The sequence below is a fragment of the Sapajus apella genome, unplaced genomic scaffold, assembly GCF_009761245.1.
Source record: "Sapajus apella isolate SASKATOON/1434 unplaced genomic scaffold, GSC_monkey_1.0 scaffold47, whole genome shotgun sequence".
NCBI lineage: Eukaryota > Metazoa > Chordata > Mammalia > Primates > Cebidae > Sapajus > Sapajus apella.
Window position 1 is genome coordinate 418,878 of NW_022436987.1, and position 72,089 is coordinate 490,966.

The 72,089-nt window shown below is 36.0% G+C and overlaps 5 protein-coding genes across 5 annotated transcripts; 3 read left to right on the top strand and 2 right to left on the bottom strand.

The window, feature by feature from the left end:
- Positions 1–5,989: 5,989 nt before the first annotated feature.
- LOC116525292 (olfactory receptor 51A4) lies at positions 5,990–6,931 on the bottom strand. Its single transcript, XM_032241093.1, has one exon. It carries the CDS (start codon positions 6,929–6,931, stop codon positions 5,990–5,992), a length of 942 nt encoding a protein of 313 aa, XP_032096984.1.
- A 14,826-nt stretch (positions 6,932–21,757) lies between these two features.
- Positions 21,758–22,702, bottom strand: LOC116525293 (olfactory receptor 51A4-like). Its single transcript, XM_032241094.1, has one exon. It carries the CDS (start codon positions 22,697–22,699, stop codon positions 21,758–21,760), a length of 942 nt encoding a protein of 313 aa, XP_032096985.1. The 5' UTR covers positions 22,700–22,702.
- Positions 22,703–34,579: 11,877 nt separating this feature from the next.
- MMP26 (matrix metallopeptidase 26) lies at positions 34,580–38,801 on the top strand. The gene is made up of 5 exons (XM_032241095.1): positions 34,580–34,687; positions 36,010–36,221; positions 37,291–37,439; positions 38,057–38,182; positions 38,650–38,801. Exons 1-5 carry the CDS (start codon positions 34,589–34,591, stop codon positions 38,799–38,801), a joined length of 738 nt encoding a protein of 245 aa, XP_032096986.1. The 5' UTR covers positions 34,580–34,588.
- Positions 38,802–46,935: 8,134 nt separating this feature from the next.
- Positions 46,936–47,883, top strand: LOC116525295 (olfactory receptor 51L1). The gene has a single exon (XM_032241096.1). It carries the CDS (start codon positions 46,936–46,938, stop codon positions 47,881–47,883), a length of 948 nt encoding a protein of 315 aa, XP_032096987.1.
- An 18,718-nt stretch (positions 47,884–66,601) lies between these two features.
- On the top strand, positions 66,602–67,543 carry LOC116525296 (olfactory receptor 51G2-like). The gene has a single exon (XM_032241097.1). It carries the CDS (start codon positions 66,602–66,604, stop codon positions 67,541–67,543), a length of 942 nt encoding a protein of 313 aa, XP_032096988.1.
- Positions 67,544–72,089: the final 4,546 nt, after the last annotated feature.

Genomic DNA, 72,089 nt, shown 5'->3' on the forward strand with positions numbered 1-72,089 from the left:
ATTACTAGCATGGTGGATGGCATATACTAGCTTATTAAATGTTTGTTGAATGAATAAATGATGTATTTTTAAAACTGGCATCTTTCTTAACCATTATGATTATTATCTTTCCCATTTTTCTATACCTGCTATGAAATAAAAGAACAGGCTTTAGCAATTGTAAAAAGTGTTCATAAAAATTTTTACATTATAATCTAGTATTGATTTTCATACTTAATTTTCATAATATATTTTGAAAGTGCTGTTTGTGTATAGAGAATATTAATATTTATAATGTTATAACTGTAATACAATGAGGCATGCATATGCAATTATTAATATTTCATCCTAGAGATTTGAAGTATTTTTCTTGTAAGAAATAAAATGCTACAAATCAGTTGATTTATAGGTTTTAATTGTTAAAATTGATAAGTTGATTTAAAAATTTATATGGAGATGTAAAAGACCTATATTAGGTCAGAGAAGTAAAAAAAAATTAAACCATTAGATTTCAAGACTAACTCTAAAGCTACATTTGTTAAGCTTTGTGGTATTGACACAAGAAGAGACAAATATGCTAATGGAATATAACATATTTCAGACATTTATACATAAATAGAGGTTCACTTGATTTATGACAGTGACACAATTAAATAAGGAATAGGTGGTATTTACAATAAATAGAGCAATTTAAATGCAAGTAGAAAGAAAGAAATATTGAGTTTTATCAAAACATTTACTTGAGTTGGATAAAAGGCGTATTGAAGGTAAAACAAAAAATCTTTTAGAAAAATTATAATAATAGTATATATATATAATCTATATACATATAGATTCTGGGGTACACGTGCAGATCATGCAGAATTGTTGCATTGTACATACATGGTAATGTAGTTTGCTGCCTCCATCCCCCTATCACCTATATCTGGCATTTCTCCCCATGTTACCCCTCCCCAACCTCCTTACCCTTCGCTGTTCCTCCCTAGTCCCCCCTAACAGACTCCAGTGTGTGATGCTCCCCTCCTTATGTCCACAGGTTCTCATTGTTCAACACCTGCCTATAAGTGAAAACATGTGGTGTCTGATTTTCCATTCTTGTGTCAGTTTGCTGAGAATGATGGTTTCCAGATTCATCCATGTTCCTACAAAGGACATAAAGTCACCGTTTTCTATGGCTGCATAGTATGGTGTATATGTGTCACATTTTCCTTGTCCAGTCTATCAATGATGGGCATTTGGGTTGGTTCCAGGTCTTTGCTAAACAGTGCCTCAATGAACATACATGTGCATGTGTCTTTATAATAGAACGATTTATAATTCTTTGGATATATACTCAGTAATGGGATTGCTAAATGCTTTCTATTGATTAATTCTGATTATTGAATTCTTTTTACCTGGATTGTGGCCATGGTTATCCCAGGATCATGAAAAATTGTAATGATATTTTCATGAAAATTGTAATAATATTTTCATGATCTTGGGATAACCATGGCCACAATCCAGGAAAAAAGAATTACATAATCAGAATTAATTAATGGAAAGCATTTATATGGAAAGACCAACCATTCATACGATGAATAAATAATATCATCGTATGAAATATTGTTCAGCCCTAAAAAACAAAGAAATTCTGTCATTTGCTACAACATGGATGGTGCTGGAGAACGTTATGTTAAATAAAATAAGCCAGGCACAGAGAGTTAAACACTGCATGTTCTCACCTATATGTGTGTGGAACCTGAAACAATTGAAGTAACAGAAGCAGAAAGTAGCATAATGACTACCAGATGATGGAGATAGGGGGAGTGGGGAGATGATAGTCAAAAGGTAAGAAGTTAGATAAGAAGAATCAATTGGATTTTTTTAGAACAATAGCACATCATGCTGAATATAGCTAAAAATTGGATACTTTGTATTTCAATATTTCTAAGAATAAATTTATAATGTTCTCATCAAAAAATAAATATTCTCATTATGTATATATGTCTGACAACTGATATGTAAAGGACTGCAAATGAGTAAGTAAAGTTCAGTAAAATATAGGCAGTGCACTTGACTGGCATTGTTCATTTTGCATTTGGGAAAATGCAAATTAATATCACAATGAGATACTATAGCAAACACATTAGAATGGCTAACATTAAAAAGATTAACAGTCCCAAATTTTGGTGAACACGTGGAGAGCTAGAATGCTTACACTTGGCTATTAGGTGTGTAAATCATTTCAAGTTCTTTGGTGATAAAGTATGCCATTGTCCTTTATAGGTAGATAAATACCTACACTATAACTTAAAATGCTGTTTCTATGTAGCTCTTGTTTCAAGCAAACACATTTTAAGAATGTCTATAGGAACTTTATCATAAAAGCCTACATTTGAAAACAATTCTAATACTCATCAACTTGTGAATAGGTAAAACTGAACTGTGTATTTTGATTTAGCTGACCATGAGGTTAACCTGAATATCTCAACTTTCAAAAGCTCCCTGAGTGATTCTATTGCCTTACCAAGATTGAAAAGTCACATTTTCTTGGCTCCAGAATAAATGTTATTAGTTCATATGGCATATTTCTTAGTACCTGCCTGTCTTTGATGGCTTGATTTCTCCAGTAGTCACAATTACTGCCAGGTATATTGCTACTTAATCACTGGTGTAGTAGAATGACATATGCTTTTTTAAGTGCTACCAGTGAAATCTCTACAGTCTATTACATAAACTGATTTCTTATATATCATCTAGTGATCATTTTTTGTAAATAATATTTTTGTTGTTATTGTTTCTCACTGAAGTCATTCTGCCATTCTTGGCTGTTCAAGTAGATAAATACAGGTTTGCTTTTTAAAAAAAAATTATTTATATTTGTGTTGTTTATTCCTGTGTGATACCATTTCTGCAAACTTTCTGGAAAAAGAATGTCCATTTTTATATATCACAGTCACTGTGATAGTGATAGGGGTTGTGGCACAGGGATTGGCATATGAGCCAATTATGCCAGTCACATTAAGTTCTTATCCTTGGTATACCGATCAATTCTGCTTAAAATGTAAGGAAGCTATAAAAACATTTTTCTTATAAGTGGATCTGAGAATGACAGTTCTCTCTCTTCTGTTCATTGAGAGATAGAAAGTGCTTTATTGCCTATTTGTACACCTAACCTTTAGCAAATTACGTGGGTAAGCTTTGTTCAAAATACTTGTAGAAACAAAATAGAGAGATGAAGCATATAAATTAGTGGTGATAACAATGTCTTTCCAGACCTTAAGTGTGCTGTAGCTCCCAAGGTTCCTACAATGTTTATTTCATATCTGTCAGCCATTATGATATTTAACCTCAGAATATTTTCATTTCTTTAAGATAATATTGGGTTTGCTGTTGTTTGCAAACTTCTTCATTTCAGGACTAAGTGAAAATCATTACGTTGACAATAAATCATCACCTCCTCAGTGGTATTTATGTATCTTTAGTTTCTTTTTCATTTTATTTTATTAAGACTGTCAAAAAACCCTAACATATAGATTATCTTTGAGACTCTTGTAAGTGACATCTATGTACGATGTCATGAAAGAATAAGATTAAATCGCTACTCATCTTGTTAGTAAAAATGAAGTCTTCATATTGGCCTACCTATCCTCACACCGGGAGAATATGAGCTTCTGTTTCTTTCAATTAATAAAACACGTTAACTACTGCTTTGTTGTACCACAACCCCAACCCCATGCCTGTATTTGTAAGGTTTTGGAAAAGGCAGATGGATATAGTTATGCACCTCAACCACAGAAACAGTTCTTGCCCTGATCTGATGATAAGATTTTCTATATTAGGAAAAGTTTGTGAAAACATATGTAATTCTGAATTTAAAAACTAAAATGTACTCAGTATAATACTATCCTGGAGTATCAGAGATGAGGTTTGAATCCCAGCTTTTGACTTCCTCTCTGTGTGACTTTGATTAAATCAAACTCTCAGAGCCTCAATCTCTTCAACTAAAAGAATAGAAAAAGCACTTAATAAAAAGCTGGGACACGGTGAAAAACAAATTTTTGAAATGCCTAAAAGTATCTGGAAGCACATTGTGCATTTATTAGAGGTTTAAAAGCAATGCTTGTATCTATTAAACTTTGTAAGCATTTGACACTCCTGGAAGGTGTTTCTTCATTTACCGGAGGATGAAATGTAGGAGAGACATGAACTATGTGGTAATGGAAATGACTGGATTCAATCAGTGGGTAAAATGAAAGGGCTAAAGTGTTTTGCACAATATGCAAGATTTTCAGGTCATATTAGAAAGGAAATTTGGACTATTTTCAGCCACAAATCCAAAGCAATAAATTTCTCCTTCCACCGTATCTTTCTTTTTTTGTTTTAAAAATTTTCAGCATCAATGATATGCCTACATTTGAAATACACAATTAAAGAAAAATGATATTCTACCTCGAAGAAATATTACTGAACTCTTCAGCGAACAACTTTTTCCACAAACATAGTTTTATTTTTAAATTCATTCATTAGGAATTATTTATCGAAATCTACATTTCATCGGAAATGTCCTAGACATTATTTAGGAAAAAAATAAAGAAAATAGATTGGTCTCTGCAATCACTCATAGTACACTTTATTCAAGAAGGAGAAAGAAATGAAATAAGCATAAAATATACCTATAATTGCAAATATGAAGTATAATAAAGATTAAAAAAGTAATAAGAGAGATAAAAGAGAGAGTCATAATACAAACTTGGGCCAGGTAATCTATGATGAAATTAAGCCAAAATTTAAAGAAAAAAATTATAAATGGATTATACAAAATTGGTGTCAAGAGCCTTTTAACAAAAGAGGTCTGATGTGAAAACTCACAGAACACAAAAAGCTCTGAAAATTCAAAAACTGTTCAGTAGGTTAATGTAGCTGGAGATTCATGAGTATCTCATGATGTCAAAGAATTAGAAAGGGTCCAGCCCATGTAGAGACTTAGAAGATGTTCCTTGGCAGGGCACGGTGGCTCATACCTGTAATGTCAGCACTTTGGGAGGCTCAGGTGGGTTGATCACTTTAAGTCAGGAGTTTGATACCAGCCTTGCCAACATGGCAAAAGCCTGTCTCTGCAAACAATATAGAAATTAGTTGGATGTGGTGACACACACCTTTAATCCCAGCTACTCAGGAGACTGAGAGGCAAGTGAGTCCTTTAACTAGTGAGGTGGAGGTTGCAGTGAGCCAAGATCTTACTACTTCACTCCAGCCTGGGCAACAGAGCCAGACTTCTTCTTCTTCTTCAAAAAAAAAATCAAAACCAGAATATATTCTTCACTGATTTAATTTTATTTCTAAAGAAATAAGAATTTAAATTTAAAAGAGGCACTTATACATTCAATTGCCTTTTAGATAACTCTTGCCTTGCATAGCAAATCAGTTATAAGGCATGAAACATAGCAATATTTTAATGAAGTAATGCTGGTGACTGCAGACTATCAGGGCTGGGAAGTGACAGAGCGGGGATTGGACTGAAAGACTATTTGTTGGGTACTATGCTCACTACCTGGGTCCAGTATACCCATGTAAAAATCCAACCCAAATCAAATATAAAAGCTGAAATTAAAAAAAAAAAAGATGGTGATGTACTAAGGTGATTAAAATGGACTAAGAGTCAGAATTAATATACAATTAGGTCTAGCATTTAAAGAACTTGGTATAGAGAGATTGAATGTAAATAATGAGGATCCAACTTCTGCCAGAACAATAAAAATTGTCACTTTTCTGTCTTGGTTGTAATGTGTTGCTTGTATCAGAGCTGCTATCATAAGACATTTATTTTTATTCTAGTTAAATGAAATGGGGACATCAGGCAACGTATTTCCTGTTTCTACTTCGATTCCCATTCTCAGTATCCAGAGTGAATAAGTCTACAATAAAAAAAAATAAGTGTTGATAATTCTTTGTGTCAAATATTACTTTTTCTCACATATAACTTAAATATCTTACTAGACGTCTCCCTGTTATCTATCACATATGTCAGTTATAGCTGCCGTTGACATAATTTTGCTACAACTCTCACTCTAATCTGTTTAGTTTTTGCACAATAAACAATTGGGTTCATCAGTGGAGGTACAAGTAACAGAACATTTGCCATGAGAACATTAATGAGGGGAGAGACATGCTGGGCAAAGCGATGGACAACGGCCAGGTTGATGATGGGCAGGTAGAAGATGATCACTGCACAGATGTGTGAAACACAAGTATTGAGAGTCTTAAGCTGCTCCTTTTTGGATGCAATTCCCAGTACAGTCTTGAGGATCAGGATGTAGGACACAACAATGAGAATAAAGTCTACCATAACACAGAGTGCTCCAAAAAAGCCATAGATGACATCAATTCGGTTGTCAGAGCAGGCCAACTTCATGACATCCTGGTGGAGACAGTAGGAATGGGATAATCGGTTTTTCTTACAATATCTCAAGCTTCTTAAAGTGAAAGGGAAGGGAAGAACCAGGAGCATGCTCTTCAAGGAGAATACTATTCCTATTTGGGCAACTCTGACAGTTGTGAGGATTGAGCTGTATCTCAGAGGGTTGTGGATGGCTAGGAATCTGTCAAATGACATGATCAGGAGGACTGAGGACTCTAGTACTGAGAACCCATGAATGAAGAACTCCTGAGCAAAGTAGGCATTGGAAGAAATTTCTGGAGCATTGAACAGGAAGATCCTTAACATGGTGGGTAGAGAAGATAAAGACAAACCCAAGTCTGACATAGCCAACATGCAAAGAAAATAGTACATGGGCTCATGCAAAGAGGGCTCTGTCCTGATGATAAAAAGAACTGTGCAATTTCCTAGAATAGCAATAAGATACACGCTGCAGATGGGGATAGAGATCCAGGTGTGTGCATATTCTAGCCCTGGCATCCCAACCAAGAAGAAGGTGGTGATTTCAACGTATGATGTGTTGATAATGGACATGATACATTCATAGGGATCTGCAATGAAACATACAAGAGTATATGTTAGCAAAATAAGAATATCTGAAAATTTAGTAGAAAGAAAAGCAGTGTAAAATTTGTGACTGCTTTTAGTGTTCTTTTGACAGAACAAAGCATTTATGTGTGTATCATAAGGAAGAAAGAAGAATATTGCTTTAGGCTAGAAACTGTCTATATAATACATTGGGAAATTATTACTGGACATGTTTTTTCTATGGAAGAATCCAGGTTTAAATTTTGCAGTTAGTTATGCATCTGATTGTATTTTTCCTGTAAAATATTAGTAAATCCTAGTCAATTAACTGGATTCCTCAACTAATTATTGCTTTCTGATCTATGTTCTGATCCTCAGTTCTGTGTGATTAATTGCCAATAGTGGAGTTCAAGTGAAAGCCAAACAAATGAGAATATCGGGTACTTACCAGTGAGTGGATATGTGGGTGGGCACTTTTGATAAAATCTAAAGAATCTTGATATACAAACCCCAGGTACTGTTGAATTTGTTTGCCACAAAAGACTCCTTTTATTTCTTTTTACCTAGCCACTGCCTATGGGATCACAGAGATCTCTGGAGATTGCAGCCAAGCTGGATCTTTTCTGAAAATTAGAATAAACATTTGTGGATACAATAAATCTGCAGAGATAGTTGATACCAAGGAAACTAAAATATCTGGTAACATCTGTAACAAGGGACTATTTGTTTGGCAACAGGTCTTTAATGGCTGGGCATTAGAGAAACAGTAAATTATCTGCAAAAAGCTACTATATTTCTGATGGATAATTGACTTGTGTATTACTCCTCTGCACAAGGCCAAGTCTAAGCAGAGATGCTATGAGTTGATTCTGCATTCAAGGAAGTCTTGCAGGACAAACATTCTAGGACACAATGTTTTATCCTAGACTTTATTCGGGATCCTGGATCCGTCTCATCAGTTCTTTTAGACATTACTAACTAAATATCCTTTAAAACCAACTTGCCCAACTTACACAAGTTTTTCTCCCTTCCCAAATCTACCTCTTTTAAGGGACCTATTACAGTAATAAGCCTTTAAGAATGTGCAAGCCAAAAATCTGAGCTCTTTTTCTTACATTTTAAACACAGTATTGACCAATATTTCTTAGAAAATTAAATTGTTTTACTTAGTGAGTTCCATTACCAGATAATGATTTCGCAACCTGGGATTTTTTGAGTAAGATTATCAACCTATATCTTTATCTTCATTTTACTAATGAAGAAAATTGTTCTCAAGGACATCATGTAGTCACAGAAGGGTTGTAAGATCACAGAAGGGTTGTAGAGTGGAGGTAAGACAGGAACTCAGGTCTGTTATGTTCCTGATAATTATGTATACAGCAGGCTGTCAACACAAGCAATATTTAAGGATGTATGAATTGCATGTGGTTGGAATTGTGTATTATTTTTAGCATTCTAAACAGACTACTAGTTGATTCTAGAGGGTAAGATGAAACGTTTAGTTCTACCATTGCAAATCTTTGCATTAGTGAAAATCGTGCTAGTATAGAGGAAAGGAAAAGGCTCTTGAGGAGGAAAAAAACTGTATACTCAGTCCAATGAGTAAATAGTTGGTGGATAGATGTTAATATTTAGTTGACTAAAGAGTGGAAATATAAAAAGCATGACCTTATCTTTCCTATAAAACTCTTTTATTTATTGATTCATTGATTTTATTTTTTGAGATGGAGTTCTGCTCAGTCGCCCAGGTCAGATTGCACTGGCATCATATGGCTTCACTGCAGCCTCTGCCTCTCAGGTTCAAACAATTCTCCTGCCTCAGCCTCCTGAGTAGCTTGATTACAGGCACACACCACCACACTCTGCTCATTTTTGTATTTTTGGTAGAGATGGCATTTCACCATGTTGGCCATGCTGGTCTCAAACTCCTGCCCTCAAGTGATTGCTCACATCAGCCTCCCAAAGTACTGGGATAACAGGCATGAGCCAACATCCTAGCCATAAACTCTTTTAAATTGTGTGATAATTACTTCTTAATTGCAAATTGCGTACTGTTTGCATCTTCATTGAAAATAAGCCTCGCGGTGGCTCATGCCTGTAATCCCAGCACTTTGGGAGGCCGAGGCGGGTGGATCACGAGGTCAAGAGATCGATGCTATCCTGGTCAACATGGTGAAACCCTGTCTCTACTAAAAATACAAAAAATTAGCTGGGCGTGGTGGCGTGTGCCTGTAATCCCAGCTCCTCAGGAGGCTGAGGCAGGAGAATTGCCTGAACCCAGGAGGTGGAGGTTGCGGTGGGCCGAGATCGCGCCATTGCACTCCAGCCTGGGTAACAAGAGCAAAACTCCGTCTCAAAAAACAAAAAAAAAAAAAAAAAAAGAAAAGAAAAGAAAATAAGCCCCACTTGGTTTTGTCTAGATTTCTTTTCACTCTTGCTTTTTCTCTGATCTTTCTCCATGTGCTTCTAACTAAAGAGACAGCAGATTGTTTTTTGTTTGTGTGTGTGAAATTGCTTTGGCGAGGATATGTGTTCATTGGCTCAATGTTCAACTTTGTGGACCAAGTCAATTTGTTCCATGACAATGTAAAATAAGCTACAGTAAGATAGGTAGCACATTACTAGCATGATGGATGGCATATAGTAGCTTGTTTGTCGAATTAATAAACGATTGCGTTTCTTAAACTGGCACCATTTTTAACCTTTATTATTATTATCTTTCTTATTTTGCTAGGCTTGCTATGAAATAAAAGAATGGGTTATGGTAATTGTAAAAACTATTCACAACAATTTTTACATTGTAATCTAGTATGGATTGTCACAATTTACAAAATATATTTTGAAAGTGTTTGTATACTAATATTCTCTGTATATATAATACACACTTTCAAAATATATTTTGAAAGTGTATACAGAGAATATAAGTATAAATAATAACTATAATAATAAAATGAGGGATACATACGTAATTATTGATACTTCATTCTAGAGATTTGAAGTATTTTCTTGTAAGAAATAAAATGTTGCAAATCAGTTGGGATTTCTCTTGGCCCCATATAGTGAAATAATAGTGACTGGACGCATAACATACAGATGAGATACAGTGTCTATAGAGAAAATTATAGGTTAAAGTTATTTATTAGAAAATAAAAAATATAACTTCTATTTCAATAAGACAGCAAAAGAAGGAAAACTAAGCTCCAAGAAAAAATGAAAGAAATAAATTGATAAAATCACAAATGAATTAAATAGAAATATAATATAAAATAATGTCATCAAAGCAGAAATTTGATTCTTTAACAAGTTTAAGAAAAATCCATAAATAATTTAACAAAACTAAATGAATAAAGAGAGGAAACACTAAATTTATTTTAATAAAATCAGAGAATATAACTGCAAATCTACAGACATACAGATAACAAGTAGATATAATAACTATAATAAATAACTTTTTTAGTAAATAATTATATAAAATGGTTAAATATTTAAAAATTCCCAGAATCCAGAATTTAAACAAGAAGAAAGGGAAAGATGAAAGTGCTATATCTCTTAGCAAAATTTAGTACATAGCTTAGAAATGAGCTCTGAAAGAAAACTTCAAGTCAATAGAGATTTGTATGTTATTTATTATGTATAAAGAAATGATGCCAGTATTATATATAACTTCCCAGAGAATAGAAAACTTCCTAATTTGTTTTGCAAATAATATCAGCCATTACATTAAAACAGCAAATTTCATTATGAGAAAAGGTAATTAATTATAAATATATCTTATGAACATAGATCTAAACATTTAATAAATCATGATCAAATCAGTTTATCTCAGGAACGTGAGATCAGTTTTCAGGAGTCATAAATGTGCTTCTCCACAGTGATAGAAAAAAGCAATAAAACCATGTAATTAACTCCATAGATAAAAATTAAATTATTTTTCTCATAATATACTTGAGAAAATCAGAAATAGAAGAGTGTTACTTTGATTTGATAAAAAGAAGTATAAAAATACTGCAGGTAAAATCACATGCATTCCTATACACCAATAACAGACTTAAAGAGAGCCAAATCAAGAACAAACTTCCATTCACAATTGCCACAAAGAGAATAAAGTACCTAGGAATACAACTAACAAGGAACATAAAGGACCTCTTCAAGGAGAACTACAAGCCACTGCTCAACGAAATAAGAGAAGACACAAACAAATGGAGAAACATTCCATGTTCATGGTTAGGAAGAATCAATATGGCCATAGTGCCCAAAGTAATTTACAGATTCAATGCTATCCCCATCAAGCTACCAATGACCTTCTTCACAGAACTGGAAAAAAACCACCTTAAGCTTCATATGGAACCAAAAAAGAGTCCGCATAGCCAAGTCAATTCTAAGCAAAAAGAACAAAGCGGGAGGCATCACACTACCGGACTTCAAACTATACTACAAGGCTACAGTAATCAAAACAGCATGGTACTGGTGCCAAAACAGAGATATTGACCAATGGAACAGAACAGAGGTCTTGGAGGCAACACAACATATCTACAACCATCTGATCTTTGACAAACCAGACAAAAACAAGCAATGGGGAAAGGATTCCCTGTTCAATAAATGGTGTTGGGAAAACTGGCTAGCCATGTGCAGAAAGCAGAAACTGGACCCCTTCCTGACACCCTACACTAAAATTAACTCCAGATGGATTAAAGACTTAAACATAAGACCTAACACCCTAAAAACCCTAGAAGAAAATCTAGGCAAAACCATTCAGGACATAGGTGTAGGCAAGGACTTCATGACCAAAACACCAAAAGCATTGACAACAAAAGCCAAAATAGACAAATGGGACCTAATCAAACTCCACAGCTTCTGCACAGCAAAAGAAACAGTCATTAGAGTGAATCGGCAACCAACAGAATGGGAAAAAATTTTTGCAGTTTACTCATCTGACAAATGGGCTGATATCCAGAATTTACAAAGAACTAAAACAGATTTACAAGAAAAAAACTAACAAGCCCATCCAAAAGTGGGCAAAGGATATGAACAGACACTTTACAAAAGAAGACATACATGAGGCCAACAAACATATGAAAAAATGCTCATCATCACTGGTCATCAGAGAAATGCAAATCAAAACAACATTGAGATACCATCTCACGCCAGTTAGAATGGCGATCATTAAAAAATCTGGTGACAACAGATGCCGGAGAGGATGTGGAGAAATAGGAACACTTTTGCACTGTCAGTGGGAGTGTAGATTAGTTCAACCATTGTGGAAGACAGTGTGGCGATTCCTCAAGGACCTAGAAATAGAAATTCCATTTGACCCAGCAATCCCATTACTGGGTATATATCCAAAGGATTACCAATCGTTCTACTATAAGGACACACGTGCACACGAATGTTCATTGCAGCACTGTTTACAATAGCAAAGACCTGGAACCAACCCAAATGCCCATCGACGATAGACTGGATAGGGAAAATGTGGCACATATACACCATGGAATATTATGCAGCCATCAAAAACGATGAGTTTGGGTCCTTTGTAGGGACATGGATGAATCTGGAAACCATCATTCTCAGCAAACTGACAGAAGAGCAGAAGATCAAACACCGCATGTTCTCACTCATAGGCGGGTGTTGAACAATGAGAACACATGGACACAGGGAGGGGAGCACTACACACTAGGGTCAGTTGGGGGGAAATAGGGGAGGGACGGTGGGAGGTGGGGAGCTGGGGAGAGATGGCAAGGGGAGAGATGCCAGATGTAGGTGATGGGGAGAAAGGCAGCAAATCACACTGCCACGTGTGTACCTATGCAACAATTTTGCATGTTCTTCACATGTACCCCAAAACCTAAAATGCAATAAAATAAATAAATGGGAAAAATAAAATACTGCAGGTAACATTATTTTAATGAAAAAATGTTGGACACTGTCCCCATGAGTTGTGGAAAAGTCTAAGATATTCCTATCAGTGCTTACATTCAAAATTATACTAGATATTTAATGCAGTGTAGTACAGACACATAAAAAGACAGGAAAAGAATAAAAATTTGAAAGGATAAATATGCCCCTACTTGCAAATGATATGATTGTTTATATAAAAATTATAAACATCAGATGAATTCAGAAAAGCTGGCTGGATATAAGAACAATGTAGAAAACTGAAAACTTAGCACACTGGAACATAATCTGATATTACTTCCTGAAATGCCATTTGTAATAGGCTCAGAAACATTAAATATATAAAAATAAATGAGAAAAAATGCTAATGCAAGCTGAAACTTAAAACATTGCCAAAAGCTTTAAGAAAACCTAAATTAATAACATACTTATGTAAACATGACATATCTATGAGTTTTCCAACCAGTAAACATGACCAATAGGAAAACTATATTTTTAAGATGTTAATTCTTCCCAAAATAATGTATTGTAGCAGCACAATTCTAGTCAAATTATAGTATGTTTTATTATTAAAATTGACAAAGACAATTTAAAAATTTATATGGAAATGCAAAAGACCCATTATAAGTAAGATGAGTAAAAAAATTGGTGTATTACAGCATTAGATTTCTAGTCTACTTCTAAAGCTACATTTGTAAAGTTGTTTGGTACTGACACAAGAAGAGAGAGATTAATGGAATATAACATATTTCAGACTTTTATACATACATATAGGTTAACTGGATTTATGACACTGACACAATTCAATAAGCAATAGACAGTATTTATGATAGATAGAGCAATTTAAATGCAAGTAGAAAGAAAAAAATGTTGAGTTTTATCAAAACATTAATTTGAGTTGGACAATAGGCCTAAATATTACATGTAAAAGAAAAAATCTTGCAGAAAACATTATAGTAATATTTTCATGATCTTGGGATAACCATGGACACAATCCAGGAAAAAAGAATTCAATAATTAGAATTAGCTAATAGAAAGCATTTCTATGATAAGACCAACCATTGGGAATAAATAATATCATCATATGGAATATTATTCAGCCTAAAAAAGGAAGAAACGCTGTCATGTGTTACAACAGGGATGGAACTGGAGAATATTATGTTAAGTAAAATAAGTCAGGAACAGAAAGACAAACACTACATGTTCTCACCTATATGTGGAATCTAAAAACAATTGAACTAATAGAACACAGAACTCTTGAAGATTACCAGAGGATGAGGGATGGGGGAGTCGGGAGATGGTAGTTGAAAGGTAAAAAATTACATAGGAAGAATAAATTTGATTGTTAGAGCAATAGAACAGCATGCTGAATATAGCTAATAACTGACTACTTTGTATTTCAATATTTCTAAGAGTAAATTTTCAATGTTCTCACATAGAAAATATTCTCATTATATATATCTGAGAAATGACAGGTAGAGAACTACAAATAAGTAAATAAAGTTCAACAAAAAATAGACAATGCTCTTGACTGGCATTGTTCAATTTGCATTTGGGAAAATGCAGATTAATATCACAATAAGATACTATAGCATACACATTATAGTGACTAACATTAAAAAGATTAGCAATCCCACATTTTGGTGAACATGTGGAGAACTAGAATGCTTACACTTTGCTATTAGGCGTGTAAATCAGTGGAAGTTCTTTGGTAATAAAGTTTGGCATTATCTTCCATATGTAAATTAATATCCACCCTATGACTTAAAATACCATTTCTAGAAAAATTAGCTCTTGTTTCAAGCAAATACATTCTAAGAATGTCTATAGGAACTTAATAGCCAACATTTGCAAATGACTCCAATATTCATCAGCATATGAATGGGTAAAATTGACTTATGTATTCTGATTTAAATGACTATGACATTAAACTGAATATCTCAACTTTTGAAAGCTCCCTGGGTGATTCTAATGTCTTACCAAAATTGAAATGTAACATTTTCATGGCTCCTGAATAAGTGCTATTATTTTAGATGGCATATTTTTGTGTACCTGTCTGTCTTTGATGAATTGATTTCTCCGTGAGTCACAATTACTGCTAGGTACATTGATTCTTAATCACCAGTGTAGTAGAACAATGTATGCTTTTTAAAGCGCTACCAATGAAATCTCTACAGGCTGTTACATAAACTTATTTCTTATATATTGGGAATATAGTGGCATTCATTAAATGGATAATCACATTTTGTAAATAATATTTTTGTTATTATTATTTCTCACTGAAGTCATTCTGCCATTCCTGGCTGTTCTAGTAGGTAAATATTGGATTGTTTGTATTTATTTTTATTTATTTATATTTGTGCTGTTTATTCCTGTCTGATACCATCCCTTCAACCTTTCTGGGAAGAGAATGTTCTTTTTAATATATCACAGTCATAGAGATAAGGATTGTGGCACAGAGATTGGCATATGAACCAATTGTCCAGTCACATTAAGTTCTTATCCTTGGTATAGTGATCACTTTTGCTTAGAATATTAAGAAAGCTGTTAGTCACTTTTATTTTAAGTGGATCTGAGAGTGACAGTTCTCTCTCCTCTCTTCATTGAGAGATAGGAAGTGCTTTATTGCTTATTGCTCCATCCACCATTTAGCACACTACATGTCTCAGCTTTATTCAAAATACTTATGGAAACGTAATAGATGAAGCATGGAAGTTAGTGGTAATAACAGCTTCTTTCCAGTACTTAAGTGTGCTGTAGCTCCCGAGGTTCCTACAGCTTTTACTTCATGTGTGTCAGTCATTATTATATTTTGCCTCAGAATGTTTTTGCTTTTTTAAGATAATACTGCGTTTGCTGTTGTTTGCAATGCAGGGTCTATTATATTAATATACACTTTTTGATTTTCAAAAATTTAGTGTTGATTAGACAAATTAATGTTTACTGGATAGGGGTCTAACATTCACTCAGATAACTTTTAGTAGAGACCTGACAAGATTCTGACTATAAATACACCATTACTTCATTTATTTTATGATTCCTGTATACTATTTGTGCTTGCTTTTATTTTGTTCTGTCCCAAGTAATTAATTTGTAGAACAATTGAAGTCTACATTAATGGGGTTTCCCAGACATACTCTAATTGAATATTTGACTTCCATATCAAACATTTTGTTTACATATTAAAAACTGGCTACCATCACGAAGCTTTTAACAAACATGCAATAAATATGTTGCAGGCACTTTATGAGCACTGACAAAGACAGAAGTTGAAAGCTGTGTTTTAAATCACTCGCACATTGATTTACAATACATACAATAAAGAATACTGTTGTTTAAGGCTGTAACAGTGGCAAATAGAGGATTTTGTGCAGACTTATATGAGGAGCAGTATGCATCTAAAGAAGGTAATTTATGGAATCTATTTACGATAATGAAAAATATAAATGAATAAAATATTTGCTTATCTAATATTTTTTGTTTGATTTTAATTGTGTTATGCATATGAGCCTTAGGGCTTCAAACATGTTTTGAAGCAATTTAGGAAAGGGGCATTTTTAATAGTTTATTTGAATTGCTTATGATTGACACATAAACACACAATAGAACATTAGGAGATGCTGACTGTGTGTGTGGGTGAGTGTATGTGCTTAATCTTTCAGCACACTTAAGTCACTGCTTATCATACCTGAGTTAATTAGAGCCATGATTCTTTTTTCCTAAATAAGCATGTTATTTTTTAAGGAATAGTATTTTGAAAATGTATTCAATCCTAAGAAGGGCTATATTCTGTGGGCAAGACTATTATATTTGTATAACTAGTGGCATACAATGATAAAAAAAATTTAAAAAGTGGAAATCTTATTTATAAGCATATAATTCCATGCCTAACTTGCAAGAAATCCAATCTAGATTGCTCTTGCTGCTTATTTAAATAAATGGCTTAAAATTTGATGAACTTACTGAGTATGGGTAGCGACTCTTTGTATTCAGTTTCTATTCTTTGTTATTCTTGGATCCCTCCTTTTTTCTTATGAAATTGCAAAATGAGCTGAGTTTCCATAAATCTTTATCCCATAATTTTGCCAGAATCAAATTTCTAATCTGACTCTTCACAGAGTATACAATGGGATTCATTGAATGGGAAAACAAAAGGAACATATCAACTATTATGAGCCTAATAACTGGAGAAACATTTTTTGCAAAGCAATGAAAGGCAACCAAGATGATGAGAGGCACAGAGAAGATAAGCACAGCACAGATGTGACAGATGCAAGTGTTGAGGACCTTTAGATGACCCTCGTGAGAATTAATGCTCGTAACAATTTTCAGGACAAACATGTAAGGCACAAAAATGCATACCAAGTAAAATACAGATTAAAAAAAAAGCCACACACGCGAATAAAAAAAGCCATAGATGGTACTGACCTGTTTTTAGAACAGGTCAGCTTCATGACATCCTGGTGAAGGCCGTAAGAGGGAGATAAAAGGCTTTTCTTACAGAATTTCAGCCTCTTTAGAATAACGGGGAAAGTGAGAGCAAATAAACAGACATGATAAAATACTGATGACTCCATAGCTGATAATACATGAATGAAAAACTCCTGAGCAAAGCAGGTATCAGAAAATTCCTATGGTATTGAACATGAAGATTCTCAACATAGTTGGAAAAGAGGGGATAGACAGTCCCAGGTCAGAGAATGCCAGCATGGAGAGGAGATAATAGGCTCATGCAGGGAGGTCTCTGGTTTTAAGTGAAAAAGGATGGTGCAGTTCTCCAGCATGGTAACGAGGTACATAAGGCAAACAGGGGTGGAGACCCAAATGTGGGGATGTTCTATCCCTGGGATCCCAATCAGAAGGAAGGTAGAGATTTCCACTTCAGAGATATTGAAGGTGGTTATTGCAGGAATATGGGGGAATCTGTATGTGGGTCTCAGAGTGGGCTTCCTGCAAGGGCATAAATAAATCTAAGTATGCATTAATTATCTGGTTGATATAAATCTTGGGAGTGTAGCTATTCCCCTATAATAATTCTTAGACTAAAACAAAATATTTTATAAAATTTAAACAGGTAATATCAAGACCCATATAATAAAGAGTGCAATAAACCCATGAAAATGTATTCATCTTTACAAGTAAGTGTCAATAGACAGATATAAATATTACAAATGCTTTTCCCGGACTCAGTATACAGGAAGGAAACAGCGAAAATTTTAGTCTTACTTCATACAGCATGTTTTGTTAGGACAGTAACATTCTAAGCTTGGAAACTGTATAGTTAAAATATAGAATCAAATAAGGACACCCATTTACTGCAATGCATAGATAGTTATCAAAAAGTGTTAACTTTAACAAACCATATTCTTTAAAAAAATTTTGACTGGGACAGTTGAATCTACATCAAAAAGAATAAAGTTGCCTGCCTCACACCTTACAAAAAATCATTGCAAAATATATTATAGACATAAATATAAGAGCTAAAACAATAAAGCCCCAAGAAGAAAACACAGGAGGTAAATATTTGTGGCCTTGGATTACACAATAAATTTTTGCACTTGACACTAAAAGTACAAACAAAAAATACATAAATTAGACTCTGTGAAAATTAAAAACTTTTGTGATTTGAAAGACATCATCAAAATGTGAAAAAAAAAACCCTACATATTGGGAACTACGTTTATTAATTGAGTGACAAATTAATCTGTATACCATACCCCAGTGACATACAATTCACCCATGTAATAAACCTGCACTTGTATCCCCTGAACCTAAAATAAAATTTGGAAAAAACAAACAAACAAACCAATATAATTAATTTTAAAATAAAAGAAATAGAGAAGACAACTCACAGAATAAAAGTATTTGCAAATCATATATCTGGACTTGTATCAATAATTTATAAATAATTCTTGCAACTCTACCATGAATATAAAAAGTCTTCAACATTTTTAGTTATTAAGAAAACGCAAGTCAAAACCAAAATGAAATACCACTTCATGCACATAGAAAGGGTACCAAAAAAAAAACAAAAACAAAAATCCCACAAATAATAACAATGGTTGGCAAGGATTTGAAGAAATTTGAACTCTCCTATATTTCTGGTAGGATTGTAAATTGGTTTACCATCTTTGGAAAATATTTTGCCAGTTTCACAAAATTTCAAACGTATATTTATCATATGACACAGGAATTCCGCCTCTATGTATATTCCCAGGAGCTCAGAAAACGTATGTCCACAAAAAAACTTGTACATCGCCCCACTAACCACTGAGTAAAAAAATGGATACGTTGTTGTGTGCATATAGAATGTACTATAATTTTGTAATAAAGATGAGTGAAGTACTAATGTATGTTACAACATGAATGAACCTTGAACACATTATGTTTAGTGAAAGAAATTCGTCACAAAAGATGACATATTGCATTATTCCATTTATAGGCAAATCTATAGAGACAGAAAATAGATTAATGTATTTTAGAGAGGGAGGAAATGGGTGAATGAAGAATGACTACTGCTGTATGTGGAGTTTCTTTTAAGGTTGATGAAACTTTTATAATATTAGGAAGCAGTGATAGTTGTATATCACTATGTGCATATACCAGAACACATTAAATTGTATACTTTTGGACAAACTACAGAATGGGAGAACTATTTTGCAATCTATCCATCTGACAAAAGGCTAATATCCAGAATCTACAAAGAACTTAAACAAGTGTACAAGAAAAAGCAAATAACCCCATCAAAAAGTAGGTGAAGTATATGAACAGACACTTCTCAAAAGAAGACATTTATGGCCAAGAAACATATGAGAAAAAAAGCTCATCATCACTGCTCAGCCATCTTGATGATGCATATCCAGTTTGGGGAGATCTTTAGTTTCCCAAAGAGGCCATTAAAGTTCCAAATCGTCTTCAGCCACATTATGATGACAGGAAGTGAATGAATAGCCTTGCTTGAGCATATAGTCAGCAAATGTTAAAGAGGGGAATTTCAATTGACTGAGAAATTCCCATTAGGGAAAGAAGAATCAAATGGAAATAATAAAATATTCTCACAAACAGTCATGAAAAAAATTCGAGTCCACAAATCAGGAAATAAATATTAATTAAAATAAGGAGCCAGGAAGAACATATAGCCCAAAAGTTAAGGAATAATCCCCACTCAAGACAGAACCAGGAAGAAAGACTTCCAGCCTAGTAGTTACCTGAAAGACTGAGCCTGGGCCTCTTACTCAGTTTCTGCTCACCTAGAATTGTAGCACAGCTTCCTGAGTACACACAAACCCTTAAGAATCAAATCTGTCCTTACTGTTCTTCATGGGCTAGCATGTACATAGGGTCCTGAGTGAGAAGTCTGGGGGTCCAATGATTAAAGTGATTTTGAGTCACGGTACCTCAAACATTAAAGAAAAAATTACTTATGATGCTTAAAGAACAGTAAGAAAATCTTTATTAAGGGAGAGTATAATGATATTTACAGGAGTTTTTTGTAGGGGAGAGAGATTGGGCTCAACTCTAAATCAACAGTGAAAGGTAAGAATTTATGGCCAAGCAGTAAAGGTAGGGGCACAGGTTATTGAATAGAAAATTATTAAGAGGAAATATCAAGAGTAGGGAACATTTTAGCTCAACTGACATAGTCTGTTTCGTGTTGCTATAAAGGAATATCTCAGTCTGGGTATTTTGTAGCAAAATAGGTTTATTTGGCTCACAGTTCTGCAGGCTGTACAAGAAACATGACACCAATACCTAGTTCTGATGAGATCCTCAGTAAACCTCCACTCACGGTGGAAGGGGAAAAGGGAGAAGGCATCACACAGAAGGAGGAAGGAAACAAGATAAAAGGAAAGAGGAAGAAGTAGCCAGGCTCTTTTCTAACAGTTCCTCCAATCTCATAGGAACAAAGAGTGAGAAATAACTCAGTTCTGCAAGAACGGCATCATGCCCTTCATGAGGGATTCACCCACATGACCCAAACACCTCCACACTAGGCCAAATCTACAACATTGGGGGTTAAATTTTAACATGAGATTTGGAGGGGACATATGTCCAAAGTATATAATTGACCTAACAGGATTCTTGCTAATAGAAAGCCAGGATTATCAGACATCAAGTGGGAATAGTAGAATATGAGGAACTCAATTGGACATCTCGAGTAATCAGATATGTAGGGGGAGGGGCTTTGGTTAAACTGATCTAGCATGACTCTTGCTAAAACTGAACAATATGAAGCTGAATATGAAGGCCAAGGACAAGTTGAGAAGAGATTTCAGAGGAATCTGGGTAGAGGAGAGTCTTTGTTGTTAGGTAAAATTCCCATTGAAATGTCAAAGACAGGAATCTGTCACCTTAGAAGACGACATTTGAATGCTCAGGAAGGAAATATTAAATTAAATAAACAAGTAAATAAAGACAATATTTATTTTATTTTTGTAAACTTTTCACATATGCACGTTAGCTTGTTTGAATGGTTTCATGTGCAATAGTGTCATTGCCCATCTTATTTTAGTTCCTAAGTACATGTACATAACTCAAAGATGTCGAAAATATGTGTTGAAAAGAAGTATTTTAAATAAAAAAGTAGTCTTTGATCACCTCAGATCACTGTCCAGTTGTCATGTAATTATATACCATTAATATTCAAATTAACCTATAGAATATTCTTTTAATCATTATGAAAATGACAAGAATATATTGTGTTCACAGGAGAGGTAAAGCAAGCTGCATAACAGTGAAACCCGGGAATACATTTTAATTACATCAGAGCCTCAAGCCTAAACACTGAACCAACAGAATTGCAAGTTTGATTCTTTAATCCTAATAAACATATTGAGAAATTATATTGTAAAGTGGTTAACATAGAATGTTTCCTTATTGATCTATTCTGCTTGTTTTCTTGACGTTGACATTGGGCATTCACGTAGTTACTCATCTCCTTCAGCTTTTCTTCTGGCACAGTTTTTGTAAAACAAGATTTCTTATCCGCTGGCTCTTCACACAGTATACAAAGGGGTTCATCAATGGAGGCACCAGCAGGAAAACGTCAGCTATGAGGATCCTAATGACTGGGAAACTGTGTTTGGCAAACCGGTAGATGACAGCTAGGGAGATAATGGGCACATAGAAGATGAGCACAGCACAGACGTGGGAAACACATGTATCGAGGACCTTGAGCCTTTCCTTTTGTGATGCTATGTTCAACACTGCTTTCAGTATCAACATGTAGGACGTGAAAATAAATGTCAAGTCTAGGATGGCTGTGAGAGCCACAAATAAGCCATAGATGATGTTGACCTTGTTGTCAGAGCAGGCCAGTTTCATCACATCTTGATGGAGGCAATAGGATTGGGACAGTAGGTTCTTCTTGCAGTATTTTAGATGTTTTAGAGTGAAAGGAAAGGGGAGGATCAACAAAACATTTTTGAGAGAAAAAGCAAGCCCAATTTGAATGACTCTGGCACTGGTGAGGATGGAAGTATATCTCAGAGGGTTGCAGATGGCAATAAAGCGATCAAAGGACATTATAAGAAGTACAGATGACTCCATAGCTGAGAATCCATGAATGAAAAACTCTTGAGCAATACAGACATCAAGGGAAATTCCTGGAGCATTGAACAGAAAAATCCTTAACATGGTAGGGAGAGAGGAGAGGGATAGTCCTAGGTCAGAGAAAGCCAACATGGAGAGAAAATAGTACATGGGCTCATGCAAAGAAGGCTCTGTTTTTATAAAAAATAGAATGGTACAATTCCCCAGGATGGTAACAGTGTACATGAGACATATGGGGATAGAGATCCAAATGTTGGCATGTTCCATGCCTGGGATCCCAACCAAGTAGAAAACAGAGTTTTCCATTTCAGAGGTATTGCAAATGGACATCCCAGTGTGTGAGGGAAAAGATGAGAAGCTCAGAAGAGGTGTTCTGTAGAAGTAATAAGCAGATTGGCTCAAATGCCTGGCTCAGTCCTATTGAACTCATTAAGGTCTTATAACACCAGGTATATAGACATAATTCTTAGACACAAACCTAAAAGGAGAAATAAATAGGTAGAATCAACTAAAAACAAACTGGGAGAGAAATAATGCAAATTGATATCAAAATCTAATTTTAAAATAGATACAGATTAGAACAGATACAAGTCCTATACAAGGGCTACTGATCAACTGAGGTAATTATATAGACAAATATTATCTAAGTCAAAGACTTGAGACTCCTGCTTTTTAATATAAATATTGCAATATATGTCCTGTTTATGAATTTGTTTAAAATTTCTGTCATAAAAATTTAGCTGTAAAAGAATTTGTTTAAAATTTTGTTAAAAATTTATAACAATTTCTTTAAAAGTTCAAAGCATTTACAAAAAATTCAGAAAAAGAGACATATATGTAGTGTCTTCTATGTAAATATAGGTTTTCTTTTCCTTTCCTTAAATCTTCTTTTATAATTCTCAAAAATATGTTGTTATTTTTATAGAGGATTTTACCAAATTTATTTTTAGATCATTATGATTTTATTGCTTTTGTTTACAGAATCATTCATCCTGTATTATTTTCTATTGTTCTTACTGATTACTGATCACATAGAGAAACAACGTAAATTTTTGTTGTCAAAGCCTATCACTCAATGCTCTTCTTTCTCTTTTTGTTTCTTTCCTTGCTACCAAAGATTTCTGAATGCTTCTGCATTGTCTTCTTAACTCGTTATACGCCTTTGTAAAGAAATTCTAGGAAGGATTTGTATGTGGCACATATACATCGTGAAATATTATACAACCATAAAAGGAATAAGATCATGTCCTTTGCAGGGACATGGATGGATCTGGAAGCCGTTATCTTCAGCAAACAGATACAGGAACAGAAAACCAAACACCGCTGTTCTCACTTATAAGTGGGAGCTGAACAAAGAGAATATATGGGCACAGGGAGAAGAAAAACACACACTGGGCCTTGTCAGGGGTTGAGGTGGAGGAGGGAGAGTATTAGGACAAGTAGCTAATGCATGCTGGGCTGAATACCTAGGTGATGGGTTGATAGGTGCAGCAAAGCATCCTGGCACACGTATGAAACAAACCTGCACGTCCTGCACATGTACCCCAGAACTTAAAATAAAATAACATTTTTTAAAAAAAATGCCTAGGAAATTCTGGATTAAATAAGAAATTATATGCAACAAACAAACAAAACACAATAAAGAAAATCAGGCAAGTGTTAAAATAATATTTGCCTAGAGTTTAGAAGATCCTTACACAAAATCAGAAGAGGGCAATGAATAAATTTTTATTACTGTGACTAATACCAGTATGATGGCTGTCTGCCTTAAACACTAATCCAGTTGTGTCAAGCGGCCCAACTACCAACCGAGGGCTGTATCTGTTAAGCCTAGGGTCCCCTAACTCCCAAGTGTTGCTTCCGTTGTTAATCTGAAAGAAATGAGATTGAGTCTTCAATGGAAAACTGAAGATGTGTTCTAACAGGGCTTGCGAGATTGTTATTTGCTTATTTGATCCGTATGACTGAATAGAGTTATTGGAGGTTCTTTCCCTCCAGGACAGAGGTTCAGAGTGTACTTATTGTTAAAATTGTTAAGCTAAGTGAATTGTTTGAGAAGAATTGGCACTTTTGCTGCTTGGGACCCTTCTGCCTGGCTTGTGTACGAAACATAGCCAGTTCAGGCCTCACTCTCTCAGCTTTCTCTGTCACTGACATCATCTCCCTTTCATGCAGTTCCTCCTGTGGATATATGAAGACACCGTTCCTCTTTTGATTTCCCCCCAAAATATTCTCTACCAACCATTCTCCCAAAACTTTAGGTTGCCAAGATGTTGGTATTGTTTTTGGCATATAGTAACTGCTTTAATATCTCTGAATCATTTAACCAATGTACACATTTTAAAATCTGAGTTTTAAATCTCTTCATATTCAACCCAGCTAATAACTTTAAACTCATACCAGCCATCTTTTTATTATTTTTTTATTTTTTTGAGACAGAGTTTTGCTCTTGTCATCCAGGCTGTAGTGCAGTGGTGCAATCTTGGCTCACTGCAACCTCTGCTTCCTGAGTTCAAGAGATTCTCCTGTCTCAGCCTCACAAGCAGCTGGGATTACAGGCACCCGCCACAACGCCCAGATAATTTTTTTTTTTTTGTAGAGATAGGGTTTCACCATGTTGGTCAGGGTGGTCTCAAACTTCTGACCTCAGGTGATCCACCTGCCTTGGCCTCCCGAAATGCTGGGATTACAGGCGTAAGCCACTGCACCTGGCCACCAACCCTGTTAATAGTATAAAAAAGTATTTCGTAATCAGTCAGGAAAAGTAGGGTATAAAATTTTCTTTCTTTAGAAAATGCCATTCATTTCTGGAAGAAAATTATTTTGCTTTAAAATATGTTACTTTTAGAGACTCTAAAGGAAAATAGAACACCACACAGTTGTCTAGTTTATAAAAATGCAAAAAAGTTGAAGTAACAGACATGGAATGCCTTTAAAAAACGAAGTTAAAATAAAACCTGAAAACCATCATTCTCAGCAAACTGACACAAGAACAGAAAATCAAACACCACATATTCTCACTCATAGGTGGGTGTTGAACAATGAGAACATATGGACACAGGGAAGGGAGCATCACACAGTGGGGTCTGTGGGGGGGAACCAGGGGAGGGACAGTAGGGGGTGGGGAGTTGGGGAGGGTTAATGTGGGGAGAAATGCCAGATATATAGGTGATAGGGAGAAAGGCAGCAAACCACATTACCATGTATGTACCTATGCAACAATCCTGCATGTTCTCCACATGTACCCCAAAGCCTAAAGCGCAATAAAAAATATTTTTAAAATTAAAAAATAAAAATCGTTCAATATTTATATGGAAGTTTTTAAATGAGGTTATCATGTTCTTTATATTAATAGTATAATGATGTTTAATGTTGTCAGGATGGTGTTATGAAGATTATTTCAAACCTCGAGTATATGTTGAAATGGAAGCAAGCATTAAATGGTAAAATCGTAACAGCTTATTAAGGATAAAATACCCATCTTAATGCTCTTGATTAACGAGACTTACAATTGGAACATCAGGGTTTTCAGGTACTTACAAAGATCATACTTGGTCTATACTTCTAGGTAAAAAGGAGTTGAACCCAGGATAAAGCCACTCCAATCCAAGCTGCAAGGCACATGTATTGATCTTGCAGGTCTGACCCTAGTCCATCTACCCTGGTGCCTTTTTAGTGGAACAAAGGCCTCTGAGGATGACAACTCAGGAAGCAAGACCCCGAGGGATTAAAAAACCCACAGGTTTCTTTTTGTCCCCCACAGGTGAGTTTTAAATAACAGTGGACTCAAAAATAATCTGCTGAATTGCTATTCTGCATATAAATTAGCCATTGAGGGTTAATATCCTATGAGACCTGCCCAGCTTTATTCAACAGAATTTATTTCTCTTTCACCTGCAGTTATAGCTTCTCCTTGAGAAGTGTTCACTATTTACTTTCCTAGGTCATTATGTTTCTGCCACTATAATTGAGTATTTAGATTCACTTTTGCTACTAGTTTATAAATGTAATTTTTATCTTATAAAGTGAAAGTTATTATTCTTCTCATGCTTAAGAGCATCTGAATTTATTTTTAGAGGCCAGTCTATGTATATTCTTTGTTCATTTTTTTAATACATATATTTTTACTGTGATATAATATAAAGATTTCTTGCTTTTGTGTTACTCATATTTGTCTTTGATGATGTTGCAGGTTGAATTCCTTTTGAAATAAACATTGAGCTAAACATTTGTGTGCAGAAGTTTATTGAAAGTGTTTCTATGTTAAACGGCTATGAGGGAAAAATGGAAGTCGAACTAGCGGAAAGGGAAATTAAATTCCATTCAATTGTTAGAAAAGCTACATTTAATTTTGCAGAGATCTCTAGGACTAAAATGATCCCATCCAACTTCAGAATTGTCCTGAATTGGAGGAAAGGGCTGGGCCTTTTTTAACCACCTATTGACTAGCCATTGGATGTGGTCTTTCCATGGGAGGGGCTATGACTTTGGCTAAAGTGACTCTATTCAGAAGAAAGAAATCCTCAAGAAGGACTCAAATGATACCTGTCAGCTATAACACTCTCACTAGAGGAATGAGTGCTTCCGGCCTGGCAGAATAGGAAGATCCAGGGGATACACCAAGCACCAGCTGCAGTTCAACCATTGCACACTTTCACCTAAAAACTTCAGTAATAAATTCTGAAAGCAGATTTATCAGAATTCATATAGGCCTTTTTTGTCCATTCAGAAGTGACAGGTGAACTGTTAGTGTGATGATTCAAAGTCTACACTGCAGCTGTCCTGAGGCTCCAACTGCAATATACTATTCCTCTCCTCTGCTATCCAGCTTAGATTCCTGTACTCTTTGCTAGAACTTCATCCTTGCCCACTATAAACTTCTCAAACTGTGGCTTTTGCATGTGTCCATTGATATGGTAGGCTTTGTGTCCCCACCCAAATCTCATCTTGAATTGAGGTGTCCAGGTGTCCAGGGAAAGACCTGCTGAGAAGTGGGTTTCCCCCATGCTGTTTTTATGATAGTGAGTGATTTCTCATGAGATCTTATGGTTTTATTCCCCTTCACTTTCTTCACTTACTCTTGCCTGACATCACATAAGATGATTCTTTGCTTCTCTTTTGCCTTCCACCATGATTGTAAGTTTCCCAACGCCTAACCAGTCATGCAGAACTGTGAGTCAATTAAACTTCTTTCCTTTATAATTTACTCAGTCTCTGGTACCTCTTTATAATAGTGCAAAGTTGGACAAATACATCCATTTACCATAAAAGTAGGGCAAGAAGGGTAAAGGGATGCCAAGGGATCACCTAACAGTAAGCACATCCTTACTTGGCTACATTGAGTGCCGGCACTTCTGAGTAATTCTGATTATTAAAGTAATTATTTTCTTTACTTACTGGCATCTTAGAATGACATGGCACCATCTTTAATAGTAATAAAATTACATGTCTTTGGTATAATATTTTTACCTCTGGAACCAGGATCTGTAAACCAACGGTGTCCAGAATAGTGGGAATAAAAACACTGGTTCTTGGAGTGGGTAAATGGAAGTGATGGTTAGTAATGACAATACTATTTCCATTACTAGATCTATGTTTTTTTCATATTAAAAAAAGTAACACGATGAGTATTGATTTGGTTGTATACTGTGTCCTGGAAGATGTGGTCACATCATCTCATGTATCATCATTGAGCTGACACTTCGGCTCAGTGTAATTTCATTTCTCTGTCAGACCATCAACATCTAGGTGGTGCAGTTTGAGAAAGATCAAAAGGATCACATTGTTAGAGTCTCACCTACCAGAATTTCTTTGCTGAAACTTGGGTCCGTTGGTCAGAATTGAGGTTCTATGGCTTCCTATATCAGTGTCAATGATGCTCTTTGGAAAGAAAATTGACAACTGGAGATCAGTAAGATGTAGGTAGTCATATGCAAGATATGAAAGCCAGAGCCTTTCTAGTTAAAAAATAACAATAAGCTATTATCTCTTCAAGCCAACGGCACAGAAAGTTACTAATCCATGTCAGAACAGAATTTTCAGAAACTGAACTTCAGACATAGTTAAACATCCAGCCAATACAAGTTAGGCCAGTATCAAAGTCCCAGCAGTGAAAACCTAGGGCATCAGTAATATGCAGAGTTTAATATCCAATCAATCCTATCACTGATTCATGGAACAGGGAAACCCTGACAGATAGATTTAAGAATTCTTACTTCCTCAGACATCTTCTGAAACTTCTGGTTATGCAGAAGTTGCCTATTCCTCCTTACTAAGAGTTTGAATCTACTCTCTTCCCCAGTTCTGGCAAATAATCCAGAGGTCTCAGCCCATGAAGGCAACATGTGCCTCTCTCAGGTCCTACCTTCACTTATTTTCTGACCAGCAGGCCATAAATTAGGGATAATTGGCAGCATAAACAGATGGTGAGGTGTTGGGTCTGATGAGAGAAGAAAAGGACTACACCCTAAAGAAGTTATGAGAATAAGATAGCATCTACTAGCAAGATCTGACAAGTATGATACACTGAGCTTGCTTAGTCCAAGAGGTTAGAAAATGAAATTATATAGAAAAGGGTATATGACTTGTGAGTACTTTCACAAAATATAGAATTTAATATCCAGCATTAACCTTAAGACATGGAACAAACATTTTGTGGAAATTGCTCTCAGAAGCATGTAGAAAGGGGCATCCATCCATAGGAGCACTCTATGATGTTCTCATGACAGTGCATGTCTCAGTATGAGTATCTCTATTGGTAAGCACTGTATGACATATATGCAGGTATGCACACAAACACACCTATATGTTTTATAAAAATTACACATGCTTATATTTTTAAAAATCAAACAGTATAAAGATTTAAGGAAAGAAACAACAATTCTTTGCCTCTCCTTTGCCATCTTCAGTACACTCCCTAAAGGAAACAATTTTGAGTTGTTTAAATTTCTTATTTTATAAATTTTGCCAGTAGTAATAACATTCAACTTTAAAAATAAAATATAAAATCTGGTATCTATTATTATTATTATTATTATTTGGGCTCTGACATACATGTGCACATCCTGCATCCTGCAGGATTGTTGCATAGGTACATACATGCCATGGTGATTTGCTGCCTCCATCCCCCTGCCTCCCCCACTCCGGCCCCATCACCTATATCTGGCATTTCTCCCAGTGTTATCCCTCCCCATCCTCCTCACCCACCCACTGTCCCTTCCCTCCCCTCCACTCCGACATCTAGCCCAGTGAGTGTTGTTCTCTTCCCTGTGCCCAAGTGTTCTCATTGTTCATCACCCACCTATGAGTGAAAACATGTGGTGTTTGGTTTTCTGTTCTTGTATCAGTTTGCTGAGAATGAAACTTTCCAGTTAAATTCACAGGTCTTTATTCCTTACATTGCCAATATCTTCTGCCTCATAACCACTTAAAAAGTATGATTTGGATCAGCAACATTGGCATCACCTAGGATCTTGTTAGAAATTTAGAATATTTGACCCATCCAAGACCTGTTGAATTAGAATCTGCATTTTTATTAATATCCACAGGTGATTTATATGCATGTTATATTTTCAGAAACACTTACACTTTCAACACATTTTTTCTCTTATCTGCAGCTGAATCATTAATAAGTCACTCGTTTGCTTTCTTAGTTAAGCTGGCTTTCAGCACTCGGCACTCATGTATTTGAGTGCTGGGTCAGGCTTACAGGTGGCTGCTCATCTGTGCCAGCCATATCAGATTGCATGGGACATACTGGGAGTTCCAGAAGCAGCATTAGAGAGGACTGTGTCACCATGAGAAGGGGAGTCTCATGAAAAGTGGAAGTCTAGTCCAGTGATCAAATGTTCTGCCTTCAGAATAAAATACTCTTTGTTAATAACTTCTATATATCACTTTGAGCAGTGTGACCACCCAAATGACAATCGAATGAGTCAAAACCTCATTTTCTTAACTACAAGATGAGTACAATAAAACACTTACTTTGCAAGTAGTTGTGTTGATGAAGAAAGAAAGTACATCCTTGACACAGTGTATGTGCTCAATAGCTTGTTACAATGATCACTTGCACTGTGTTGAGTGATTTGAATTATATGCTCACGTGTATCACTAGTTTCTTAAGTATTCACACACTCACTTCTGATTTCATCACTAGGTATGAGATTTTTTTTACTGAACACTTTTATTCATTTAATGAATAATGGGTTCCTTCTAAGTTCCAAAACCTGTGCTACATGTATTACTGCAACTTGACGTTACTGTCATTAGTGAACCTACAGTGTTATGTATGGGCCTGTAAATATGAAGACTTCTTTATATTTCTTTGCTTTTTTCAATTTGTTGGTCAATTTGTCAACTAACAAATAAAAATTGTATATATTTATTGTGTACAGAATATTTTGAAATTTCAGGAGGGTTTCATTTATCAACAATTCTACAATAGAACCTCAAGAACACATCTGAGTGACTGAAGAACTATGCTCTATGGGAGGTTCTCTGGTCACCTTCCTTCAATGGGATAGGGAGATTTAACCTGATTTTTAACCATCCTGAAGAAGCCTACGTTCAGAATGCCAGAGAAAATGTGAGAGACTCAGGGAATTTTTTTTATTTTCTCTTCTTTCAAATCTGCTATGCGTTTTGAATAAGTTTTATTAGCATTTCACATCATTTCTTTCATTGTGACTCCACTGAGCTTAGGTTTTTGAATTTATTCAGAACATTAAACATATATTGATGATATTATTGATGAAGATCTGCTGGTAATGATAAGCAGCATGCCTCACTTAATACATAATCTGACTTAAAAGTTAGATTAAATATTAATATATTTGTCATTTCCATGGAAAGAGTTTTATATTTCCTAAACCCTGGTTTATTAATCTTTGAAATGAGAATCTAATGAGGCCTATATAATCATGACATTTTAATGAACAAACTCATATTTTACAAAGTTGATAGAGATTATCGGGAATAACCGTCTCTATACCATATTTGTCTAACAATAAACAACCTTGTTTCCATAGGCAGTCTTAAATCCATCTTGCCTTTTTCAGATTAACCACACTCTGTTTTCCAAGTTTATCACAAATATCTTGTTTTATTAATTCTTCTTGTTGATGTTCCATTGTTTACCTGTGTTCTGTTATATAGCACACACATGACAATAACATCAGCAAAATGATTATTTATATGCTCATTTGACCACATACATTATGATTTATATTACAGTCCTATATTCCTTATGGTGAAATGGGTGCTGCTTTTGGTACCTTATTAATCTATATTTTTATTTTCTTTATTCACTGAATTCGTATTTATTTTCATAGAGGTTTAATGGTATGATGTATGAATCTTAAGTATACAGCTTAGTGAATTTCAAAAAGTGAATATATTTGTATTACCCAGATGTCAGTCAAGAAATAGACATTTCATTCCCAGGGAAATTTCCACTGTGCTCCTTTAGCAACAATTCTATCATGACAGAAGCAACAATTATACTCATTGCTTTCTATAAATTAGCTTTCCCTGTTCTTGAGCCTCATATAGGACTACCATTTGGTTTCCCGCATCTTTAATTCAACATGTTTTTAATGTTGTCTGTTTTGTTGCGTGTGTCAGTAACTTGCTCTCTGCTGCTGTTGAGTAGTAGCCGTCTATCTGTCTATCTATCTCTCATCTATCTGTTGACCTGCCTCCACATATATATCATGTTGTTTACTTCCGTTGATGAATTATTTTGTTATTAGATTTGAAACTTAATTTTTTCTACTCATTAATAGTGCGACTTTGGCATGTTCTTTCACCTCTTTGAGTCTCATTGCTTTAACCTATAAAATTTTTATACTGTATTTTAATCTATACCAAAGGTATAAAATACAAAATTGCTTTATAATAAGCCCTCAATTATTGTACATTTTAACAAATTATTTCATTATCTTCCAATTTGTTACTTTTATTTTTATTTTGTATTTTTCTTGGAGATAGGATCTTACCCTTTTGTCAAAACTAGAATGCAGTGGCTTGATCACGGATCAGTGCAGCCTTGACTTCCCAAGCTCAAATGATCCTCCCATCTCAGCCTCCTGAGTAGCTGGGACAACAAGTGAGCATGACCATGCCCAGTTTGTTTGTTTGTTTATTTATTTATTTGAGATGGAGTCTCACTCTGTTGTCCACACTGGAGTGCAGCAGTGGCACAATCTCGGCTCACTGCAACCTCCATCTCCTGGGTTCAAGTGATTCTCCTGCCTCAGCCTCCCAAGTAGCTGAGAATACAGGCATGCACCACCATGGCTGGCTAATTTTTTTTGTATTTTCTGTAGAGACTGGATTTCACTATGTTGGCCAGACTGGTCTCGAACTACTGACCTCATGTGATCCTCCTGCCTCGGCCTCTGAAAGTGCTGGAATTATAGGCTTGAGCCACCGCGCCTGGCCCAGTTGATTTTTTAAAAAACTGTTTTGGAGAAACGGAGTCTTCCTGTGTTTCCAAGACTGGTCTCAAATTTCAGGGCTCAAAGAATCCTCCTGCTTCTGCCTCCAAAAGCAGTAGGATTACAGGCATAAGCCACCATGCCCTGACAGTTTCCATTCTTAAAACCTGCTGTTTGGTTTTGTTTTCATCATGGGGCATCTAGAAGCTGTGGGGTTAGTCAGAAGTAATAAAACCTTTCCTATCCTATTTATTTTCTACCAGATTTCCACTCTATGCAGGGTCATTTCATGCCATCTGGTTTATTTGGAGGAACCGTCAGGGATAAGTCAGAGAGAAGAAAAGTGTCCTGGCAAATCCTGTACTCTGAGAACTGGTGCAGCAGGTAGACTTGTGGTTTCTAGAAGACGAACTCCTGGAGGATAAATGGAACTCCATCTGTCTCCTCTGTGTCTTCCTTATGTGAGAGAGGGGTTCAGGTCTGGGAACCCATAAAGTGCTCAATAAATGCAGGCTTAATTCATTTCTCCTAATGTCCCCAGGTCTTTGTCTCTGCTTAATTTCTGTATCTCTGTGAATGCAATAATAATTATAAGGCAGGTCTTATTAATTGTGACTTACAGTGTACCAAGCCAAGTTCAATCTCTGCTACCATATTATGTGAATATGATTAATTTTCCTAATTTACAGAGAAAGAGGCTTTATATTGTTAAATAATGTGCTTGAAGTATAACAGCTTTTAAGTAGCAGAGTTAAGATCCATTTCCAGAGTAGTGTGATTTCTTTTCTTTTCTTTTCTCTCTCTCTCTCTCTCTTTTTTTTTTCTTTTGAGATAGAGTTTTGCTCTTGTTACCCAGGCTGGAGTGCAATGCATGATCTCAGCTCACTGAAACCAGGAAAATTCAAGCAATTCTCTTGCCTCAGCCTCCCGAGTAGCTGGGATTACAGGTGCCTGCCACCACGCCTGGCTAATTTCTTCAATTTTTATTAAAGACCGGGTTTCACCATGTTGATCAGGCTGGTCCTGAACTCTTGACCTCAGGTAATCCACCCACCTCAGCCTCCAAAGCACTGGGATTGTAGACGTGAGCTATTGCACCTGGCCCAGTTGTGTGATTTCTAAGGCAATGAGCTGAAATATTTTACTATGAGATATATATGTATATGTATCTATACATATACATCTATAGATGTGTGTGTGTATAACTTATTATCAGTGCTTTGTTTTCTTCAGCAAATAGCTATTAACTGTCTCTTTCTGTGTTTTTCTGGATCTCTTACATAGATATTGGAGATTTTCATAATCTGATCTGGATCTTTATTACAGCTGACATTATTTGTTTCCCTTGATTTTATTCTTTTTTCTCTTTTTAGCTTCTGGAGCAAGATTGTATGTCTCTGACCGGTAAAGTAATTATTCTATAGATAAATCTATAATGAGTTGTTCACACACCTCCTGTTTCTTGCTTTTTTCTCCATTTTAAAAAATGATGCCCCCTATACTCTGAGACTGACCTGTATTTCCTTAACCAAGCCTGTGGCCTGGGATGCTGAAGACCATCAGGTGTGAATTGAGAGTAAAAATAAATCCCATGGCTGCTTTTGTCACCCTTGCATGCTGGTCACTCTGCCCTCAGCAGGTATGGACAATGACGACATTTGCAGATTCAAAGAAAGGGCAAACTGGCAGGGTGAGTCATTGGATGTTGCTGGCACAGCTATAAAGGTCCGGTGGCCCAAGTTGGGTACATGAATTCAGGCAGTGGGACAAATGAGTGTTTGCCATGCAGCTCGCCATCTTAAGAGTTACTGTCTTCTTGCCCTGGTGTTTCACCATTCCAGTGCCCCCTGATACAGATCATAAAGGATGGGACTTTGTTAAGGTAGGTGAACTACTCAGGATCACATTATTACATGATGACCATTGTGGGCTCTTATTTCATGTGTGTGTGCATGGCATAATGATAAATAATATTATATATGAAAACACTTTATTCAATCTATGTGTTCACTTTTCTCTTCTAATTTTAAGAAAAATTTTAAATTTTTATAGCCTTTAAAAGTAATTTTGGGCCCCAGGCATTGTGCCTTCTGTGCCTAATTCAGCCCCATTACTGAGCTTTCACTCTCTTTGTCTTCTATATGGCATAGAGTGAACACTCCAGCATATGGGTCTCTGAGCCTGCTAGGTAGTGAGAGATCAGGGGAGATAATTCAAATGAATTAATGTGACTTTCATATTGACTGAGTAATCTCCCAATCAGTCTACCATACACTGTCAATTTCTTAAAAAATTATGAATTGTTCCAAATTGTTTAAGCATCCAAAATACCTAAACATTGTTAAAACTGCTTGCAGTCATGTATTTTGTAATTGTACAGGAACCTAGTCAAATTTCCTCCTAATGCTTATCCAGAAAAATTCAAAAAGTCATTTGCTTCTGAGTGCCCAGCTCAGCTGATAATAAAACAAAGGCATAAAAATGCAGTGATATAATTGAAAAAAAGAAGCAATCAATAGGTTTACATCAAGTACTATCGTAAGCATTGTGGAATAGATCAAGCTGCATCAGACATGAGCATTGCCCTTAAACTCTTTTGAGTCCAGCTAGGCTTCAAATGTAAATAGAGAAAGCCTAATTACAATACAATGTGCTTCTTTTTTATATACATATAGACGTTTAGATTTAATACAGTAGACTGGCAGAAAAATCACTGGAGACAAAGAATAGGAAAGGATGAGCTCTTTAAAAGTAGTTTAATGAAATGGAATGTGTAAATGCAAATAAAATAAGGAATGCAGAACCAGTAAATTTTATGTCCTGGAGTCACTGATTCTGTCCTGATTAAGAAAACCTTCATCAGTCAGAAAGATCAAAGGCCATCTTCCCCTGGCAATTCCCAGGTAATAACTTCATGATGTTTATACTTGGGATTCTCTATCTGAAAACTTGGAAGCGTTGTCTTTTAAACATTTTTACAGCTTATCCAGGTTATTTTTATTCTGTCCCCTATCCCTAATATCATTTCACTGTGGCATGAAGAATCAGGGACGGCTGCCATCCTCTGAGTGAAAACAGGAGACTTAGGAAGGCCAGACTAAGCACCATCCTTCTGAGACCCTCAAAGAAGGCTATGCCCAGGGTAGCTGATATATTGGTCTTCCCTATTGACTTTTAGTGCTCATCCTTCTTGATCTAATTCAGGACTATTTCCATCAGTTTTTCCTGACCAAGAAGGAGTCGCAACTCGAGACACAAACACAGCTCCTGCAACAATTCCATCAGGATGGGACAGGCCTACTTGATATGCAGATGCATGCTATGCTGCACCAGCCCCGCTGTGGGGTGCCTGATGGATCCAACACCTCCATCTCGCCAGGAAGATGCAAGTGGGATAAGTACACTCTGACTTACAGGTGCTTGTTATTAAGGCCTAGAGGATAATAAGTGGGGTGATGACTACAAAGGGCTTTCCACAAGGTCTCTCCTGGGGCACCTCTATTGTCTTCCGCTTTCATTGGCAGCCTGCTCAAAGCCCAAAATCGCCCTCAGAGAAGGCAATACTCCCACATCCTCTTCTAGCTTCCTCCAATCATCTCTTTAGAAAGTGGAGCATAACTGTCAGATGATTTCTTATTACTGATTATTTTCCTTTTCTTCTTTTGTGTTATAATTTAAGTTCTGGGGTACATGTGAAGATCCTGCAGGTTTGTTACGTAGGTATACTCAACTAGTAATACTAAATACACAAACAAACAGGATATTACCAGACTGTATTTGCAGTTTGTAAACCATGCTCATCTCAAGTAGAAAGACCAAAACACAAAACTAGCAACAAAATAATAAAAACAAAACTTTTCAAGACATAGCATAATAAAAACTAATTCGAAAAAACAAAAAGTTAAAAACTGAAAGATGAAAAAAAAAGTAGAGCATAACCACTATCCTGCCCTTTGTTTTGTTGGCACTTTGTTTTCACTATCCTTTTACTTTCTTTTGAATTTTAACGTGTCGATATATGGATGATTCTAAGATACAATTTTGAAAACTTAACTTCTGCCTAGGTTACTCTTTCTATTGGGGATGCTAAATATATTTTAGATATCTAAAGTAAAACAGCACTAAATTACGTAGAATGCTATACATCTTAATTTATGTAGAATACTATACATTTACTTTAATTTAATTTAGTTCACATTGTTTTATTTAATTATTTTTTCCAGAACCATCAGATAGGGCTGTCGTTCTTAGACTTTAGCCTAAGAATAATGTGGGCTATTGTTAAAATTCTTAGAAACCTATATTTGCATGTTTAATTCCTTAAGTTTCTGATTTAGTTAGTCTGGGATTAGCTCAACTTTATAAATAAGCAAAATGAGTCCTAAAACTATTAAATGATTCTCCGCAAAGTAGAATTATTCATATTTATAGCTAGGATAATTCCCATACCTCTGAACTATTCCATTTAGAGATTACTTTCTTCAGGATTATCAATCACCCACAGGATATGAAGCCATCCACAGTGAAAGACAGTATATATAATGCAGTTTCTATCTGGAGCAGTGTGACTACTCTGATATTCCAGCAAGTGCAGAATAAAGACGCAGACATCAAGATTTCTTTCTGGCAGTGGGGTAAGAAATTGACGTGGGAAGAAGGATATGTATATGCCCTGTGTAAAGGACAAAGGGTTTTCATACTTAAATAAAGACCCAGCCCGCATATTCAAGTTTCTGGGAAAGAAAAAATCAGACAAAATCCTAATGCAAAGCAAATCCTGCAACACAGGAGACACTTTTAGTACGTGAAGCAATAAATAAAGAGGTAGTGTTGGCTGCACTGTGAATATTGTGGGGGAATTGCACACTTTCCTTTCAAAAAGATGATGCATAGCTCCTAAATCTAATGAAATGCTATTCAAAGTTGATCCAGTCTACTTGTAAAAACTTGTAAAGTTTAAATTCTCTTTCTCATTTTCCTTATTATTTTGGGAAGAGGTTATTATTATTTCTGTCTAACTTGTAAGCTTGACTCAGTGTCTGCTATCTGTCTGTCTTTCTTTTTACCCTAGATAAGAGAGTAGTAAAATGTTTGACCCACCTTATTTCTCTGTATACATAATGCCTTGGCCCTCTCACACCCCAGTGGTAGACTGATGCACAGTATCCTGTCTCTGAGGTTTACTTAAGACTATTCTGGCCCTTGTTTCTCCCTCCACCCCCACTTTTATCATAGCTTCTGTCATCCACAGACCATGAAGGTTGTTGGCCCTTTGATGGGCCAGGTGGTTTCTTGGGCCATGCCTTTTTACCAGATTCTGGAAATCCTGGAGTTGTCCATTTTGACAAGGATGAACACTGGTCAGCTTCAAACACAAGTAAATTCCTTGTTTTGTGGGAGTGCTAGAACTCTCTGGGAACCTGGGGTTCAGTGTTGATGGTCTCCATTTAGGGATCCAGAGTGGTCAGGGTGAGGTAGAAGATTTGGCTGAGGAAGAGGTCTTCTGTAAGTGGAGAGCAATGGGATCATTTCTGAACACAAATGCACCCATAATAAACACATTGTCAAATTGTGTTTTTTTCTTCTTATCTTTTTGCTTGCATTTATCAACCTCTTAATTCTGTCCATCTGTCTTTTTCCCTTCAAGTTTATCTGTTCAAATATCTTACCATTCTGGTTTCCATTTAGCCTCCTCTTTCACTCCTTGCCCACTTTTGCCTTTTCTGTCTAACATTTGCCCTTTTCTTCTTTTCTGTTTTCTCCTTTTTCTTGGTTCTTTTTCACACACTTTCCGCATTCCCTATACAGAGTTAATGTTATCTTTTTTCTTCTACATTTTTTCAGGATTTAATCTGTTCTCGGTTGCAGCTTATGAGATCGGGCATTCTTTGGGCCTGAAGCACTCTGGGAATCGGAACTCCATAATGTACCCCACTTACTGGTATCACGACCCTAGAACCTTCCACCTCAGTGCCGACGATATCCAAAGGATCTAGCATTTGTATGGTCTGTGCTGCTCAAGGAAGAAAAGGGGGATCTGGGCAGGAAATTCCAACTGAATTTTACTGTTTTTTGTTTGTTGTTTTCTGTTTCCATAGGAGAAAAATGCTCAGCTGGCATGCCCTAATGCTGGCACAGAGGGCTTATTCAGCCGGTCCTTTCAGAAACTTCACTGGAGAATCATAGAACTCAAAGCACCAAAGCAGCCTTGAGGACAGCTAGGACGAAGCCCTAAAGAATGCAACCTAGTCAGGGCAGCTCAATCAACACTCAAAACACTACTGAGCCACAATAAAGATTGTTTTGAAGAGTAACATTTTTTCCTCACAATTTGATATGTCTCAGCATTTACTATGTTCAACCACTGTGATTAGAACAAGAAAGAAGTATATACTACCGTGGAGAACTCTGGCAGAAATGGCCATGGGACTGCAAGAAAAGAAAGCATAAGCTTAGGAATAGACCTTCGCATTTTACTACATAGGTATAATAACATTAATAAATGTTATTTTCTATACTGTATTTAATATGCCAGCTATAGAGACCAATTGGTTTAGTGGCTTTTCTAGTTCTTAGGTATGAGACTTTGGTTAAGTCATTTAACTTCTTTATGACTAACTTTTTACATTTGTTAAATAATTGTCATAACTTTACTATCATAGGGGTAAATTATATAAAATGAATGTAACCACTTTAGTCAGCTTTTGGAAACTCAATTTTAGGCATCATTGATATTATTGTAGAGATATTAGACACAAATTTCTACTGTTCAGTCCACCCTTTGGCTGCTTGTGTTTAGGGAAAGCAATCCTAGATGAAGAGTTGAGAGTGGGTGGGTCAGTACCATGTACTCAAACACAGAGTAGAAGCCGTGAAGAGCTACCACAGGTGTTACAATGAAGGATCATCCCACTCACCTAGCCAGACATAAGCACTTATCTTCCTATTTGGAATCATGACAATTGGGAGGATCTTCTGACACAATGTATTATTCCAATTCAAACAGTGTCCCTGTAGTAATAAAAAGCCTGAAATGAGGAAATTAAATTTTGGGTGGTAAGCTGACGTGAAGACATTCTACCTGAGGATGTAAAACTAGTACCTTAAATATAGTATTCAAAATAGATCAGGAAAGATTGTATTAAGGAGAATCTAAAAAAGGAAAAGAAATAAACAAAAAAAAAAAGACAAAGCCAAGTGAAAGGAATATCTTATAAAGAAAATAGTTTAATGTCAGTGTTTTCATTATCAATGAAAAGCTAATATGATCAGTTCAGTGTAGATACCTTTTGAAAATGAAAATACAAAGAGTATTTGGGACTAATTTCTAAAGAATGCATATTTCTCTGTATAAAATAAAATTTTGAGTTCCAAAGAGCAACTGGAGGAAAGTATATTAGAGAGAAGTGAGCAAAATTGGTCAGAACCCTTTGGGTTATAGGGTATCACAAGATCACAGATATACTTTCTCCTCCTCCATGGTTTGTCTCACCTTGAGACAACCATGTCCCTGAGGCCACATCCTTCCCAGGGCATCCCACATAAAGTGAATGAAGTAAGCAAGAGTGTAAGTCCCTTTGTGGGCCAGAGAGCCACACGGTGTTGGCCAAGACTTTGTCAGGCCTGTTTTGCAGTTTAGCTTTATCCTTTGCCCAACCCTGCTCCTTCCTCTTTACGGGTTTCAATTCCTAACAAGTCCTTTGCATCTAAAACTCTCTCTTTGTATTTGCTTTTGAGAACCTAACATCTGAAAAGTTGACAGTTTGAAAGATCAATGAAACTATGAATCTACTAGAGACTAGTAGTATAAAAAAGAAACTGCATATCAAACCAACATGAGTTATGAGGAAAGCAGATACCATGCGATTACTGCAGACATTGAAAAATTATGAAGGTACTTAGTGAAAAACTTTTAGCCAATAAATATCAAAATGTATATCCAAACTACATATTTCTAGATAAATAAAATTTACAAAAATAGGTAAAGGAATAAGTAGAAAATCTAAACAGTCCTATAAATGTTGGATAATGTCATCCTTAATTACATCTCTCCACAACTAGTTTTAAAGCTGACAGAGAAAAACTGAATTGTCTGTAAGGATTAACTAGCAAACCTATAATTAAAACTACCCTGGGATGGCCATTTAATTTATAAATATATAAAATACCAGGAAATGCAAAATCTCCCTGGGGAGAACAGAAAGAATATTTCTCAAGGTATTTTAGAGCTTTGCTAATCTCATAGCAAAGCATGACAAAGACATTATTGTAAAGAAAATTTCAGGGTGCACTTACTGATGAACATTGATGTCAAAATCCTAAACAAAATATTTGCAAATCAATTCTGGTAATCAATAAGGAAAAGACAATGGCATTCTCAACTTGAGTTTATTCCAGAAAGACAATTTTAATATTTGAAAATTAATCAATATAATCACATTAATAGGATATTAAATAAAAATAATATGGCCGATCAAAACATGAATTTCAATAAACCTAAAATAATTTTGTAAGATTCAGCATCTATTTTTGACAAAAACTCTTATCACTTGAGCAATAGAAGATGACCGCATTCTCTCATAAAAGCAGATACAAAAAATCTTAGCAAACATGCTTAATGGTAAAATGTTTGATAACCACACCTGTGATATCTGCAAAAAGAAGATAAAACAATTTTTATCCCTTCTTACTCAACTGCACTGTAGACCTTATCCAATGCAAAAAAGCAACACATATAGAGAAAGATAATGAAGATTTTAAATAAGAGGAAGAGAAACTGACATTACTTGTGGAGGTGTGATTTGGTACAAAATAAGCCCTAATGAGACTACAGATCACTTATTAAAAATAAAAAATAAGTTTAGCAGTTTTTCTGAAAAAAGACAATTGACTTTATTTTATCAGTCCCAAAGATTTAGAAAAAAATAATTAATCATGCTATTGACATTAGCACAATTGAATGTCAAGTAAATGAGAATAAACCTAGTATAAAATGTGTAATCTCCAAACAGACAAGTATACAATAATATTGAAAAAAATAAAGACTTTAAGTAATTGAAGTCCTGTTCTTGGATTAGACATCTTTTTTCTAAACATTTAAATTCTCCCCAAATTGATCTATAGATTCAATATGTTTTCAATAATAGTCCCAATATATATCTTGGTAGAAATGGATAATCTGTTTCCAAAATTATAAATAAATGCAAAGAGGTAGGATAACCAATATATAAGGAAAAAACTGTGTTGGGGAATCGTGCCTCATACCAAGCACTGGGGAAGTAGCAATGAACTAGATAGTGGCTTTTGCCTTTAAAGTGCTTAGTATGGCTCCTTGAACCCTGTTGCTTAATAAATGCTTAATAAGCACACAACAAATAAACAACTCTGTTCAGTGAAATGTAAAAAACACCTTATAATGGAAAGACTTATCATTGTACTTCATCACCATTGTTCTGTACAATGCCCCCAATTAAAGCTGAAATTTCAGTATTCTTCTGGGCCAAAGTAATTATCATGAATTTACTTTCTTACACTCATTTGAGAAGAGAAAACCATTACATTTGAAAAAAGAACTAAGAATGGTGGATGAACAGAAGGATGCTTTCCTACTACTTTTGGTATTATGATCATATGTTTTTGCCATATCTGTGGTTAAGGGCTTTTTATGGTCATTTCATCTCTGGGGATCCAGCAGACTCTGACACCAATCCCTAATTTTCTACCCCAGGAGAAACCAGTAGTATTTATAGACATGGTGGAAGCATTCAAGCCTCACTACTCACAGAGTCAAAGGTTTTCAAAACCTGAGGTTCATATAGAATCAAAATTGTAGCATCTTTAATCAGTACAGGTTTGACTTTCAGATAGAGATGGGAACTTTTCTTAGGTGAGAAATAAGCCAATGAGAGCAAGGACTTAAAACCATAGAAATGCAAAGAAAAATTAGAAGAAAGAAACAGCCAATCAAAGGGACTGGAAAAGATAGAGGATTACGTGCTAAAAAGACACAAATTTAGATAAAAACAAAATAGAAAAAATGGCAGCAGGAAGGAGACTAGAAAAGATAGGAAAGATATTTTGTCATATAAAATGAGACAAAATGAGAGAAAACCACAGAAATAGGAACAGAAAGAAAATATGACTTTACCTATAGTGAAGAAAAGTTTAGTCAGAGGAAGACAAAATGGAACTGTGGATCATTTGGGAAATGGGCTACTGATTGCAAATTAACTAGGGACATTGATGCAATTGTCTTGTGTTTAAATTTCAGGTAAGTGTTAATTTTTAAATTATAAATAAATAGTCGGTAGATTTTGGCATATTTGTATATGGATATAGTTTGCTAACGAGAGTAAAATTAGGCTGGGCATGGTGTCTCATGCCTGTAATCCCAGCACTTTGGGAGGTCAAGTGGGGTGGATTGCCTGAGGTCAGGAGTTTAAGAACATTCCGGCCAACATGGTGAAACCCCATCTCTCCTAAAAATACAAAAAAGGTAGCTGGGTGTAGAAATGGAAACTCTTTTTAGGTGAGGGATAAACCAATATGAGCAAGAAAATTAAAACCCAGCTACTCGGGAGGCTAAGGTAGGGGAATTGCTTGAGCCAGGGAGGTGGAGGTTGTAGTGATCTGAGATTGTGCCACTGCACCCCAGTGCGAGGCTCTGTCTCAAAAAAAAAAAAAGAGAGAGAGTAAAATTATGAGAACGACGATGTACCATTTATGCAAAGGGAAAAAGAATTGTCATCTGTGAAAAAGTTTTAAATTTATTACAATATTATAGTATCTTATTCCAATTATCTTCAGCAATTTTAAGATAAGCCATAAGCTGATTAGTGTAGAATAGATTTTGAGAACTGCAGCTAAGATGCTAGAGAGGCTATTAAAAAACGATCTTCTCCTCACTAGTTCTCCCTTAATTACCTGGAATAGGTGAATGTGTGACACAAACCTATTCATGCCTCTGCTCTTTGAAACAGTCTTGTTATTACTCCTAGTTCTTTTCTGTTATTTCTTTTCAACCTCAATGTGATTGAATTGTACTAAAATCAACAAGGAACTACAAAGAATCATTGTCAAGACCTAGAAACAGAGTCAAAAGAAACTGAATAGAGAAAAGATAATAAAGGGATTTTAAAAAGTAGAAGGCATGACAGATGGGGCAGTGAGAGGATAAAGAGAAAGTACACACAGAACTAGAGTGGAAAGGGGTTTTGGGGGCCCAGGCAGCGGAGGAAATGCAGAGAAGTAGCTCAAAGGGTGCAAACTTGCAATTATGTAGGAAAAATAAGTCTAAAGATCTAATATACAGCATGACCACAGTTAACAATATTGTAGAAATGGGAACTCTTTTCAGGTGAGGGATAACCAATGAGATAAAGTAGTGAGTTAATAATATTGTGGAAATGGGAACTCTTTTTAGGTGAGGGATAAACCAACATGAGCAAGAATTAAAACCACAGAAACGATATACTGAAAATTTTCCAAGAGAGTAGAGCTTAGGAGCTCTTCCCACACAAATGCACACACGTGCATGCACACACACAGACACATGGTAATAATTATTTCACTATGCATATGCATATGTATGTGTATATATCAAATCATTCTGCACGCCTTAAATATACACAATTAAAAATTAATAGGAATTACAAACAGAAAAATTACTTCCTGTCCTAACTTCAAATCTATTGGCCAGCCTACAACTGAAGTTTTCTAAACATGGAAATCTGCACATAGGGTAGCTGCACATAGGGCAGGGACAAAGACAATTCCAAAGAGTGGTGATCCACTTTGTTCTTTGCATCCTTTGTGAGAATTTAAGAAAATGTGATTTACTTTGGGGTTGAAAGAATTAAAGAAGAAAACATGGAATATTTTCCTGGTATGGGGTAAAATAAAAAAACTTCTCCACTGTGGCCACAGTATTCTCTCTCTCTCTTTCTCTCTTTCTCCTCTGTGTGCTCTGTGTGTGTGTGTGTGTGTGTGTGTGTGTTCTATATATTTCAATGTGAATACTTATATCATTTTTATGAGCTCAGCTGTACAACAGGAGGTCAAAGAAAATTTTCCGAGTGAGGAGGAAGAAAAAATAAAATCAGCTGGTGATAGTGAAGACTAGAGAGAAAAACGCTGCTTAGGGGTACAGAAAAATAAACACTCTAAACACAAACTCTGCTGGTTGTAAATAATTTGATGGGTAGCCGACTGCTTTGTTTAAGACAAGGGTCTCAAATGAAACCCTTCACATTGCCTAGACTGGAGACGAGTACCAGGGTAGGGTCTGATTCATAGAAGATGGGAGATGCCTGGACTTGGGCAAAAATAGAGAAAGAGAAAAATTCTTCTTATTACATGCAGAAGATGGCTTTGTTTTTATTTTGTTCCTCAGGTGTAGATTCTAAGTCAATTCCTCTTTGGAATTCTAGGTTGTGCAATCTAAGAACTTTCAGCCTTCACGGTATGAAACTGAGATTAAGAATCCATCAAGGAATTTTCAAAATAAAGCTTTTTATTAAATATAACGGAGATAAGAAAAAGAAACAGTTAGCTATCTGGAGCCTTGTGATATGAATTTGAGGTCACATTTGGATAGATTTTTACTTTAGGATGAGGCTAAGTCTTATGTTAATCTTTCCAGAGATCAGGGACTAAGGGTCCAGAAGGAGGGATGAGGGAAATGCTGAGATGTTGCTGCAGAGAGGTTGTGCTGAAGTCTATGATGCCTGGACTCTAAGGGACAAGGTAATTTTCTCAGGGACACTTAATGGAACTAGACAGGATTAAAATAAAGAACTAGATAACAGAAGTGGCAGATGATCTCATAATGCTCAGCTACTATACCTAGTGCCATCAACACAGGAGATAGCAAGGGCAACACTGGTACCCAGCACAGGAGAGGAGGTTATTACAATAAAAAATGCCGAGGAAAAATATACCCAGACATTAGCATCATATTTTGAAACACTCAGAGAGATCTTGGTTGTTTCTAAGAGGCACTGATAGTGAATATTTAAGATCTAAATTCTGAATTGCCATGAGTTCACAGAAGTAGGGGCAAGTGGGTCAGAAAATTAAGAACCACTTAATATTTGAATTGACGATTCTTTTAAAAATGGTATTATAAGTATTATTTGAAGAGATAAATCATTCAATCAAAAACACGATGAAGAAGAAATAAAGTGGAATAGTACCTCTTTAAGATGTGTAATAGATAACTGTTAAATGCATTGTTCTCATTTTGTGGGAGAGCAGAAAGGAAACTGCCTTTAATGGACTTTCATAGTTACATTGTGATGTTATGGCCTAAAGATTTATTTTCAAACTATTTAAGCTCTTATTTTACACACACACACACACACACACATACACACACACACACACACACACACACACACACAGACAGGCACTCACAGCACTGTATATATAGTTATTTTTTACCATGAATATTTATTTTAGGTCAGGAATAGTTGCTATACTAGAAATCTCAAAACTATGTCAGTTAAATAGCAGCTCGATAAAGCTTGCTGGGATTACGGATTCTGTTTCTCTTGTTCATGCTCTCTTCTCATATGTGAGATATTTATCTTCTATCACTAAAATATTAAATATGTAAAATGTTTAAATATTACAAATCATTAAATAAAAGACATCTGAATAGAAATTATGTTGAGTCCGTGGGATCAATTTGATTGTCATGAATGAAAGTATAGCCTAGAAGCAATAACTGATTAACTCAAGAATATTATTGGCCAGAAATGCATCAAATCCATAGAAATTGACTCTGACTTGCCTCTATTTCCATCTTTATAATAATTAGTAAAAGTTTTTCTCTATTCTCATGTTGCTTAAATTCCTCAGTGTCTTCAATGCAAATCCCACACACTTCCTGTCAGAGATGACCGTATTTGTGTAGTCCACGTTTTTGTTCCAGAATTTGGTGCTCCTTAATATTGGGAAATGTTCCTTACATAGAGCTGACAACAGGTAACCACCTTCCTCTGTGAGGTTAAAGAAAAGACATATTTTTGTCTTGATTCCATTGTTTGTGCTCGAAAGAGGTAACTTTGAGGGATGAGGAAGAAAACCACGAACCATTCCTTACTATTTGCTGAGCTACTCAAGGTCACTATGGTAGACTGGAATAACAGTGATACTATGGAGCCCATATTCATCCTGAGGGGTTTTCCTGGACTGGAGAATGTTCATTCTTGGCTCTCAATCCTCTTTTGTCTTGCATATTTGGTAGCCTTTATGGGTAATGTTACCATTCTCTCTGTCATTTGGATGGAATCCTCACTCCATCAGCCCATGTATTACTTTATTTCAATCTTGGCAGTGAATGACCTGGGGATGTCCCTGTCCACACTTCCCACCATGTTTGCTGTGTTATGGTTGGATGCTCCAGAGATCCAGGCAAGTGCTTGCTATGCTCAGCTGTTCTTCATCCACACATTCACATTTCTGGAGTCCTCAGTGTTGCTGGCCATGGCCTTTGACCGTTTTGTTGCTATCTGCCATCCACTGCACTACCCCACCATCCTCACCAACAGTGTAATTGGAAAAATTGGTTTGGCCTGCTTACTACGAAGCTTGGGAGTTGTACTTCCAACACCTTTACTACTGAGACACTATCACTACTGCCATAGCAATGCCCTCTCTCATGCCTTCTGTTTGCACCAGGATGTTCTAAGGTTATCTTGTACAGATGCCAAGATCAACAGCATTTATGGGCTTTGTGTAGTCATTGCCACACTAGGTGTGGATTCAATCTTCATATTTCTTTCTTATGTTCTGATTGTTAATACTGTGCTGGGTATTGCATCTCGTGAAGAGCAGCTAAAGGCATTCAACACATGTGTATACCATATCTGTGTGGTGCTCATCTTCTTTGTGCCAGTTATTGGGGTGTCAATGGTCCATCGATTTGGGAAGCATCTATCTCCCATAGTCCACGTCCTCATGGCAGATATCTACCTTCTTCTTCCCCCAGTCCTTAACCCTATTGTCTATAGTGTCAGAACAAAGCAGGTTCGTCTAGGAATTCTCTGGAAGTTTGGTCTAAAGAGGAGGTATTAAGTCACCTCTAGCCTCCAACTTTTCCACTGAAAATGTCATGGAAGCTATTTTAGTATATGAAAAGTAAAATATCTGGGTGTTGTTCATCTGGTTAAAATCCTAATTCTTTCACTTTTTATACATGTAATTTTGGTTAATCTTTAACCTATATGAAATTCAGGACTTTTTTTGGACAAATTGTGACAACTATGGTCTTATGTATTCTCCAGATCATTACAAGACTTAAAATAGACAGCGTATGTGTTAAGTCAAGTTTTTTGAAGACTATACAAATGTATTAATGTTATTAAGTTGTCATTGTTGTTAATGATAATAATAGCAGTATCTTTCCTTATTAAATGCAACTATGTTTATATTGTTTCTCGTGTTAATTATCTAAAACTCAGAAATCCATCTCTGTCTCTTTTACTAATACTGCTGCCCATAATTTGTTTTTCATGCTATAATGTCATAACCATTGATGAAAAATTTCTGAGTTCTTAGGGCAGGTTTGGAGCTTGAGTTCCTGACAGGACTTTGAACTACTGCTGTGGCTGTTTGCTATGTAGAAATTCTAATCTCATAACTTAGTGATGTGCCCTTTCTCTCATTGCTATTCTAGATCTATCATCTTCTTCAATTTGCCAGCAAATACTGAGTTAGATATGGGAGAGCATTAAGAAATACAGGTTTAGTCACTTGTCACTTGCAAAATCAAATAACAAGAACAAGGGTGGTAAAAAGAAAGTGACTATTCCAGAGCTTAGTGATGAGTAAGGGCCAGGTTTGTACTGAAAAGAACCACTTCAGCTTTCTGGGCAGAAAACAGGGCTTTAAGAAAAGAAATTTTGGTATGCAGGCCATGCAAAAGGCACATGGACTTGTGGAGTCTATATGACTTGCTCATGGCTGTCTATCTTGAGTCATCTGGTGGGTCATCCAGTGGTCGGTCTGTAGGGGAGAATTTGGTAGGGTGCTTCGTTTCTTTGAAGACTTGTTCTATGGAACTTCTAGACAAACATAGAGTTAGATAAGCTGGTTGTTGCAGGTGGTTTGGCCAGTGGAAAGAAAGGAATGTAAAGACTGTAATTGCATTCGTAAAGCCTAAAGAGCTAAAAGGTAAGGGAAAAGGGGAAAAAATGATAAAAAAAAATAGATTTTTTTAAAAAGTGGGATACTCAGTTACAGGAATTGGTGAAGTCCTGACAGTACATGTCTAAACATCTGGGCAATTGTGTTAACTCTGTTCAATGCTATAGGACAGTAATTTATGTCTTAATTCACGAGTGGGTTGAGAGTTGTGCACAATCTCAATCCTCATCTTTTAATAATACTTTTACCTCTTGTTCTACATGCCTATGTGGATCTGTAGTATTGTTTTTATACCAATTTATTTTTATAACCATTACTTTTTTCTTTTTCACTAGAATGACCTACAGATATATTTTTTGGATGATATTTTATTATTTCATATAAACTCACTTTCTTTTCAGCTGTATTGCCAACTTTTTGAATATGGGGCCATGTCTATTACCTTATCACAGCACTATATGGCTGGTCTTCCCCAACAATCATGAGTGCTCATTAAATAGTCGAAATAACTATTGTAATGATTGCTGTTAGTGCTCGGGATACATAAACTGCAAAATGCATAATGTTAATGTTATATAATGAATGTGTAATAGTGAAGACATATAAATAAATATTGGTAAAATTAAGTGTAACCAATGATATTATTGGAACAGGTACATTTTACAACATTGTTATTGATAAGCAGTCAGTTTTACTTGAGGATTTAGGAATTGAGAATTAGAGTAATTGACACCTTCACTGTGCATTGTGGGTCAAATTCACTCTTGACCAGTTGAACACAGTTGGAAATAAAGTCGTGTGCTGAAGCTGGCACATAAGAGACAATCGTGCATATCTTCTTCTGCTTTCATGTTCTGTAATATCATATAGGTAGTTTGAAATTGGTTATGACAGAAGTATTTAAACCACAGAAATTGGCAAACTCTACATCAGGGTTTTAAATTTTTTCTTAAAGAGAAGATGGTTAAATACTTCCCAGCACATCGCTGGGCAAGGTATTCCAGAAAGAGGAGGTAACATGAGAAAAGCAAAGAGTTTAGAAAGACTATGTCATAGTAACATTCTTCAATTTAACTTAAAATTTACCCAGAGCATTTTGCATTCCTTCCCACAAAAAAAGGGCTCTGACAAGGGGTATGTTGGACAAAAATATGTATGTACTTTCAGCCCCATTTCAATGAAAGGCTTGTAGCCCCAAATGCTGGCAATGAGTCCAATAGAAAGCCTTCAATTTTTATTTTTTTTAAAACCTTTTAAGGAATTGCTTCAGCTGGAGAAGTGTGCCTTGCCTGGGGTCATCCATTAACCCATTCAATGACTGAGGTAGAAAGTTAGAAAGGTCTGGCCCCTTCAACCCAATTCCTTGGGCAATTTTATACCCAGAACTCCCCGGGCAATTTTATACCCAGAACTCCCCGTGATGTTGGGCAAGGCTGTCTTCAGGCATGATTCACAGCTCAACTTTCCCTTCTGCCCAATCCTACACACTTTCATTCCTTTTTATTTTTAAGATGATTATCCTAGGGATTCTCTTATTAAACAAAGTGCACACTACATTTTACCTTAAAGTCTGCTTCCCAGAGAAGCCTGAAATGAGAAGTTCCCAGACATCCTGCGACATACAGGTGTTAGGGGTGGCTAATATTCAGGTCTCATGATATCAAATATATTACTGGTGTAAGGTATTCAGGTTACCAGTGGCAAATCCATATGGGTCTGCAGCAACCTCAATTCTTGCCTCAGAAGAAAGAATTTGACTGAGGGGCATAAGTCAGAAAAAGAAATCAAGGCAAGTTTCGGTCAGGGGTGGAAGTTTATTTTAAAATGCTTTAGAACAGGAAAAAAAGGAAAGTATGCTTGGAAGAGACCCAGGTGGGTGAACTGAAGGACCAATGTGGTGTTTAACCTCGATCCTAGGGCTTTATAGGCTGGCCCCTTTTCTGTGATGGTTCCCTTAGGGTGGGCTGCCCACATGCATAGTGCCCCCCTTTCCCTTAGTAAGTGAGCATGCACAGTGTGTTTAGGAAGTTGTATGCATGCCCATCTGAGGCTTTCTTCCCTTTCTGGGTGGTGTGCCCTCAAGAGGTGATACTCCTTCATTTTGTCTTTTAATGCACATGTCTGGGAAGTTGCTATTAACACTTTAGTGGAACAGCTGTGGACCATCAGGAAATGGCCTCTCCCTGGCACAGGCTGCCGATTTATCACTTTTAGAGAGGCAATGTGATAATTGTCCAACCGTCACCTGACATTTCTAGTGGGTGGGGTAGAGCCCTCTCCTGCCAGACTCATGCCTGTCTAACTACCTGTAACGTAAGAAAGATAAAGTAAAATTCTCAAGCAGTTTTTCTTTTTTGCAGGCAGATGAAACAGGATAAGAATTCAAGAGGAAATAGCCATGGTTTTTCAATCTCTTAAGTTTTAAGCAGAAGACCAAACACAGTGTATGTATGAGCCTGGAGAAATAAAAGTAACCCTGTAACTCTAGCTGACATTGTAAGATGTATGTATACAACTATCTTCTACAATCTATGTACTTTCTTAATGACATGTCTGATGACTAGAAATGTTTTTAATTTTAATTAAGTCTAATTTATAAATTTGCTTTTATGCTTAGTGTTTTTATGTATTTATGTATTTTAAAGGAGATATTTGCCTATTCTGTCATTCAGGATCCAGTCAGAAGACAAAAATCACACAGTAATTTGAATAGAGTTTGTAAATACAAATACATATTATTTTTGTAAGAAAATCAACTTTAAAGGAGATAAAGACAACTCTAAGTAACACCCTAGAGCTAAGGGAGAATATTGAAAGAAAAAAGAAACTTGGAAAATGGGGAAGGACCTCCCCAAGCCTGAGGTTGAAACTTCATTTGAGAATGCATAATTTTAGCATACTGGATTCCAGAAAGGGTCATTACATTGCATGTGTCAAGAAAGGCACCTCTGTGGGATATAGGTGAACCAAGGCTGACAGACTGATTCCTTTTCAAGGCTGAGTAGAAGGAAGCACCAGGTGGAGTGAGGCTCCTTGGTAGGGACCTATAGCTGGCATTGGCAAGCAATTGAAAACTCTTTGAAGTACAGGTGGGCAGCAAATCACAGCTTGGACTGACAAGCTGGAAACACCCCTTCAGGGTACAAATAGATTACATCTGGGAAGCCAGCTCCTAGAGTAACTGCAAGATTCAGTAAGACTCTAGCAATATAGGTATTGTTGAAATTTGATAGGGTGAGTATTACTAAATATTTCTCAAACATACCTCTGGTTTTTGCACTGTAAAAGAGAAAAATCAGGGAGGCACACAAGAACTTCTCCTAAAATTGTCCCTACAGCATCCTCTGCTGGTCAAGTTTAAAATCTTGAATCTGTGAAGGAAAAAATATCCTTTGAGCCCAGTTGCATTGTTGCAGAATAAACAATTAAGTCTATATTTGAAACTGGGACAAAAATAAATAAATAACATATATACTGGTATCAATGATATTCTGTGTAATTTTTGAAAGTTGTAAGGCTTTCCTTTTGATATTTCTAAATACAACATGTAGAATTCATTTTTATAGATGATGAGGTAAGGTCAAGGTAAGGGAAGGTCAATATTCATGTATTTTTTGATATGAATACATATTTCACTCAGAACTGTGTAAAAGAAAATAAAAATTACAAGACCCCTCACACTTGTGCAGAAGTGAATACTAAGCCCTAAAGGTGAATCATTGCAACACTCTCTTTCACATGAATAACTGTTACTAACATTATATGTCAGCCAGATTGGAAAGGTAAATGGCCTCAGACATCTGAAAAGGGCTACCTACAGATCATTCATGAGTAAATTCTTTGCTTGTCTCCCAAAAACAAGGACATGCTAATGTTGTATTTGACCGAGTGTAGAAAGTTATCACAAGACAAAAGTATGCCAGATTGCAGGGTCATTTATTTATGCCGGCGACCACAGAGGACTCACGTCTCTCCAACCTGTGGTGGCAACAGGAGGGTGCCACGATTTTTTTATACCCGAAAAACCACCTTGGGAGTGGGGGTGAGGGGCGGGGATGGGGATGAAAAGGCTTCAGACATTCCGAGGGCTAGTGGATTCTGTAAATTACCTTCTGGGTGGAGACAAGGGCGGGGGTCCCCGGACATTCCAAGGGCTAGGGGATTCTGTGATTCACCTCCTGGGTGGAGACAAGGGCGGGGGTCTCCGGACACTTCAAGGGCTAGGGGACTTTTGTCATTCTGTTTGTTACCTCAGTGGTTTACAGAAGTCAGGATATACATTTGTTTACACATCGTCTGGGTGGTGATAGAAGTCACAGATTTTAGCAGTTACTGATAAGAAAAGGCAAGCAGCTTTACATAGTTTTGAGGAACAAACTGGCAGTTCTATTCACAGAGGCCAAGGACAGTAGTTATTGTAAGGAGAATGGGGCAGCCATTTCAACTTATCTAAAAACAGTTTTGCATTTTATAAAATAGTTTTGCTCCGGTTCTGGCTCTAGGCGAGCACAATATCACACTAATTGTAACTTTAGGGCCACAATCTAAGTCTACCTCCTAAAACTCCACACCTATTATGTGCTTATAAGTTTGTCTTACCAGGTGCAGAAAAACGTAAAGATTCATTTCCCTCACCTAATCAGAGACAGACTACATAATTAAGTCTTCCTTTACTCCCTTTCTCACTTCAGACATTCACCTTATTTTATGTATAATGTACATTTACTGGATACTAACTAAAGTCTCAGGAATGCAAAAGGGGGTGGGGGAGGCATGCAGGTTAAGCAATAATCCTATTGTTAGGGCTATTGCTTAACCTACATGCCTCTCCCTACCCCCTTTTAAAGAAATGTATGAATATTAAACCTTCTGAAAAACTTTGTGGAAATAACACAGATGTGTCTGTGGCTTTTCTTTTTCCCAGAAGTGCCCTAAAGCTGGCTTAATAAACCTCAATGACTGAGACTTATGCCTCAGTGACTCATTTTGGTTTTCAGTCCTTGAATAAAGCAATATTTATCTCCTGTACCACAGTGCTTCCATTGTCATATGCTGTAAATGTATATATTTGGTTCTATTTCTGGTATTTCTGTTCTGTTCCATTGGACATAATTTTCTATCCTTGCTCTGATCCATGACTGTCATTAATTATGATTTTATGTTAGGTTTTGGTATAAGGTAGTGTTAGCCCAACAGTGTAAGGACCACTTCTTCAAATGGCCTTAACTATTTTTGGCATTTAATATAGTTAGGCTTTTTGTCCCCCTCAAATCTCAACTTGAATTTTAATTTGCATAATTCCCATAATCACCACATATCAAGGGAGAGACCAGGTGGAGGTAATTAAATCATGGGTACAGTTTCCCCCATGCTGTTCTCATGATAGTGAGTGAGTTCTCACAAGATCTGATAAGAAGCTCCTCTCCCTTTGCTTGGTACTCCTTCCTGTTACTTTGTGAAGAAGGTACCTTCCTTCCCCTTCACCTTCTGCCATGATTGCAAGTTTGCTGAGATCCACCCAGTCAAGCTGAACTGTAAGTCAATTAAACATCTTCCCTTTATAACTTACCCAGTCTTGGGCAGTTCTATATTATAGCAGAATGAAAATGAACTAATACACTAAATTGGTACCAGGAGTGGAGTGCCGCTATAAGGATACATGAAAATGTGGAAGCAGCTTTGGAACTTGGTAACATGCAGAGGTAGGAACAGTTTGGAGGACTCAGAAGAAAACAGAAAAAATGTGTCTCCCTGGAGACTCGGAGGGCTTAGAAGATAGGAAGACGTGGGAAAGTTTTGCACTTCCAGAGACTTGTTGAGTCTTTGACTAAAATACTGAGAGTGATATGGACAATGAAGTCCAGGCTGAGGTGATCTCAGATGGAGATGAGGAATTTGTTGGGAACTGAAGTAAAGGTGTCTTTATGCTTGCTATGTGTTAGCAAAGAGACTGCTGGCATTTTGCCCTGGCCCTACAGATCTGTGGAACTTTGAACTTGAGAGAGATAATTTAGGATATCTGGCAGAAGAAATTTCTAAGTGGCAAAGTTTTCAAGAGGGAGCAGAACATGAAAGTTTGGAAAATTTGCAGTCTGATTATGTGAAAGAAAAGAAAAACTTATTTTCTGGGGAAAAATTCAAGCTTGCTGCAGAAATTTGCATAGGTATTGAGGAGCCAAATGTTAATCACCAAGACAATGAGGGAAATGTCTCCAGGTCTCCACAGCATGTCAGAGACCTTCATGGCAGCCCCACCCATCACAGACCCAGAGGCCTAAAGGAAAAAATGGTTTCAGGGGCCAGTCCCAAGGCACCCGCTGCTCTGTGGAGCCTTGGGATATGGTACCATGTGTCCCAGATGCTTCGGTTCCAGGCATTACTAAAAGGGGCCAAGGTACAGCTCATGCTATTGCTTCAGGGGGTGCAAACCTCAAATCTTGGTGGCTTCCACGTGGTGTTGAGACTGTGGGTGCAGATAAGTCAAGAATTGAGGTTTGGAAATCTCTGCCTAGATTTCAGAGGATGTATGGCAATATCTGGATGCTTAGACAGAAGTTTGCCACAGGAGTGTAGCCTTCATGAAGAACCTCACCTAGAGCACTGCAAAAGAGATATGTGGGGTCAGACCCCCCACACATGGAGTCCCCATTGGGGCACTGCCTAGTGCAGTTGTGAGAAAAGGGCCACCATCCTTCAGACCCGTAGATTGGTAGATCTGCCAACAGCTTGCATTGTGCACCTGGAAAAGCCTTAGACACTCAACAGCAACCCTGAAAGCAGCCGGGAGGCAGGCTGTATCCTGCAAAGTCACAGAGGCAGAGCTTCCCAAAACCATAGGAGCACACCTCTTGCATCAGCAATATCTGGATGTGAGACATGGAGTCAAAGGAGATCATTTTGCCATGTTGGATTTCAGACTTGCATGGAGCCTGTATCCCCTTTGTTTTGGCCAATTTATTCCATTTGTAATGAGTGTATTTACTCAATGCCTGTACCCCCATTTTATCTAGGAAATAACTAACTTGCTTTTGATTTTACAGGCTCTGAGTAGAAGGATTGTGCCTTGTCTTAGATGAGACTGTGAACTTGAACTTTTGGGTTAATGCTAGAATGAATTAAGACTTTGTGGGACTGTTGGGAAGGCATGATTGGTTTTAAAATGTGAGCAAGACAGGAGTTTTAGGAGAGGCCAAGGGAAGAATTATATTGTTAGGCTTTGTGTCCCCACTTAAATCTCTTCTTGAATTGTAATCTCCATAATCACCATATCTCTAGGGAGAGACCAGGTAAAGGTAATTGAATCAAGAGTGCAGTTTCCTACATGTAGTTCTCATGATAGTGAATGAGTTCTCACAAGATCTGATGGTTTTATAAGGGGCTCTTCCTCCTTTCCTCAGCAATTCTCCTTCCTGCCACCTTGTGAAGAAGGTGCCTTGCTTCCCCTTAGCCTTATGCCATGATTAAACTGTGAGTCAATTAAAACTTTTTCCTTTATAAACTACCCAGTCTAGGGAAGTTCTTTATGAAAATAAACTGATACATTATTTGTGTTTCTATATTAAGTTTTATATAAGGTATTAAATTTCTATGAAATCATAAACTCAATTTGTAGACTAATTTAAAGTGATTAGCCATTCTATTACATGAAATCTTTAATCTATAAACAGTATATCCCTTGATTGGAAAAAAGTCTTAAATTTCTCTCAATAATATTTGAAGTTTTAAGTGTAAAATCTTATACTTCTTTTATTAAGTTTTTTGTCTCTGTATTTTTGATACTATTATAAGTATTATACTTTAAATTTTAATTTCTATTTGCTTTTGGATATAAGCATATGCTTTTTGGATATAAAAAAGATATCTACCTACCCTGATCAATTAACTTATTGATTCTCATTACTTGTAGTGAGAGTATTTTGCATAAAGTTCAGCAATATTGTCTGTGAGGAATGATGAGACTTATTTATTTCCTTCTAATCTTAGTGTCTTTTATTTCTTTTATTCATCCAATTGTCTTGACGGAGGCTATAGTAAATTTTAGAACTGAACATAGTGAGTACTTTCTTTCTCTTTCTGATCTCTGGGAAAAATAACTTTAATATTGGATGTTCATTGTACTTTTTGAAAGAAGATCTAGGAAATTCTCTTCTGTTTCTAGTTTAATATATTTTTGTGTTACTATCATTATCATATTTTTAATCATGAATCTAGTTTATTAAATTATTTCCTTCTTCTTGTGTTAACATATGAATTACATCATGTGATTTTTGCATGTGCTATGTATTTGATTCCTGAATTAAATTTAATAGGATGTGTGTGTGTGTGTGTGTGTGTGTGTGCGTGTTTGTAATCACAGATTAGATTTAGATTTGGTAATACTTTGTTTTATATTTTTTAGTCAATTTTATGGGATATATTCATATTTAATATTTATTTTCCTTGTTAGTTGATACATAATGTTTTACATATTTATGAGGTATATGTGATATCTTGTTACATGCATAGAATGAGTAGTTGTCATCTCTATGTGTTAGGAACAATTTAAGTCCTCTGTTTAGCCACTCTGGAATATATAATATATTGTTGTTAATGATGGCTTTCTGTAACGCTTTAACATGGTTATGAAATACAGGTTATGCTTGCTTCATAAAAGTTCTTAAGAAGTGATCCTTCCTTTTATAGTCTCTAGAAATATATGAGTATATTTTTTGTTATTCTTTAGTTAAATGCCCCAAATGATTTGTTTTATTTATTTATTTTTATTTTTTTGAGATGGAGTCTCAAAAAATCCCAGAGTGCTGGGATTACAGTCATGAGCCACAGCACCTGTTCCCAAATGATTTATTAAAGATGCTATCTGGCCTGGAGTTTCTGTCTGTATTACTTTTCAATAAAGATTTCAAGAAAGATATAAATTCCTGATGATCTACAGAACACTAATTTCAGGTGGAAACTTCTGGTGCATTATGTCTTAAACACAGGTCTGTCTTATTCTATTCTCTCCTTAGAGTCTATCACATTAGAATTGTTCAACATATCTTGTGTGTTTATTATTTTATTTTTATTTTTGTATATTTTTCTTGGTACTTCAAGTTTTAGCAAAGGCTTAGAGTGAAGAAGGCTTGGTCTTGCTCCACTAAAGTTCCTTCAGGAAAGAATCTCTGTTTCTATCCCCCATAGCACTGACTCCTGTGACTATATTATGTCTCAATAAACAAACAAATTCAGCGAATGTAACCACCCAATGGGCTCTTCTTGCCTTGCTGCCCAGATAGAGCTGATTTACTGAGGCAGGGAATTGCAATGGAGAAAGAGTTTTATGTATGTAGAGCCAGCTAAACAGAAGATTAGATTTTTATTATTACTCACATCAGCCTCCCTAAGAATATGGAGGCTAGGGTTTTTCAAAGATCGTTTGGAGGAAGAAGGGGTGGCTAAGAAATGGGTGCCTGCTGCTGATTGGTTGGGGATGCAAACAGCCTGAACTGTTTCTGGGTGGGGCCACAAGAGTGGTTGGCACATGTAGGTGGAGCTATTCATCATTAGACATGCAAAAATCCTGAAAATAGATCTCAAAAGGCCAACCCTAGGTTTTATAATAGTGACGTTATCTGCAGGAGTAATTAAGGAAGTTGTAAAACTTGTGACCTTCAGAATAATGGCTGGCACTTATTTATGTCTACACTTCTGCAGAATTCAGGCTCCTTTATCCACCTAGCCTAGAGATCTCTCATTACTTTTACAAAAGTGGTTGAGATTTGAAAAAGGGCTACTATTATTTTAACTATAAATGTCTTCCAAAGTTAGCTTGACCCAAGCCCAGGAATAATTAAGGGAAGCCTGAAGAATAAAGGCAAGTTGGGGGTAGTTAAATCAGATCTTTTTCACTGCCATAATGTTCTCACTGTTATAATTTTTGTAAAGGTGGTTTCACAAAGATGGTACATTTCTATAACTAATAGCATGCCTTACAAAATATTTAAGTATTAGAATGTAAAATTTAAATAATTTTCCAACTAGTAATTAGACTTGCACATCTTAAACCATGGCACTCTCCATTAACTTGGAAACTTTCACACATCCTCCATGTGAACTCTGAATTGGGCTCAATGATGAACGTGTCTTTCTGTGAACACACAGAGCTTCTCAGATCACACACAAACACATACAAACACACATAAACATTAGCCTACTCTTTCTTGTACTATGAATTAGTAACAAGATAATTTTAGAAATGTGAATGACATTAAAATCTTAAAAGAAATGTCTCAATGTATCCACTTTGATACACTTAAATCATTTTTATTGATAAAGAAATCTTACTCTTAAATGTCACATATAATTATTTGTTTTCTCATCAGCTTAGTCAACAAGGTTTATAAAAGTTTTACTAAGAGATCTATTAATGTAAGTATATAATAAAAACTGGTAAAAATAGTGAGATTGAATGGGATTTGTGAGAATGGTGTTATGCTGATAAACTACGAATATGAAATCGGTGACTAATCTTCAAGAAGAAAGAGTAACCATTTAAACTGTGTCTTATTTAACCTGATGGAGGTGAATAGAAGGTGTAAAATATTATTGGACAGATTGTCAATGGCTTTTCTTGTTCATATTTTCTTGTAGTTAGTTTACCTTTTTAAAGCCAAGAGAGCTAAATCTCAAAATCCAAGTTGATTTGCTACAATGCATTTTTCAGAATGTCCAAATATTAAATTAATGTGTGAAATGTAACTTAGACACACATTTCTTAAGGGAAAAAAGTTCATTTTCTTAAAATATATATGGATGGAAACCCAAGTCATGGTTAAAAGGCTCTTTGATATGCATGAGTTTGGATCCAGAGAGTAACCTTATGATTGAATTATTATTATTATTAATTTTTTATGTATTATACTTTAGTCCTGGGGTACATGTGCAGATCATGCAGGTTTGTTACATAGGTATACATGTGCCATGGTAGTGGTTTGCTGCATCCATCACTTCATCATTCTACATTAGGATTTCTCCTAATGCTATACCTCTCCAATCCCCCACTCCCTGCTATTCCTCTCCTACCCCCCACCCACCAGGCCCGGTGTGTGATGTTCCCCTCCCTGTGTCCGTGTTTTCTCATTGTTCAACACCCATTTATGAGTGAGAATATGAGGTGTTTGGTTTTCTGTTCTTGTATCAGTTTGCTGAGAATGATGGTTTCCAGTTTCATCCATGACCCTGCAAAGGACATGAACTCCTCCTTTTGATGGCTGAATAGTATTCCATGCATGGTGTATATGTGCCATATTGTCTTTCTTTCTTTCTTTTTTTTCAGACAGATTCTCGCACTGTTGCCCAGGCTGGAGTGCAGTGGCACAATCTCAGCTCACTGCAACGTCCGCCTCCTGGGTTCAAGCAATTCTCCTGCCTCAGCCTCCTGAATAGCTGGGACTATAGGCGTGTGTCACCATGCCCAGCTAATTTTTTTATACTTTTAGTAGAGATGGGGTTTCACCATGTTGGCCAGGACAGTCTTGATCTCCTCACCTTGTGATCTGCCCACCTCGGCCTCCCAAAGTGCTGGGATTAGAGGGGTGAGCTACCATGCCCGGCCACCACATTTTCTTTATCCAGTCTATCATTGATGGGCATTTGGGTTGGTTCCAAGTCTTTGTTATTGTGAACAGTGCTACAATAAACGTACGTGTGCATGTGTCTTTATAATAGAATGATTTATAGTCCTTTGTGTCTATACCCAGTAATGGGATTCCTGGGTCAAATGGTATTTCTATTTCTGGATCTTTGAGGAATTGCCAAACTGTCTTCCACAATGTTGAACTAATTTACACTCCCACCAATGGTGTAAAAGCATTCCTGTTTCTCCACATCCTCTCCAGCATCTGTTGTCTCCTGACTGAATTATTTAATAGCTTTAAGTCTTGATATACCCTTTAAAAAACTTGTCAGTGTCTTTGAAAGAAAGCTCAGTTCAGGATACAAAATATGAGGTCATAAAATTTGCTCACCCATAGAATGCTAATAGTAACTAATTTTAAAACAACTCTGTATTGAAGGAAAAAGGACTCAATTTTTGATTATCTGTTGTTGATTATTTAATACATGCTAAATGCTATACATTTACTAATACACAGAATATTTACAAAACTCCTATTACTTAAACTTATTATAAACTCATTTCATAAATGAAGAAAAAGAGATGAAACGGTCTAAGGAGTTTTTTTTAGTCACGCAGGCAGTTAAGTGGCAGAGCCGGAATTCTAAGATGAGGAACTGCTGGATCCACAGTGTTCTTTACTATAATTGGTCGAGAGTTAATGTGCATGGCCTTCATACTGCCCACAGATTTAAACGCAGAACTTTAATTTTTAATGTAGTTTTGTTTTTCTCTCCTTAAAAAAGAGTTTTCAACATTGGCACTCTTGCCATGGGACTGGATGAGTCTGTTGTGAGTGGCTGTCCTGCACATTGTAGAATGTTTAGAAGCATCCTGGACAACTACACATGACATGCCAGTAACACATACCCAGTTACAACAACTGAAAATGTTCCCAGACACTGTCAAATGCCCTTTGAGGAAAGATCCTTCTTGTTGAAAATCACTGCCTTAAACCAAAGATTTTCCAGGCATTCATTTCCAAATTGAGCCCTGCAGCACACAAGTTCCAGATGTTAGTAAGTGCTGTCTAGATAAAATATGTTTGAAAAAGGCTGGATTAAACTATATTACACAAGTTTCCATAATGCTTGATTTCTGTAGAATGTTAGGTGTTAACGGGCCCTACTGATGTACACACACAGTAGAATGACTATATGAAGTTTCCCTCAAACATAATTGACTAAAGATTGATCGATGTGTGTTTGGTGTTTCAGCCATTAATTTTATTAAAATAGTGGTCCATTGTAAATATTACAAAAATCTAATAAAAGTGTCTGAAAACATTAAACACTTTAGTCCAGGAAAATATCATAACATAAAATGTTAGAAAAATCTAATTTGGTAGATTGATTTAAAAAAATGTGTTGCATGCGGCAACTGTGGTATCCCTAAAAACTACAATGAAGTCATTTTCTCCTGAATCAAGATTTTATTGGAAATGACTTGAATTTATCTGGCATTGAAGAAAATTGAAATAAAAAATGATGGACCTTAGAGGTAGCTTACATTATGGTTAAAAACATATTGATTAATTACATCATGAGTTTTGAAAAACATTAGAAAAAAAGCATCAAGAAACATCAATGGCATAACTGAGATACATTTCTTAGTGGCAAAAGGTGAGTTGCAATTGAGAAAGAGGACAAACAGCGTGTTGGATTTTAATCTACAGTGAAGATTTGCCAAACTGGTTCTGCATGATAATGTCTATTACCTGTGTAATTTGTGAATGAAGAGATAAGATAATTATACTTTGGAGGGATTTATGTCTTTGCTATATAGTGAGAATATGGCAGTGTAACTTTTTGTATCATATCACATCTTTGTCTTTTATTGGCTGCTCAGAGGAAGATTTGGGGGCCTGTGTAAGTAGCAGTTTTTGCAGGATGATGATGGTAGAATGTTTAGCCCTCTGTCCAGTGGCTGGTGAAAGGATTGAGTATTATGGACCAACTGCATATGGATCCCATACCCCTTAATCATTTATAAGTGCTATCATAAGCATCACTTTTGAGCAAGGGATTTCTACTTCATACAAATAATTATATATATATATATATATAATAATATATATATATATATATAATATTATATATATATTTTGACTACAGTTCAACAAATTATGCCCTATTGTATGGTTGCAAAAGAAAAAAATGGCTTAAATACAGAAAAATTTTCTCAGCATTCAGCAGCTACTAAATGCTGTATCTGGTTACTTAGAACACAAATGTTTTCTTATACATCATTCTGACTAAGCCCATTTTTTTTTTCATCTCCGTGACATGATCCCCAGAATACTTCTCAATTACTTCCTAATCTGGACTCCTGGAGTGGGAAGTTGACATGATCATCTCCTGTTCTAGAGCAAGAAAAATAGCTCTTGCAGCACTAATGTTAGTTATTCCCCCTAGAGGTTGTATTGACAAAAAAAAAAAAGTGGTCCTGGGGGAATGGACTAGTCAAGATGGGCAAACAGGTCAGAGTAGCTGAAGTACAGCAATGCTGATAAAGCACCTAGCTGGACAAAGTCAAGAATGCCAAAGGCAAAAACTCTGGCTCTGGGGTTACTGAGGGAGACACTGATGCCTTACTCAGGATATCTGTGCTTCCCTGAAGATCAGCTATCTGCTTTAGGATACACTGTGTATTTTATTTTTATTTTTTTCCCTTTATTTATTTTATTGCATTTTAGGTTTTGGGGTACATGTGAAGAACATGCAAGATTGTCTTCTTCTATGTCCATCTTCAGCGGCTTTCTTAACCTACAGGCAATCTCTAAGCTTGACAGACTGGAAACCCAGCTAAGCTGTAGCAGAGTGAGGCTGTCTGCACTTGAGGGCCCAGGTGTGCCTGAAGGAAGGCTTTGAGGTGAGAAAAACGGGTAAGAGATTACTACCTTACATATTGGAAGAATCCAGGAAGTTTAAGTAAATGCCAAATGTAGGAATGACTTCTAATCATGTGAAATCACTGCTCTAGAATAGGTCAGAGGTACAGATTTACATTCCTTCAAAGGAGTCAAACTATTCTCTTCAAACGTTGCTCAGAAAGCTCTGGGAAGGGACTCCCATTGTAAATTCACATCTAGGCACAGATAGCACCTAGAGTGGAAACCCATGTACTGAAATCCCTGTTCTCTCAAAATATTACTATCTGATACTAACTAAAAATTGTAATGTTAAAACTGATGAAGTTGATGTTGATAAAGTTGATGATGATTTGAGTCCTCTATGTCCCTTTTACATATAGCTTACACAGTTAACAATACTATGAGGGAAAAAAAGGAATTTTAATTTTTACTTTATGTCCACTAGTTTGTACAAGAGAATTCTTAAGAGAAGCACTGGGAGGTAACATCTTTACATGTGACAACTTGGGCACTCTAGACAACGCCTGCTTTTGTGTCACTGCTGTGTTTGATTGATATGCTTAAGCACATGGCTACTTCAGCATCTTAATTAACAGTTTGCTTCAGTGAAGTCCAAAGTACCTCCTAAATCTTAGATATTGTTCCGGGCACTTTATATATATTTGTTTGTATCTCTTAAGCATTACATTAAGTAATACAATTTCCCGTTTGTTTATAGTCAACGGGGTTTAGTAATCTGTCCAAAAGGTAGTAAATAACAGTTTTCTTCTGACTTTCTCTGAGTCTAGAGATATAGCCACTGAGAGTTGGCTGCCTGGGTCTGTATCAGGGAAGTCAGATTATGAATTCCCTAAGCCAGGAACCTTCATAAAAAGAAGTGGGAAAAAGTTATTGAAGAGGGAAGACATGGTGTGCCTAGGCAGGATGGAGATGCTGAAGACTACTGAAAAATTTGAGGGTGGGCATCAAGAAAAAAGGTAATTATGTGACAGTGCCAAAGTATTGACATAGTTAGTGTTCAGCAATGAAGCAGAACAGAAGTTTATAATATAAAAAGCAGGGAAAGTGAAGGAGGTATATAAAGACCATCAGTTTCTATAATTAGTATAGTATATAAATCACTAAATGTAGGATGAGAATATGCAAAATAATTCTCCTCTGTTCTTCGTTTTGTATCTGCCCCTAAAAAGTAACAGAATAGACAATTATCATCATCTCTATAGAATGAGGCAGAATTAGTTATTTTATAATTATTTCTATTAGGGATGAAATGGAATTGTGATTATATTTGTGGAGAAGGGTAGGTTGGAGAATGGACCATGTAAATTTTGGCAAAACTTTGAAATGAAATATGCTAAATCAACATGTTTTTGACATTTGGTGCCCAGAGTTACTGCAGTCAGGTGGCCATTATGATGCTAAGTAACAGATTTCTCGAGCTTCAGCTGTAATGCCTATCTTCTCCAGTTCATGGTGATATCTGTCTGTTTCATACAGCTCACCTGATATATTGTGGTAACTGAGCCCTGAGCACATAACTCTTTTATTCCCTTTCTATAACTTGGCATTGTGTTCTTTCTTTGTTTTTATAGAAAAATATATCATTATCTCTTTCACACAGGTCAAATTTATCATAACAAAACAGGAATTATCTGGCCCATTGGTTTCACCAAATTTCTAGGCAGGTATTTTGTTTCTTCAATAAATGACAGGAAAAAATTATCAAATAAATAAATCTATTCTGGATTTCTTTCTTTTTCTCACTCTTATCATATGATGAACCATGTTGTTGACGTTATTTGTTCTTCCCATGTAACTTTCATACCTATTTATTCTTCATAATACCCACTGTTAGAGTTCACTTTCATCCACTTCTTTTTTATGACTACAATAGTCTCCTAATTGATTTTCCTGCCTTCTCTCTTGTCAGCCTTTAGATCACTCTTGATATTGATTGTATTCTGACATAGATACATTATAATCTGGACAAGTTGTTTACTGTTACAATGAGTGCCTTGTGTCCTCTAAGATTACATCCAAGCTTCTTATACTTACACACAAGTTCCTTCAGAAATTCTGGTTCACTTCTATTTAACCTTAGCTTCAAGAACCATATGAAGAGCCATCTATCCTACAGCTTTGCTCAATTATAGTTTTTGACATTTGTAATACTCTCTAATACACTATTGTATTTACATGGATTTTAATAAGTACAGGAAGTACATCACAGCTTTTTTATCCCATCCACCTAGTACTTGTCATCTGAGACCTAATTTAAGACTCTCCCTCAATAAATCCTCCCCAACCTACCTGGATGAGGTTAGTTGTCTCTTCTGTGCTTTAAACCTTTTTTTTTTTTTTTTAATATCAACTTTATAATGTTAAACTAATACTTAATTTTAACTTAAGCTCTCTATCCACTAGTTTGTACATATTTGGTGGCATTTCTTATATATTTATCTTTTTTAGCAATACCAGATTCCCTTTAATAAAATATGTTCTCTGGTTCAGTGGTGTGCACCTGTAGTCCCAGCTACTTAGAAGGCCCAAGTGGGAGGATTGCTTGAGAACAGGAGTTCAATGCTAGTCTAGGCAACATAGCAAGATCCTATCTCCAAAATATGATCTCATAACCCCAGGACTCTGGGAGACAGAGGTGGGTGGATCACAAGGTGAAGAGATCGAGACCATCCTGGGCACCATGGTGAAACCCCGTCTCTATTAATAAATGCAAAAATTACCTGGGCGTCGCGGTGTGTGACTACAGTTCCAGCTACTCAGGAGGCTGAGGCAGGAGAAATGCTTGAACCTGGGTGGTGGAGGTTACAGTGAGCCGAGACTGCACAACCATCACTCAGCCTGATGACAGAGGACAGTGAGACTTTGTCTCAAATTAAAAAAAAAAAAAAAGGATTTCAACAAATGCACAGTGAAGAAAACTAAATTAATTGGTAAAATATTAAACATAGGTGGTGATTAAATATAATGAGCACAGACATGATTAAAAAAACATTAAACACAGAGCAGCATAAATTATTGTTTCTTATTACAATTTTGACTTTTACCCTAATTTTCCATATTCTTGTTTCCTCACCTGGACTCTAGGTTCATCCTTGAGCACAATGTCTGTCTTCAATAGTTCTGCCTTTTACCCTCGCTTCCTCCTAACAGGCCTCTCAGGCCTTGAAAGCAAATATGACTTGATTTCCCTCCCCATCTTCTTGGTTTATGCCACCTCGATTGCCGGGAACATTAGCATCCTCTTCATTATCAGAACCGAGTCTTCCCTGCACCAACCAATGTATTACTTTCTGTCAATGCTGGCATTCACTGACCTGGGCCTGTCTACCACTACCTTGCCTACCATGTTCAGTGTCTTCTGGTTCCATGCCCGGGAGATCTCCTTCAATGCTTGTCTGGTCCAAATGTACTTCATTCATGTTTTCTCAATTATTGAGTCAGCTGTACTCTTGGCTATGGCCTTTGATCGCTTTATAGCAATCGGAGAACCCTTGCGCTATGCAGCCATTCTAACCAATGATGTAATTATTGGGATTGGGTTGGCAATTGTTGGAAGGGCCTTGGCTCTGGTCTTTCCAGCTTCCTTCTTCTTGAAGAGGCTTCAGTATCATGATGTCAATATTTTGTCCTACCCTTTCTGCCTGCACCAGGACCTCATAAAGACAACTGTATCCAACCGTCGAGTCAGCAGCATCTATGGCCTCATGGTGGTTATCTGTTCCATGGGACTTGATTCAGTGCTTCTCCTCCTCTCCTATGTCCTCATCCTGAGCACAGTGTTGAGTATAGCCTCCAAGACAGAGAGAGTGAGAGCCCTCAATACTTGCATCTCTCACATCTGTGCTGTACTCACCTTCTATACGCCAATGATCGGGTTATCTATGATCCGTCGCTATGGACAGAATGCTTCCCCAATTGTCCACGTGCTCATGGCCAATGTTTACTTGCTAGTTCCACCTCTCATGAACCCCATTGTCTACAGTGTTAAGACAAAGCAGATTCGTGACAGAATCCTGAAGAAATTCAAGAAAGATGAAGTGTAGATGACAGAGATTCTGAAACATATCTTTCCCTCATTCTCTTAATATTTATGAGAACACTTAATGTAGTGTAGGATTTTGAATTCATGTTACCAATGATATTTTGACTTTAAGATACTGTATGTAAACCTTGATAATAGTTAATCTGTATATTTTCAATACAGAGAATAAAGCTGTAGTTACATTTTACAGTGAAGATATGCATTACACACTGTGAGGGTCCTCAATATATCAGAGTAAGATTTAGATTTCAAAAGTTTTCCCATACTCTTTAACTTAATTTAAAAAATGTTTAAATGCAAGTTTTTATCCTCTGTTCAGGGAAACAAAATATTTCTAGTAGGAGAACCTCATATCAAAAATGGACGATAAATAAATAAAACCTAGCAAACTTTTAGAAGTGTAGAAGAAAGAAAAGTTGGACCAAATTAATCAAATAAATTGGAATAAAGCAGAAACAGTGATGATGTATGTAGGAATCTACAGAGGGTTTTCTATTATGAGTAGAGACGCTATGAGATCCAGACTGCTGTCCATTTTCTTAAATCTGGGTTTTCAGTACATTTCTCAATTATTGGTGGCAGTCTCAAGTTGTTCTGCATCTTAAAATGTGTTCCTTATAAGCTGAGCAGGAAGGAATACAGTTCTTCATTTTCTGTGTTCCCATCCATATACTGTCCTGATCATCCTTTTCTGTGTTCCCAATGGCATTCTGCACTGAAATGCTCAACGTATTTTTGGAGATTATATTCTTCATTGTTAATTATGGGATTTATACAAATACATATTTTAATTACTAGAAAATTCTGAGATGTTATGCTATGAAGGCTTTGTTTTCAACTAAAATGATCAACTGAAATATCTGTTTTTAATTTATATAGAACAAGAAAATATCCTTAAAGAATTGTGTATACTCATTAATTCAACTTCATCACCTCACACTCAAACCTGACTCTGCTGTGGTCTGATTTTCATCTTCATGATTCCACTGATTTGCAGTTTATGATATTTCTAGTGCTCTACTTGTTACTAAATTCAACATCAATATCTTGATTAAACTTCCATTTTTCTTTGCATTATTAACCATGCTTTTCTTTTAAACTAAACTTATTTTAGGTTGTTTTAAACTTACAGAAAAATTTAAATATGGTGCAGAGTTATCATCGATCCTGCCCTCAGCTAGCCCTATTATTACCATCTTATATTAGTAGAGTGTATTTTTTACAATTAGTGAAATAACATTGATAGTTTATTATCCCCAGTTGTATATTATTCAGAAATTTTTAGTTTTCCTCCTAATATTCTTCTTGTACTCCAAGATCCAATCCAGGATATAACATTACATTAGCCATCATGTGTTTATAGGCTGCTTTTAACCTTAAAAGTTTCTCAGACTTCTTTCATTGTCTTCAATTATCTTGGCATTTTTGAGGACTACTACAGACAGTTTGTAAAATGTTCCTCTATAAGTATTTTTCTGATGCTTTTCGCATTATTACAGTAGGTTTACATGTTTTGGGGAGTAAGACCACAGAGGAATAATACCATTTTTATTGCATCATATCAATAATACATATTAGCAACATGACATCACTGTTATGGATGACTTTATTCATGCGATTGGGATAGTATTTTTTATGTTTCTCCACTGCCAACTTAATCTTTTTTCTTTTCAAAAATCCCTCTTTCCATACTGTACTTTTTAAAAGGGAATCACTTTGCAAAGCCTACACTGAAAGAGTGGGAAACCATGAGGTCAGATTATCTACTTGAAATTATTGTGTGAGAGATTTTTCTCTTTCCTCTTATTTACTCAATCATTTATTTATATGAATATTGACTTCTGGATATTTATTTTATACCTTGGATTATAATCCAAATCTGAGCTCATCTATTTTGGTAATTTTTGTTTTTTAATTACTAATTCAATATCTTCATTTGTATAGGTCCATTCAGATCTTCTATTTACTGAAGTCAGTTTCAGTAGCTAGCATCTTTCAAGAAATGTCTCCATCTCATCTAAATATTACATGGTTTTTATAGTATTCCTTTGGATTTTTAATTTCCATAATGTTTATAATAATGCCTCCCTTAATTATTTTTTCTAGTAATTTGAATTAATTTTCTCTTTTTTTTCTGGGTCAATGTAGATAAATGTTTGTCAATTTTGTTTAGCTTTCCAAATAAACAGGTTTTGGTTTTATTAATTTTGTTTTTGCTTTCCTATCCTCTATTTTATTAATTTGCAGTCTAGTCTAGTCTTTAAAATTTACTTCCTTCCACATGTGTAGTTTTCTCTTCTTTTGTGATTCTCAATGTGGAAGTTTAGTTTATAGATTTGAGATCTTCATTTTTCCTTAACACAAGCATTTGCAATGATAAATTTCCCTGTAAAAACTGCTTTAGAGGTGTCATGAATTTTCACATTTTGCCACTATTTCTATTAAAATAAAAGTTTAAATTATGAAAGCATCAAAGTATTATTTCCTCACAGTTTGGTTGACTTATTGATTATTGTGGTGGTATGGTGTTTACTTTTGACATATTTGTGAGTTTCTGAAATTGTTTTTGCTACATAGTTTTAATCTTATCTCATTGTGGTTGAAGAATATAATTGTATTATTCATATCCTTTTATATGTATAGCAATTTATGGTCAGAGTGTTATTATCTAGGCCTGCCTCAAGACACATGAATGGACTTCTCTACCTATAGGTCCCTGTGCAGGAACAACTGCTCTCAGGCCATAGCTGAGATAGAAGAGACTGGAGAGGCATTACATGGTTACTTCAAAGCTGAAACAAAGGCCTATTACCCAAGGCATGAATGGACATGATTTCTTCTGGTCCTTTGGCAGGTGGTTATATTTGCAGGACTGAGCCCAAACAAGGTTGTAACTTAGTCTATAGTGAGATGAGTCATTTCCAGGCCTGTTACCAGGACTGTCTTCAGCAAGCCTGTCCCCTAGATGCAGGCCTGCCATCTCAAAAGATCCCTCCTTAATTTAGGACTCCAATAGAGTTTTGCAGCATCCTATCTTAATCCAAAAGCTTTTTCAAAGGAACTTTTGTATATATAAAGTGCTCCTATTTCTCCACATCCTCTCCAGCATCTGTTGTCTTCAGATTTTTTTAATGATCGCCATTCTAACTGGCATGAGATGGTGTCTCAATGTGGTTTTGATTTGCATTTCTCTAATAACTAGCGATGATGAGCATTTTTTCATATGTTTGTTGGCCACATAAATGTCTTCTTTTGAAAAGTGTCTGTTCATATACTTCACCCACTTTTTGATGGGGTTGTTTGTTTTTTCTTGTAAATATGCTTTAGTTCTTTGTAGGTTCTGGATATTAGCCCTTTGTCAGATGGGTAGCTTGCAAAAATTTTTTCCCATTCTGTTGGTTGCCAGTTCATTCTAGTGATTGTTTCTTTTGCTGTGCAGGAGCTCTGAAGTTTAATTAGATCCCATTTGTCTATTTTGGCTTTTGTTTCCATTGCTTTTGGTGTTTTTGTCATGAAATCCTTGCCTATGCCTAGGTCCTGAATGGTATTGCCTAGGCTTTCTTCTAGAGTTTTTATGGTGTTAGGTGTTATGTTTAAATCTTTAATCCATCTGGAGTTAATTTTTGTGTAAGGTGTAAGTAAAGGGTCCAGTTTTAAGTGCTCCATTTTATACAGAGGAACAGAGTACCAAGCTGGATTATAAAGAAAGCAAGACTATGGTAGATGGTTGATTCTCAATCATCAGCTTATAAATAGTAAAGATGAAGATCTTAGTCTTCATTTGTTTGCCATTAAAAAAAAGAAACTCTCAAGTTTGCTCAGAACTTAGGGATTCAGATGAGACAGGAGATTTGTAAATTATGGAGTCCTGTTTAAATGATTACACATGTTTAAAAAGTCCATCTATATATTAGAAAATAAATTCAAAGAAACATTTCAAAAGATGAGAAAGAAAGTAAATCATGATTAAAATATAAAATAAAAAAGTGTACACATAGAAGATACATCCAGAAGACTGTCAAAATTTTAAAAAGGTGGAGGCAGCGGAGAGAAAAAGAGAAGAAAAATTGACATCTTTTTAAGTAAAAATAAAATAATTTTTTGGCTTTTAAATATATTTATATCTTAGGCTCAATTCCCTTAGTAAATGAGGATATATTTTCAGAAGTTTAAATATAAAAAGATTATATTAACATTTTTCAAAGAGGAAACGAAAACTGTAAAAGAAAACTTTAAAAAAGTGAGAATTAAAACAGTCCCAGAATCCTTGACTACTATATAGATGGGAGATAAATGTAATCATGCTTAGAAAATCATTTTCAAACAGCATAACTGTATTAGTCTGCTAGGACCACTGTAAAATGTCACGAAGTAGGCCAGGCACAGTGGTTCATGCCTGTAATCTCAGCACTTTGGGAGGCCAAAGCAGGCGGATCATGAGGTCAGGAGGTCGAGACCATCCTGGCCAACATGGTGAAGCCCTGTCTCTACTAAAAATACAAAAATTAGTTAGACATGGTGGCGGGTGCCTGTAATCCCACCTACTT

Bases quoted from the DNA above. Each gene is read 5' to 3' on its own strand.
- LOC116525295 (XM_032241096.1), top strand. From the start codon at position 46,936: ATGGTAGACTGGAATAACAGTGATACTATGGAGCCCATATTCATCCTG.
- LOC116525296 (XM_032241097.1), top strand. From the start codon at position 66,602: ATGTCTGTCTTCAATAGTTCTGCCTTTTACCCTCGCTTCCTCCTAACA.
- MMP26 (XM_032241095.1), top strand. From the start codon at position 34,589: ATGCAGCTCGCCATCTTAAGAGTTACTGTCTTCTTGCCCTGGTGTTTC. The intron at 36,222-37,290 runs GTGCTTGTTATT...TACTTTCTTCAG, and splicing joins AAGTACACTCTGACTTACAG to GATTATCAATCACCCACAGG. The intron at 37,440-38,056 runs GTAAGAAATTGA...TGTCATCCACAG, and splicing joins GATTTCTTTCTGGCAGTGGG to ACCATGAAGGTTGTTGGCCC.
- LOC116525292 (XM_032241093.1), bottom strand. From the start codon at position 6,931: ATGTCCATTATCAACACATCATACGTTGAAATCACCACCTTCTTCTTG.
- LOC116525293 (XM_032241094.1), bottom strand. From the start codon at position 22,699: ATGTCCATTTGCAATACCTCTGAAATGGAAAACTCTGTTTTCTACTTG.